The sequence below is a fragment of the Dendrobates tinctorius genome, unplaced genomic scaffold, assembly GCF_039654945.1.
Source record: "Dendrobates tinctorius isolate UK_male_01 unplaced genomic scaffold, ASM3965494v1 ptg000120l, whole genome shotgun sequence".
Taxonomy (NCBI): domain Eukaryota; kingdom Metazoa; phylum Chordata; class Amphibia; order Anura; family Dendrobatidae; genus Dendrobates; species Dendrobates tinctorius.
In genome coordinates this window covers 42,127,623-42,199,711 of record NW_027361788.1, presented here as the reverse complement: position 1 = coordinate 42,199,711, position 72,089 = coordinate 42,127,623, and the positions used below count along the sequence as shown (strand labels likewise).

At 46.9% G+C, this 72,089-nt stretch overlaps 1 protein-coding gene across 1 annotated transcript; it reads left to right on the top strand.

The window, feature by feature from the left end:
• The first annotated feature begins 17,500 nt into the window (after nt 1-17,500).
• On the top strand, nt 17,501-52,969 carry LOC141046674 (ficolin-1-A-like). Its single transcript, XM_073541250.1, has 10 exons — nt 17,501-17,704; nt 20,024-20,137; nt 20,377-20,421; nt 20,503-20,556; nt 23,802-23,837; nt 24,884-24,928; nt 40,172-40,299; nt 40,572-40,701; nt 42,167-42,301; nt 52,458-52,969. Exons 1-10 carry the CDS (start codon nt 17,614-17,616, stop codon nt 52,718-52,720), a joined length of 1,041 nt encoding a protein of 346 aa, XP_073397351.1. The 5' UTR covers nt 17,501-17,613; the 3' UTR covers nt 52,721-52,969.
• The last annotated feature ends 19,120 nt before the right edge of the window (nt 52,970-72,089 follow it).

The following is a 72,089-nucleotide window of genomic DNA, read 5'->3' as shown; positions in this document are numbered from 1 at the left end:
TCAGACGGTGTTAGGCCCAGTATGGATTGCACGTGATTGCATAAAGGTTAGAAAGAGTACCGTATCCCCAGATAACATGTATGGATAGCGTACACATTCAAAATATATGTCTCAGGCGGCAGGTTCAGATGGTGTTAGGCCCAGTATGGATTGCACGTGATTGCACAAAGGTTAGAAAGGGTACCGTATCCCCAGATAACATGTATGGATAGCGTACACATTCAAAATATATGTCTATACATCAGGAGGCAGGCTCAGACGGTGTTAGGCCCAGTATGGATTGCACGTGATTGCACAAAGGTTAGAAAGGGTACCGTATCCCCAGATAACATGTATGGATAGCGTACACATTCCAAATATATGTCTCAGGAGGCAGGCTCAGACGGTGTTAGGCCCAGTATGGATTGCACGTGATTGCACAAAGGTTAGAAAGGGTACCGTATCCCCGGATAACATGTATGGATAGCGTACACATTCAAAATATATGTCTCAGGAGGCAGGCTCAGACGGTGTTAGGCCCAGTATGGATTGCACGTGATTGCACAAAGGTTAGAAAGGGTACCGTATCCCCGGATAACATGTATGGATAGCGTACACATTCAAAATATATGTCTCAGGAGGCAGGCTCAGACGGTGTTAGGCCCAGTATGGATTGCACGTGATTGCACAAAGGTTAGAAAGGGTACCGTATCCCCAGATAACATGTATGGATAGCGTACACATTCAAAATATATGTCTCAGGAGGCAGGCTCAGATGGTGTTAGGCCCAGTATGGATTGCACGTGATTGCACAAAGGTTAGAAAGGGTACCGTATCCCCAGATAACATGTATGGATAGCGTACACATTCAAAATATATGTCTATACATCAGGAGGCAGGCTCAGACGGTGTTAGGCCCAGTATGGATTGCACGTGATTGCACAAAGGTTAGAAAGGGTACCGTATCCCCAGATAACATGTATGGATAGCGTACGCATTCCAAATATATGTCTATACATCAGGAGGCAGGCTCAGACGGTGTTAGGCCCAGTATGGATTGCACGTGATTGCACAAAGGTTAGAAAGGGTACCGTATCCCCGGATAACATGTATGGATAGCGTGCACATTCAAAATATATGTCTCAGGAGGCAGGCTCAGATGGTGTTAGGCCCAGTATGGATTGCACGTGATTGCACAAAGGTTAGAAAGGGTACCGTATCCCCGGATAACATGTATGGATAGCGTACACATTCAAAATATATGTCTCAGGAGGCAGGCTCAGACGGTGTTAGGCCCAGTATGGATTGCACGTGATTGCACAAAGGTTAGAAAGGGTACCGTATCCCCGGATAACATGTATGGATAGCGTACACATTCAAAATATATGTCTCAGGAGGCAGGCTCAGACGGTGTTAGGCCCAGTATGGATTGCACGTGATTGCACAAAGGTTAGAAAGGGTACCGTATCCCCAGATAACATGTATGGATAGCGTACACATTCAAAATATATGTCTCAGGAGGCAGGCTCAGATGGTGTTAGGCCCAGTATGGATTGCACGTGATTGCACAAAGGTTAGAAAGGGTACCGTATCCCCAGATAACATGTATGGATAGCGTACACATTCAAAATATATGTCTATACATCAGGAGGCAGGCTCAGACGGTGTTAGGCCCAGTATGGATTGCACGTGATTGCACAAAGGTTAGAAAGGGTACCGTATCCCCAGATAACATGTATGGATAGCGTACACATTCAAAATATATGTCTATACATCAGGAGGCAGGCTCAGACGGTGTTAGGCCCAGTATGGATTGCACGTGATTGCACAAAGGTTAGAAAGGGTACCGTATCCCCGGATAACATGTATGGATAGCGTACACATTCAAAATATATGTCTCAGGAGGCAGGCTCAGACGGTGTTAGGCCCAGTATGGATTGCACGTGATTGCACAAAGGTTAGAAAGGGTACCGTATCCCCGGATAACATGTATGGATAGCGTACACATTCAAAATATATGTCTCAGGAGGCAGGCTCAGACGGTGTTAGGCCCAGTATGGATTGCACGTGATTGCACAAAGGTTAGAAAGGGTACCGTATCCCCGGATAACATGTATGGATAGCGTACACATTCAAAATATATGTCTCAGGAGGCAGACTCAGACGGTGTTAGGCCCAGTATGGATTGCACGTGATTGCACAAAGGTTAGAAAGGGTACCGTATCCCCAGATAACATGTATGGATAGCGTACACATTCAAAATATATGTCTATACATCAGGAGGCAGGCTCAGACTGTGTTAGGCCCAGTATGGATTGCACGTGATTGCACAAAGGTTAGAAAGGGTACCGTATCCCCGGATAACATGTATGGATAGCGTACGCATTCAAAATATATGTCTCAGGAGGCAGGCTCAGACGGTGTTAGGCCCAGTATGGATTGCACGTGATTGCACAAAGGTTAGAAAGGGTACCGTATCCCCGGATAACATGTATGGATAGCGTACACATTCAAAATATATGTCTCAGGAGGCAGGCTCAGACGGTGTTAGGCCCAGTATGGATTGCACGTGATTGCACAAAGGTTAGAAAGGGTACCGTATCCCCGGATAACATGTATGGATAGCGTACACATTCAAAATATATGTCTCAGGAGGCAGGCTCAGACGGTGTTAGGCCCAGTATGGATTGCACGTGATTGCACAAAGGTTAGAAAGGGTACCGTATCCCCAGATAACATGTATGGATAGCGTACACATTCAAAATATATGTCTCAGGAGGCAGGCTCAGATGGTGTTAGGCCCAGTATGGATTGCACGTGATTGCACAAAGGTTAGAAAGGGTACCGTATCCCCAGATAACATGTATGGATAGCGTACACATTCAAAATATATGTCTATACATCAGGAGGCAGGCTCAGACGGTGTTAGGCCCAGTATGGATTGTACGTGATTGCACAAAGGTTAGAAAGGGTACCGTATCCCCAGATAACATGTATGGATAGCGTACACATTCAAAATATATGTCTATACATCAGGAGGCAGGCTCAGACGGTGTTAGGCCCAGTATGGATTGCACGTGATTGCACAAAGGTTAGAAAGGGTACCGTATCCCCGGATAACATGTATGGATAGCGTACACATTCAAAATATATGTCTCAGGAGGCAGGCTCAGACGGTGTTAGGCCCAGTATGGATTGCACGTGATTGCACAAAGGTTAGAAAGGGTACCGTATCCCCAGATAACATGTTTGGATAGCGTACACATTCAAAATATATGTCTATACATCAGGAGGCAGGCTCAGACGGTGTTTGGCCCAGTATGGATTGCACGTGATTGCACAAAGGTTAGAAAGGGTACCGTTTCCCCGGATAACATGTATGGATAGCGTACACATTCAAAATATATGTCTATACATCAGGAGGCAGGCTCAGACGGTGTTTGGCCCAGTATGGATTGCACGTGATTGCACAAAGGTTAGAAAGGGTACCGTTTCCCCGGATAACATGTATGGATAGCGTACACATTCAAAATATATGTCTCAGGAGGCAGGCTCAGACGGTGTTAGGCCCAGTATGGATTGCACGTGATTGCACAAAGGTTAGAAAGGGTACCGTATCCCCGGATAACATGTATGGATAGCGTACACATTCAAAATATATGTCTATACATCAGGAGGCAGGCTCAGACGGTGTCAGGCACAGTATGGATTTGACGGCCCAGATTACACAGCGGAGGAGAAGGGAGAGGTAAAGATTGCAAATGCTGGGGCCCTGCCCAAGCAAGGGGGGCCCACTCGTGGGCGTCGGTACTGGCACTGGGCCCCTCATAGTACAGCGGTGTGTCTGACGGCAGGTGTGCACCACCACCGTCAGAGACACTTGATTGCACTATGAGGGACCCTGTGCCAGTGCCCGCGCCCAAGAGTCGGCCTACCCACCTGTCCAGGGCAACGGCACTCGCACGGTGTCATGCGCTAGGTGGTGACCCCGGCCATGGGGGGGGAGGCAGCACAGTTAGGGAGTTTTAGAAAGTGGCATATGTTGATGTTGGACATTCAGCTGATGCAAAAGGCGAAATAGGTGAAGTACCAGGAAGAGGTGGACCAAAGCAAGCCATTTTTCTGTCACCCTATGTGTCATCAGGGGAAGGTGGGACAAAATCCTTGGAAACCCATGCGTGGTTCATTTTAATGAAGGTTAGATCATCCACATTTTGGGTTGACAGACGGGTCCTTTTTTCTGTCAGGATTGATCCAGCTGCACTGAAGACTCTTTCCGATAGCACACTTGCAGCTGGGCAAGCGAGCTCCTATAAGGCATATTGGGCCAATTCAGGCCAGGTGTCCAGTTTAGCGGCCCAATAGTCAAAGGGGAATGACCTGTGTGGGAGAACATCGATATGGGAGGAAAAGTAGTTTGTAACCATAGTTGACAACTGCTGTCTCCTGTCACTTTCCATCGATGCAGTATTACCAGTTGTGTGAGCGGTATTTGAAAAATCAGTCCACAACATTGTCATGAAACCCCTGTCTCCAACGCCACTTCTGCTGTGTGCACCACGAACACCTCAGCCAAGCTGCCCCCGGCCCGTACGGCTCGTGTGAGAACCATCACCGCTGCTGTGTGCTGGGAATGCCTCAATCAACCGATTTACCAGAGTTGCTTGTTTATTAGCCAATATTAGGTCAAGGTTCTCCTGTGGCATGATGTTTTGTAATTTGCCTTTATAGCGTGGATCCAGGATGCTGGCCAACCAGTAGTCGTCATTGTTCATCATTTTGGCAATGCGGGGGTCCCTTTTTAGGATCCGCAAGGCATAATCTGACATGTGGGCCAATGTTCCCGGTGTCAATGATGCACTGCGAGTGCTGGGTGGAGGAGCACTTTCTGGCAAATCCACATCCCTCCAGTCACGCACAAACCCTGTACCAGACCTTGCCACGCCAACATTTTCACTTGCCCCACGAGATGCATCCTCCTCCCCTAAGTAATCATCCCCATCATCATCCTCCTCCTCCTCTTCTTCCTCCACCTCGTCCAGGAGAGGTCCCTGAGCAGACAATGGCTGAATGTCATCAAGGATTCCCTCCTCCTCTTCCTCCTCATTAACATTGGCTGCAGACGCCTGCTCCTTAAGGTGCGTCAAAGTTTGCATGAGCAGACGCATAAGTGGGATGCTCATGCTTAGGATGGCGTCGTCTGCGCTTACCAGCCGTGTGCATTCCTCAAAACACTGAAGGACTTTACAAAGGTCTTTCAGCTTCAACCACTGCACACCTGTCGACTCCATGTCTGCTCTCAAAGTGCCTGGCCGTGTATCCTCCCACAAATGCATTATGGCCTGCCTCTGCTCGCACAGCCGCTCCACCATGTGCAGGGTGGAGTTCCACCTTGTTGCAATGTCGATAATGAGGCGGTGGTTGGGAAGGTGGAGCAATCGCTGCAGCTTCTGCATACGAACGGAGTGTACAGGCGACCGGCGGATGTGCGCGCACAGTCTTCGCACCTTCTGGAGCAGGGCTGTTAACTCCGGATAATTTTTGAGGAAGCACTGCACCACCAGGTTCAAGGTGTGAGCCAAGCAAGGTATGTGGCTGAGTTTTGAAAGGGCTATGGCTGCCACAAAATTACGGCCGTTATCACTAACTACCTTGCCTGCCTCAAGATGTACACTGCCCAGCCATGACTCAGTTTGTCGCTTCAAGTACTCGGCCAGCACCTCGGCGGTGTGTCTGTCGCCCAAACACATCATCTGCAACACAGCCTGCTGACGCTTTCCACTAGCTGCTCGATAGGGGGACACATCGTGTGCAACAGTGGCAGCTGCAGATGGAGTGCTCGTACGACTGCGCTCTGTGGACGAGCTTTCGCTTCTGGAGGAGGAGGGTCGAACGCCTACAGCCAACTGTTTCCTATACCGTGGTCTAGGCAGCACTGTCCCACCACCGCTGTCCCCTGTGGACCCTGCATCCACCACATTAACCCAGTGCGCAGTGATGGACACGTAACGGCCCTGGCCATGCCGACTGGACCATGCATCAGTTGTGAGGTGCACCTTTCCGCTCACTGACTGCTTGAGTGCATGGACAATGCGGTCTTTCACATGATGGTGGAGGGCTGGGATGGCTTTGCGAGAGAAGAAGTGGCGACTGGGTAGGTCATAGCGTGGTACTGCATAGGCCATGAGTTCGCGGAAAGCTGTGCTTTCCACCAACCCAAAGGGCATCATCTCAAACGAGATTAGTTTGGCAATGTGGGCGTTCAAACCCAGTGTACGCGGATGAGAGACTGAGTACTTTCTTGACCTACTCATAGTGTCTGGGAGGGTGAGCTGGACTTGAGAGCTGCATATGGTGGAAGTAGCGGTGGACAGGGCGGACTGAGAGAGGGTTGATGATGGTGATGGAGTTGGTGTTCTTTCTGATGGCCTAGAATCAGTCTTTCGTTGATATAACAGTGGGATTCCCTGACTGCTGTGGTCTTGCAACGACACCTCAACATTTGCTGCTGTGCTAACCGGTGGGCTTACAGTGGGGGAAACAATGTAGCGTTGCTGACTACCTTCGTTGTGATCAGTTGCACATGTGGCACTTGAGGTTTGGTGTTGTGTCCACGCTTGCAAGTGCATGCTGGTTAAATGTCTAAGCATGCAACTGGTATTCAAATTTTTCAGATTTTTCCCTTGGCTAAAGGTCTTTGCGCACTTCTTACAGATAACCTTGGCCTGATCATGAGGATTTTGTTCAAAAAAGTGCCACACTGCACTCTTCCTACTTTGGCAGACATTTTGCGGCCTAGCACGCTGTGATCTTTTGACCCTCTGGACAAGCTGTCCAGCAACTCTTTTGATGTTTGGAACCTGTCTTTGGAGTGCTCCGGGCCTGCCAGATAACAGCTGTTGCGATGTCGATGTCTGCTGTGGATGCTCCTCACCTGAGCTATTGGAAGCAGCACCCTCTTCCCCCAATGGATGCCAATCTGGGTCAACAACTGGGTCATCCATCACCTCCTCTTCTATGTCATGTGCACCTTCCTCTGTGTCACCGTGTATGGTGGTATAGTGTGCGGGAAGGGGCACCTGAGTCTCATCAGGGTCAGAATCTGGCTCTGTACACTGCGAGGACAATGTAGTGCTCTGAGTGAATGTACCAGCAGAATCATCCATCAGCGGCTGTGCATCAGTGCACTCCATGTCAGATTCATCTTGGCCTGGGTAATTCACCATTTCACTTGATAATCCAGGCATGGTATGTGAAAACAGCTCCATGGAGTAATCAGTAGTATGGCCTGCGTCATCCTTCAATCTTGGTTGGGGTGAAGGACACAAGGAAAGGTGTGGTTCATGAACATGAGCCTCCAATGACGACTCAGTGCTTTTACTTTTTACAACTGAAGAAGAGAAGGCGATAGAGCTGGAGGCTGAGTCAGCAATGTAAGACAAAACTTTTTCCTGATGCTCTGGCTTTAAAACCGGTTTGCCAACTCCTAGAAAACTAAGCGTTCGAGGCCTTATGTAGCCAGACGATGACGCAGGGTCAGCACCTCCTGCATTCGGTCCTATTTTGCTCTTGCCACTACCATCAGATCCACCACCAACACCATCATTACCAGCTGCCAACCCCCGCCCAATTCCACGGCCTCTTCCACCAGCCTTCCTCATTTTTGGTAGAAATGTAGACAAAATCCAACAAACTATATAGTAATGTAAAACAAGGTACAAGGTGTCTATAGGACAGGGGAGATTTTGAATTTCTGCAGACACTTGTGGACACTGGACACTTTTGGATTGTGTGAGGCCCACTGATATCTGAGCGCTATATGACAGGCTCGATGGCACAGCTGTGACCAAAGTGACTAGAGGATAAGGGAGATTTTGAACCTCTGCACACACTTTTGGACACTGGATGGACACTTTTGGATTGTGTGAGGCCCACTGATATCTGAGCGCTATGTGACAGGCTCGATGGCACAGCTGTGACCAAAGTGACTAGAGGATAAGGGAGATTTTGAATCTCTGCACACACTTTTGGACACTGGATGGACACTTTTGGATTGTGTGAGGCCCACTGATATCTGAGCGCTATGTGACAGGCTCGATGGCACAGCTGTGACCAAAGTGACTAGAGGATAAGGGAGATTTTGAATCTCTGCACACACTTTTTGACACTGGATGGACACTTTTGGATTGTGTGAGGCCCACTGATATCTGAGCGCTATGTGACAGGCTCGATGGCACAGCTGTGACCAAAGTGACTAGAGGATAAGGGAGATTTTGAATCTCTGCACACACTTGTGGACACTGGACACTTTTGGATTGTGTGAGGCCCACTGATATCTGAGCGCTATATGACAGGCTCGATGGCACAGCTGTGACCAAAGTGACTAGAGGATAAGGGAGATTTTGAACCTCTGCACACACTTTTGGACACTGGATGGACACTTTTGGATTGTGTGAGGCCCACTGATATCTGAGCGCTATGTGACAGGCTCGATGGCACAGCTGTGACCAAAGTGACTAGAGGATAAGGGAGATTTTGAATCTCTGCACACACTTTTGGACACTGGATGGACACTTTTGGATTGTGTGAGGCCCACTGATATCTGAGCGCTATGTGACAGGCTCGATGGCACAGCTGTGACCAAAGTGACTAGAGGATAAGGGAGATTTTGAATCTCTGCACACACTTTTGGACACTGGACACTTGTGGATTGTGTGAGGCCCACTGATATCTGAGCGCTATGTGACAGGCTCGATGGCACAGCTGTGACCAAAGTGACTAGAGGATAAGGGAGATTTTGAATCTCTGCACACACTTTTGGACACTGGATGGACACTTTTGGATTGTGTGAGGCCCACTGATATCTGAGCGCTATGTGACAGGCTCGATGGCACAGCTGTGACCAAAGTGACTAGAGGATAAGGGAGATTTTGAATCTCTGCACACACTTTTGGACACTGGATGGACACTTTTGGATTGTGTGAGGCCCACTGATATCTGAGCGCTATGTGACAGGCTCGATGGCACAGCTGTGACCAAAGTGACTAGAGGATAAGGGAGATTTTGAATCTCTGCACACACTTTTGGACACTGGATGGACACTTTTGGATTGTGTGAGGCCCACTGATATCTGAGCGCTATGTGACAGGCTCGATGGCACAGCTGTGACCAAAGTGACTAGAGGATAAGGGAGATTTTGAATCTCTGCACACTCTTTTGGACACTGGACACTTTTGGATTGTGTGAGGCCGGCTGATATCTGAGCGCTATGTGACAGGCTCGATGGCACAGCTGTGACCAAAGTGACTAGAGGATAAGGGAGATTTTGAATCTCTGCACACACTTTTGGACACTGGATGGACACTTTTGGATTGTGTGAGGCCCACTGATATCTGAGCGCTATGTGACAGGCTCGATGGCACAGCTGTGACCAAAGTGACTAGAGGATAAGGGAGATTTTGAATCTCTGCACACACTTTTGGACACTGGATGGACACTTTTGGATTGTGTGAGGCCCACTGATATCTGAGCGCTATGTGACAGGCTCGATGGCACAGCTGTGACCAAAGTGACTAGAGGATAAGGGAGATTTTGAATCTCTGCACACACTTTTGGACACTGGATGGACACTTTTGGATTGTGTGAGGCCCACTGATATCTGAGCGCTATGTGACAGGCTCGATGGCACAGCTGTGACCAAAGTGACTAGAGGATAAGGGAGATTTTGAATCTCTGCACACACTTTTGGACACTGGATGGACACTTTTGGATTGTGTGAGGCCCACTGATATCTGAGCGCTATGTGACAGGCTCGATGGCACAGCTGTGACCAAAGTGACTAGAGGATAAGGGAGATTTTGAATCTCTGCACACACTTTTGGACACTGGATGGACACTTTTGGATTGTGTGAGGCCCACTGATATCTGAGCGCTATGTGACAGGCTCGATGGCACAGCTGTGACCAAAGTGACAAGAGGATAAGGGAGATTTTGAATCTCTGCACACTCTTTTGGACACTGGACACTTTTGGATTGTGTGAGGCCCACTGATATCTGAGCGCTATGTGACAGGCTCGATGGCACAGCTGTGACCAAAGTGACTAGAGGATAAGGGAGATTTTGAATCTCTGCACACACTTTTGGACACTGGATGGACACTTTTGGATTGTGTGAGGCCCACTGATATCTGAGCGCTATGTGACAGGCTCGATGGCACAGCTGTGACCAAAGTGACTAGAGGATAAGGGAGATTTTGAATCTCTGCACACACTTTTGGACACTGGATGGACACTTTTGGATTGTGTGAGGCCCACTGATATCTGAGCGCTATGTGACAGGCTCGATGGCACAGCTGTGACCAAAGTGACTAGAGGATAAGGGAGATTTTGAATCTCTGCACACACTTTTGGACACTGGATACTTTTGGATTGTGTGAGGCCCAATGAATATCTGAGCGCTATGTGACAGGCTCGATGGCACAGCTGTGACAAAAGTGACTAGAGGATAAGGGAGATTTTGAATCTCTGCACACACTTTTGGACACTGGATGGACACTTTTGGATTGTGTGAGGCCCACTGATATCTGAGCGCTATGTGACAGGCTCGATGGCACAGCTGTGACCAAAGTGACTAGAGGATAAGGGAGATTTTGAATCTCTGCACACACTTTTGGACACTGGATGGACACTTTTGGATTGTGTGAGGCCCACTGATATCTGAGCGCTATGTGACAGGCTCGATGGTACAGCTGTGACCAAAGTGACTAGAGGATAAGGGAGATTTTGAATCTCTGCACACACTTTTGGACACTGGATGGACACTTTTGGATTGTGTGAGGCCCACTGATATCTGAGCGCTATGTGACAGGCTCGATGGCACAGCTGTGGCCAAAGTGACTAGAGGATAAGGGAGATTTTGAATCTCTGCACACACTTTTGGACACTGGACACTTTTGGATTGTGTGAGGCCGGCTGATATCTGAACGCTATGTGACAGGCTCGATGGCACAGCTGTGACCAAAGTGACTAGAGGATAAGGGAGATTTTGAATCTCTGCACACACTTTTGGACACTGGATGGACACTTTTGGATTGTGTGAGGCCCACTGATATCTGAGCGCTATGTGACAGGCTCGATGGCACAGCTGTGACCAAAGTGACTAGAGGATAAGGGAGATTTTGAATCTCTGCACACACTTTTGGACACTGGACACTTTTGGATTGTGTGAGGCCCAATGAATATCTGAGCGCTATATGACAGGCTCGATGGCACAGCTGTGACAAAAGTGACTAGAGGATAAGGGAGATTGGATTGCTTTTAAAAAAGCAGTTTGCGGAGCAGTGGGTAAACAGCAATGCAGGAATGTCAGGAAGCCTTAGAAGGCAGCCCAACAACCAACACCACTGATACACCACTATATAGCCTCCCCTTTCACTGCACACACAGTGACTGGTGTGTTGTGCAGGCCAAATTGCTAGCAGCAGAAGCAGTTTTTTGTCTTCTCAGCAGGACAAAAAAAAAAATTGGGATTGCTTTTAAAAAAGCAGTTTGCGGAGCAGTGGGTAAACAGCAATGCAGGAATGTCAGGAAGCCTTAGAAGGCAGCCCAACAACCAACACCACTGATACACCACTATATAGCCTCCCCTTGCACTGCACACACAGTGACTGGTGTGTTGTGCAGGCCAAATCGCTAGCAGCAGAAGCAGTTTTTTTGTCTTCTTCCCTGCCTAACGCTCTCCCTACAGAATCAGCAGCAACCTCTCCCTATACTAAGATCGGCAGAAGTAAGATGGCGGTCGGCGTGCACGCCCTTTTATACCCCCTGTGACGCCCACCAAAGCAAGCCAATCACTTGCATGCCCTTCTGAAAGATGGTGGTGACCCGTGCCTATGTCATCACGTTGCCCACAGTGTCTGTGGATCCTGATTGGCTGAAAAAGAGCGCAAAACAAACTTTTGAAACGCGACTTTGGCGCTTAAGTCGCCGACCTCGTGGCCGACCTCATCCTAGGGTCGGGTTTCGTTTCATGAAACCCGACTTTGCCAAAAGTCGGCAACTTTTGAATTTTTTCAACTCGTTTCGCTCAACTCTACTGTTGACCCATTTTAAGAGGCCTCTGGCAATCAGAGATTGCACAAGTTGGGATATTGGGGTGAGTTTACATCTTTTGAATTCTATCAGTATCTCCTCGAAGTTTTGGGACTTGACTTGGTGCTGCTTCCATGGGAAACTGTGTGTGAGGGACAATCTGAAGAGTAGGAACTATGAGGCCAGGAACTGTCCTCGGGAGCATTGTGGTGCCATGCTGGAAAGCGTGGACCACTTCCTGCCTCATAGTCCCTTTAACACAGAGGTGTACAACAGTGTGGGCACCTCTGCTATCTGTTCTCAGTTGGCTGGTCTCTCTTATGCTGAATGGACCTATGGAGCATTTGGAGACCTTGATGGTTGGGACTGCTGCTCCTTATTTCTATTTAGCACAGTGGTTAGGTATCACACGTGGAATGCACGGTGCTTAGTATTGACACAACTGAAAATCCTCCCAGTGGACCATGTGTGAGCTGACGAAGGTGCGCTCTTTGGAGTATGAGAGACTGGGCACACATAGTGCCGCTCTCCTCTGGATGGGCTTTTCTCTTAATGTGCCCGCCCTGCTGGCACTGTAGATTTTTGTTTTGTTTGATCATTATACAGTGATGTAGGGCTGCAGGCGCTGAACTGGAGTTTGTGATTTGTGGTTATTGTAGCTTTTGTGTATATATTGTATATAGCAGTAGCGTAGCTACCGGGGGGGGCAGAGGGGGCGATCGCCCGGGCCCTGAGCTCTGAGGGGGCCCACCCAGCTACGCTACTGTAACTGTATCAGCGTGCACAGCGCTCCCATACAGTTACATTCTGCGGCAGAGCAGGGAGAATCGATCTCCCTACTCTGACGCCCAGCCGCTATGGGCCCCTGAGAAGGCAGTGGGGGGCCCCGGAACCAGCAGTGGGCCCCCCACCTCACTGCCAGCAATGTCGTCCTGGGCTATTCTGTGCGCACAGGACCTGTGATGAGGTCACGGGAGGGGCGGAGTCAGGGGGTCACCTGATCAGGGGCTTCAGCGACTGCAGGGCTCTCCTGTGCTGGTTATCATGGTGCTGGATGAGGTGAAGTAAGTTTCTGTGTGGGGTCAGGAGGGGTTTACAGGGTGGATGTAGCAGAGCTGTGTGTGTATGAGGTGTACAGAGCGGAGCCGTGTGTGTAGAAGGTGTACGGAGTAGAGATATGCATGTATGAGGAGTACAGAGGAGTGGAGCCGCATGTGTATGGGGTGAGCGGAGCCGTTTGTGTATGGAGCGAAGTCGAGTGTGTATGGGGTGTACGGAGCAGAGCCGTGTGTGTACGGGGTGAACAGAGCAGAGCCATGTGTGTGCGGGGTGTACAGAGTGGAGCCGTGTGTGCAAGGTGTACGGATTGGAGCTGTATGTGTACGAGGTGTATGGTGCGGAGCCGCGTGTGTACGGGTTGTGCGGAGCAGAGCCGTGTGTGTACAAGGTGTACGGAGCGGAGCCGCATGTGTACAGCATGTATGGAGCAGAGCCGCGTGTGTACGGGGTGTACAGAGCAGAGCCGCATGTGTACAAGTGCACGGAGCGGAGCCAGGTGTGTACAAGGTGTACGGAGCGGATCCGTGTTTGTACAGCGTGTACGTAGCAGAGGTGCGTGTGTACAGCATGTACGTAGCAGAGGCGTGTGTGTACAAGGTGTACGGAACAGAGCCGCATGTGTACAAGGTGTACGGAACAGAGCTGCGTGTGTACAATGTGTACGGAGCAGAGCCGTGTGTGTATAGGGGGTGTGGAGCAGAGCCGTGTGTGTATAGGGGGTATCAGGTGCAGTAATAGGGACACATATGGCAGCAGTGGCTCAGCATTGGGGTATCAGGTGCAGTAATAGGGACACATACGGCAGCAGAGGCTCAGTATTGGGGTATCAGGTGGAGTAATAGGGACACATACGGCAGCAGCGGCTCAGCATTGGGGTATCAGGTGCAGTAAAAGGGACACATACGGCAGCAGCGGCTCAGTATTGGGGTATCAGGTGCAGTAATAGGGACACATACGGCAGCAGAGGCTCAGTTTTGGGGTATCAGGTGCAGTAATAGGGACACATACGGCAGCAGAGGCTCAGTTTTGGGGTATCAGGTGCACTAATAGGGACACATACGGCAGCAGCGGCTCAGCATTGGGGTATCAAGTGCAGTAATAGGGACACATACGGCAGCAGCGGCTCAGCATTGGAGTATCAGGTGCAGTAATAGGGACACATACGGCAGCAGCAGCTCAGCATTGTGGCATCAGGTGCAGTAATAGGGACACATACAGCAGCAGCGGCTCAGCATTGGGGTATCAGGTGCAGTAATCGGGACACATACGGCAGCAGAGGCTCAGTATTGGGGTATCAGGTGCAGTAATAGGGACACATATGGCAGCAGCAACTCAGCATTGGGTTATCAAGTGCAGTAATAAGGACACATACAACAGCAGCGGCTCAGTATTGGGGTATCAGGTGCAGTAATAGGGACACATACGGCAGCAGCGGCTCAGTATTGGGGTATCAGGTGCAGTAATAGGGACACATATGGCTGCAGCGGCTCAGTATTGGGGTATCAAGGGCAGTAATAAGGACACATATGGCAGCAGCGGCTCAGTATTGGGGTATCAAGGGCAGTAATAAGGACACATACGGCAGCAGCGTCTCAGTATTGGGGTATCAGGTGCAGTAATAAGGACATATGGCACCAGCGGCTCAGTATTGGGGTATCAGGTGCAGTAATAGGGACACATACAGCTGCAGCGGCTCAGCATTGGTGTATCAGGGGCAGTAATAGGGACACATATGGCAGCAGAGGCTCAGTATTGGGGTATCAAGTGCAGTAATAGGGACACATATGGCAGCAGAGGCTCAGCATTGGGGTATCAAGTGCAGTAATAGGGACACATACGGCAGCAGCGGCTCAGTATTGGGGTATCAAGTGCAGTATTAGGGACGCATACGGCAGCAGCGGCTCAGGATTGGGGTATCAAGTGCAGTAATAGGGACATATACGGCAGCAGCGGCTCAGTATTGGGGTATCAGGTGCAGTAATAGGGACACATACGGCAGCAGCGGCTCAGTATTGGAGTATCAAGTGCAGTAATAGGGACACATATGGCAGCAGCGGCTCAGCATTGGGGTATCAGGTGCAGTAATAGGGACACATACGGCAGCAGCGGCTCAGTATTGGGGTATCAGCAGGATGAGAGGTTTGTGCAGGTTGGAGATACATGGTGATGGGGCTGGAATATGAGAAGTGAAACATGCCGTTGTATTCTCTGTAGCCGAGTCTTGGTTGGAGGAGTTGTCATGTCGGTCTGGGACAGATGGAAAAGACGTGAAAAGTGAATGATTCCATCAGAAAGAACGTCAGCGGTAAGGCACCAACTATAACTGTGCAGTAATCTGTAGGACTGGTATTTACCACTGACCATATTGCGGTAATATCCATGTTGGTCTTTATATAGGGATTATTTTCAGTAACAGCGTGGTCATCTCCTACATCCACTATTAGGGTGTGTCACCGAGTTGTAATCAAAGTTACCTAGTTAGGGGCCCACTCAGAAGTTTCGCCCCCCCCCCCCCCCGAACCGAAACCCTAGCTACGCCTCTGGTATATAGGGATATAAATTTGGGTGTAGGTGTTAGGTTGGGTAGTGGGAAAAGGGGGAGGTGGGTTCATCTTGTGTCTTGTGGGACTATGGGACACTGAGGTGTTTGGGGAAACACTGGCACTGCCTGATCAGGCCTATGGACGTTGGACATGACTGAGGCATGAGACGCAGGACCACATCTCAGGTCGGTGCAGGAGTTGGGAATGGTAGGCTTGATTGTGGGCTGTCCCACAAGCGTTGCCGTGACGTGGCGGGATGGCTTTTTCATTATTTTGATCAAAATTATGTTTACTAAATACCCTTATTATTATTATTACCTTTATGCATTATTTGCAGTATATTTTTTACTTTTTAGTTCAGGATATTTGTGTTTTTTGCTTTTTGTTTTCTCTGGTTAATGGTCATGTGTTAATATGCACTTACATTGTGCATACACATTAACTTACTTTTCTCAGTTCAGATTCATTTTTTATTCATTTCATTGTACATTCAGTGCATATACGGGTGTGACCGCCCTCTTTCTGAGCTGTGAAAACCATCCTGTCTGGCCTAAGCTTTTACTAGTGGTTCAGCCGCTTGATCCTTGTTCACATTCACATCACTTGGCAAGTGAAAAGGTTTTAAATACTAGAGTAGGGACTGTCCCACAAGGGTTGCCGTGACGTGGCGGGATGGTTTGTACATTATTTTGATCAAAATTATGTTTACTAAATACCCTTATTATTATGATTACCTTTATGCATTATTTGCATTTGCAGTTTATTTTTTACTTTATAGTTCAGGATATTTGTGTTTTTTGCTTTCTGTTTTCTTTGATTGTGGGCTGGTTAGTTTAGTCTTGTATATATTTGTATAGTTTATTTTATAATTTAGGCCTCTTTCACACTTCAGTTTTTTGTGTCAGTTAAAATCCGCCAAAAAGGTGGACAAGCGGATCCGTTCTTAACTGATGTGAACGGATGGCACAGGATCCGTTTTTTGACGGATCCGCAAAATGAGGAAATTTAAAGGAACCGCTGGTCGGGAAGGAGAGAGAGAGAGAGAGAGAGAGAAAGAGAGATCCGCCGTCAAGATCCGCCAATAATGAAAGTCAATGGGGAAAAAAACGGATCCGCAAAAAAAAATTGCGGATCCGTTTTTTTCAAAACCTGGCGGATTTTGACAGATTGTAAAAAACGGAAGTGTGAAAGAGGCCTAAAGAAAAAAGTTTAGGTGTATATTTTTGTCGGCTCTTGTTTATTGTTTGCAGTTATTATTTTCTTTGGGAGCTGGGCCAGAAGTTGGGGTGTAAGTAGTTATTATTAGTTATAATTCTGTATATATGTATTATATGTGTGTGAGAAGAGAATGAGCGGCTGAACCAGTGTCATACTGATTATTTTCTGGCTAATATTCTTGTTTTGTTTCAATTGCTATTGTCATGTTTTTCATTTTCATAATAAAAGATCTACAGGATTTAACTTGGGGTCAGTAAATGTCTTGCCCCTCTACTTGCCCAAAAATATTCCCAATGTGCCATTACAGGTCGGTTTGTGGGTGGATTTGTGCCAGTTACTTCAGAATGATTAGTGAATTGAACAAACACCCTGAGGATATGTCTACTTTAAATTCTAAGTAGCATTTTAGAAAAAAAGTACACGAAAGGTAACTTACCAATATTGTGCATGTTTCATTGGAAATTCTCATTAAAATGTTTCCAAAATATCAAACATTTACTTTGATATTATGTAACAGGACTATGCTCCAAAAACTCCAATAAAACAACCTTCACCCTGTGCTGGGTAAATACACTGGAATCAGCCATTTCATTTTCTCTTTAATGATCATTGGTCGGCCAGACATTACGGGAAATGTGAGGCATATTGGGACACTGTTTGTTTGCAGTCAGGTTGAGGATACATAAGCTCTGCATAGATCAGTGGATGGGAGACAGAAAACAACCATGAAAGGGCTATCACAATATATACTGTGCGTTATCAGCGGACTCTTCATCTTGTCTTATCCGAAATGTGAAGCAGAAGCCTCATGTCCAGGTAAGAAAAACAGCTATATCTTCTGTAGATGCAGTATATTCATGTACATTGCAAGAGATATGATATATAAAGATAGAGAGGGATATAATTTACGTAAATGTGAGATAGATACTAGATAAATAGTTGGGTAGACAAATACAGTGCTGTGCAAATTAATTGGGACAAAGCATTTTTTTAAGTAAACTGGTAAGTTGGTTACCAGTCAGTGATTCAAACCAGTTTTAACTGCTTTGAACAGGCTCTCACACCTGTTCAAAGCAGTTAAAACTGGTTTGAATCACTGACTGGTAACCAACTTACGATTTTACTTAAAAAAATGCTTTGTCCCAATTAATTTGCACAGCACTGTATGTTATAAATATGAGCCAAAAAAAATAAAACGTGCATAAAATATCTTAAAACACGTCACATGAATATAATGATCTGATAAGACTTTTCTGATATTAAACTTAATAATAATAATTAGTAAATATATTATCTTTTCTGTGAATTCATATCAAGTCTAGCGCCTCCCCGTATTCCCTCTTACTTCTTTTCTGTGGATATGCCATGTCTGACATGCCCCTATGCCCATACAGTCATGGCCAAAAGTATTGACACCCCTGCAATTCTGTCAGATAATACTCAGTTTCTTCCTGAAAATGATTGCAAACACAAATTCTTTGGTATTATTATCTTCATTTAATTTGTCTTAAATGAAAAAACACAAAAAGAATTGTCCTAAAGCCAAATTGGATATAATTCCACACCAAACATAACAAAGAGGGTGGACAAAAGTATTGGCACTGTTCGAAAAATCATGTGATGCTTCTCTAATTTGTGTAATTAACAGCACCTATAACTTACCTGTGGCACCTAACAGGTGTTGGCAATAACTAAATCACACTTGCAGCCAGTTGACATGGACTAAAGCTGACTCAACCTCTGTCCTGTGTCCTTGTGTGTACCACATTGAGCATGGAGAAAAGAAAGAAGACCAAAGAACTGTCTGAGGACTTGAGAAACCAAATTGTGAGGAAGCATGAGCAATCTCAAGGCTACAAGTCCATCTCCAAAGACCTGAATGTTCCTGTGTCTACCGTGCGCAGTGTCATCAAGAAGTTTAAAGCCCATGGCACTGTGGCTAACCTCCCTAGATGTGGCCGGAAAAGAAAAATTGACAAGAGATTTCAACGCAAGATTGTGCGGATGTTGGATAAAGAACCTCCACTAACATCCAAACAAGTTCAAGCTGCCCTGCAGTCCGAGGGTACAACGGTGTCAACCCGTACTATCCGTCGGCATCTGAATGAAAAGGGACTGTATGGTAGGAGACCCAGGAAGACTCCACTTCTTACCCCGAGAAATAAAAAAGCCAGGCTGGAGTTTGCCAAAACTTACCTGAAAAAGCCTAAAACATTTTGGAAGAATGTTCTCTGGTCAGATGAGACAAAAGTAGAGCTTTTAGGGCAAAAGCATCAACATAGAGTTTACAGGAGAAAAAAGAGGCATTCAAAGAAAAGTACACGGTCCCTACAGTCAAACATGGTGGAGGTTCCCTGATGTTTTGGGGTTGCTTTGCTGCCTCTGGCACTGGACTGCTTGACCGTGTGCATGGCATTATGAAGTCAGAAGACTACCAACAAATTTTGCAGCATAATTTAGAGCCCAGTGTGAGAAAGCTGGGTCTACCTCAGAGGTCATGGGTCTTCCAGCAGGACAATAACTCAAAACACACTTCAAAAAGCACTAGAAAATGGTTTGAGAGAAAGCACTGGAGACTTCTAAGGTGGCCAGCAATGAGTCCAGACCTGAATCCCATAGAACACCTGTGGAGAGATCTAAAAATGGCAGTTTGGAGAAGGCACCCTTCAAATATCTGGGACCTGGAGTAGTTTGCCAAAGAAGAATGGTCTAAAATTCCAGCAGAGCATTGTAAGAAACTCATTGATGGTTACCGGAAGCGGTTGGTCGCAGTTATTTTGGCTAAAGGTTGTGCAATCAAGTATTAGACTGAGGGTGCCAATACTTTTGTCCAGCCCATTTTTGGAGTTTTGTGTGAAATGATCAATGTTTTGCTTTTTGCTTCATTCTCTTTTGTGTTTTTTCCATTTAAGACAAATTAAATGAAATAATAATACCAAAGAATTTGTGTTTGCAATCATTTTCAGGAAGAAACTGAATATTATCTGACAGAATTGCAGGGGTGTCAATACTTTCGGCCATGACTGTATATGACATTTATGGCATATCCACAGGACAGAAGTAAAAGTGAATGGAGAGAGTTCCTTTGGTTATGCCATAAATGTCCAAGATGAGAATGATCTCCTCTCTCTTTAGAAGTGAAGATTGTAGAAGTTGGGGATTCCAAGCAGCTAACTGTTCTGCAAGGATGTCCTGGATCTCCGGGCATTCCGGGTCCACCCGGACCACAGGGACCTGTTGGAATGAAAGGTATTCTGATCCAGTAGAGGAACGCTTATAAACTAGGGGTGCTTGCCTTTCTAAGTTTTCTAGACATTTTCCATATATTTGCAATACAGAATCCTATGGTCCTCTAAGTTTGGATCAATAGAACCACAATGGGTCTGTGCTATAAAATGCAGCCATGATTCAGCCGGAGAACTGCATTTTACATGTTGTATTATAAGTGGGGAATCAGTAACCTTTTTTTATGGATTCTTTTTATTTAGGATTTCCAGGGCTTCCTGGATCACCAGGCATGGTGGGAATGAGAGGTATTAAAAAAAAGAAAGAAAGAAGAGACAATTGGTTTAGCTTTGTTTTTATAGGTCTAATGATTTTTGTTTTACATTAAGGTGACACAGGGGCTCCTGGTCCACAAGGGATGCCCGGACCCCCAGGAAGACAAGGTATAAAAAATGTATCTCAGTTTGTGTACAATACTACCTCCAAATATAGTGAATACTCTGATCTCATGAACTTGAGCAATGCCTGACAGTTATTACATCTCTTTGTATAGCACAGCTAATCAGCAGTATCTATCAAAGTCTTTATAAAAGTAGAGGCAGGGAATGCAGCAGCCATTTTATGGTGAATCTGGGTAGTGAAAAGACGTCAGAGCTCACAGTGTAGCCATAAACACAGAAGCCACAAAAGCCTAAAGAAACTGTACAAATAGTGAAAATTAATGTATGAGGAAAAGAGAATAAAGATTTATATATCATATATACTCGAGTATAAGCCGACACGAGTATAAGCTGAGGCACCTAATTTTACCACAAAAAAACTGGGAAACCTTATTGACTCGAGTATAAGCCGGGTATGCATTGTCCCCTCATCTCTATCCTGGCATGCATGGCTCCTTATCCCCATCCTGGTCTGCATGGCCCCCCTTATCTTCATCCAGATCTGCATGGCTCCTCATCCCCATCCTTGTCTGCATGGCTTCTCATCCCTTTCCTGGTATGCATGGCCCCCTCATCCCTTGCCTGGTCTGCATGGCTCCTCATCCCTATCCTTGTCTGCATGGCCTCCTCTTCCCTATCCTGGTCTGCATGGCCTTCTCATCCCTATTCTGGTATGCATGGCCTCCTCATCCTTATCCTTGTATGCATGCCTCCTCATCCTTATCCTTGTATGCATGGCTCTTCATCCCTATCCTTGTATGCATGGCCTCCTCATCCCTATCCTTGTATGCATGGCTCCTCATCCCTATCCTGGTATGCATGGCCTCCTCATACCTATCCTGGTAGGCATAGCTTCTCATCCGTATCCTGGAAGGCATAGCTCCTCATCCCTATCCTGGTATGCATAGCTCCTCATCCCTATCCTTGTATGCATGCCTCCTCATCCCTATCCTTGTATGCATGGCCTCCTCATCTCTATCCTTGTATGCATGGCTCCTCATCCCTATCCTGGTATGCATGGCTTCTCCTGGTATGCATGGCTCCTCATCCCTATCCTGGTATGCATGGCCTCCTCATACCTATCCTGGTATGCATAGCTTCTCATCCCTATCCTTGTATGCATGGCTCTTCATCCCTATCCTTGTATGCATTTCTCTTCATCCCCATCCTGATCTGCATGACTCCTCATCCTCACCCTGGTAGGCATGGCTCCTCATCCCTATCCTGGTCTGCATGGCTCCTCATCCCTATCATGGTATTCATGGCTACTCATCCCTATCCTGGTATGCATGACTCCTCATCTCATCCCTCATCCCCATCCTTGCATGCATGGTCATCTCATTCCTACTCTTGTATGTATGGCCACTTCAACCTCATTCTTGTATGCATGGCCCCTTCATCCCTATCCTTATATGCAGGGCCATCTCATCCCTATCCTGGTATGCATGGCTCATCATCCCAATCATGGTAGGCATGGTTCCTCATCCTCACCCTGGTAGGCATGGCTCCTCATCCCTATCCTAGTATGCATGGCTCCTCATCCCTATCCTTGTATGCATGGCCCCCATCAAAAAACATAAAAAATAAAATAAGCCATCCTACTTATCGTCCCTACACTCCATCGCAGCATCTTGTTCTGGGGCCAGCAGCTGATTTATACTTGTAAGCAGCTCATGCCAGTGACGTCATGCACTGCTTGCAAGACGAGGACAGCTGCCTGAATACTCACTGGTCGGAGCTTTGTGCGTGGAGGGCAGTGAGTATTCATTTCTCTTTAGCATCGGGCACAGGCTTGAGCCGCAGCAGCCGGCTCCTGCCTCCTGTGACCCGCTGCTCCGCCGCTGCCGCTCCCCCTCCATCCTCTGGGACCCTCACTCGAGTATAAACTGAGGGGGGCGTTTTCAGCACAAAAGAATGTGCTAAAAAATTCGGCTTATATTAGAGTAAATGCGGTAATAGGCAGAGAGTCACTGTGTTAGTGGTCACCTTCCAATAACACATGGCCGTATATATTGAGGTCACTTGGACTTGATTAAGGCCGGTTTCACATTAGCGCTTTTTCAGCGCACGCACGGCCGGGGGTAGCTCCGCCCCCGAGCCGGCTCTCTGCCCGGCGTGCCCGCCCCTTGCTTGTAGCGCCGCCTACTAGCGGACAGCGGCGCCTGCGATCGGCGCACCCTATCTTTAGCATAGGGTGCGCAGATCGTGCGCAGGCCGTGCGCTAGTTGCGCTTTGACCTGCGCTGCGCACTTTTGACGGTGCGCCGTGCGCGCCAAAATCAAACTTTTCGGATTTTGGCGCGCACGGCGCACCGTCAAAAGTGCGCAGCGCAGGTCAAAGCGCAACTAGCGCACGGCCTGCGCACGATCTGCGCACCCTATGCTAAAGATAGGGTGCGCCGATCGCAGGCGCCGCTGTGCGCTAGGAGGCGGCGCTACAAGGAAGGGGCGGGCACGCCGGGCAGAGAGCCGGCTCGGGGGCGGAGCTACCCCCGGCCGTGCATGCGCTGAAAAAGCGCTAATGTGAAACCGGCCTAAGACTGACTTCGCATTGAATTGCGTGAAAGGGGTTGGATACAGTCGTAAGAGAAAGCAGAGTACTATTTACATCTTTTCACAGCATTTGGAGGCTTTGGATAATTTCGATTCATGGTGAATTGATTTGCTGCTAAGGATAATTGAATTTCCTGGCAAAATTTGTTAAATTTGGATTTCAAAAGATTTGCTGCTCTAGTGGCCATCTATCACAAAGAGGAGGAGGATCCTTTCCTTGGCCTCTTCAATGCAGTTGGATAAGTTTCCTAGATGAATATACTGTTCTACCTAAATATATACATAAATGTCCGGTCTTTACTTTAAAATGTCCTGTTACTTCCTCTTGTGGTCGGGCATTCCAGAGTTTGACTGCTCTTACTGTAAAGAACCTTTTGCTATATTAATAATGGAAGGTCCTTTTCTTCATATCTCATGATTGAGGAGTGTCTTTAGATATAGATCTAGGACAAGTTTATTTTGCAAAGCAAAATTATTAGTTTCCTTCATTACAAGGTTAAGATAAAGGAGTTATCCAGACTTATGTTATTGATGACCTATCCTTATATCAGATCTGTAGGGTACTGACACTCAGCACTCCCACCGGTCATCGGTATCAGAAGGTCGGACTACCTCTTAAAGTTCTGTGATTTTTATAGTCTGGTATAGTCTGTCTGTGCATTGTGTAATACTTGTTTTTCTTTTCTTTTTGAACAGGAGATAATGGAATACCTGGGACACCAGGTGAAACAGGTAAAGATGCTGGTTCTCAAGTACATAAGGTACTGGTGGAGGGAAATGTCAGAATACTTAAAGGGGTCTTCCCACAATCAAAGTTAATTTTAAGGTTGATTTTAATCAATACATATTGGAATAACAATAAGTTCCACAATTGGATGTGTTTAAAAAGGATGTTCCAGTGTTGAGATGATAATATAAATGTGTCCCTGCTGTGTACTGTGTAATGGCCGTGTCTGATCATACAGAAGCATGGTCTGATCATACCACAGCTCCTGAGCAGGGGAGCAAGAAAAGCAGAGTATACAGACAGGACAGCATGGGATGACAGCTGATTCTTTCTGTGAGATACAGCATTTCCCTGCCTGTTTTTAAAAAGTGTTTTACTTCAAAGGAAGAATTATATGCGATGCCGTGCTGTCCTGTCTGTATACTCTTTTGCTTCCTCCCCTGCCCAGGAGCTGTGGTATGATCAGACCATGTTTCTTTATGGTCACATACTGCCATTACACAGTACACAACAGGGGCACATTTATAAGATTACTCGGCACAGGAACATTTTATTTAAAATACATTAAATTGTGGACGTTATTTTTATTCCAAAATCTATTGATTAAAATGAACTTTGTTCATGAGAAAACCTATTTAAGCATTTGAGAAATTTTTGTATGGTTAAGAAAAATATACCTCATCGTATGTGTTTTTGTTTTGTGTTAATAAAAGCAGGTATAACTGGGACATGTAAAAGTTTTATTTTACAGTTATATTCTAGATATCTATCATCTTTGCATCTCAGTGCCTGGCTGGGCGTATAAAGCTCATACATATTTATACTGCTGCCACTGAAGGAGGTGGGAATAATATAATCATAAATGTAACTAACTATGCCTAGTGGCAGCCATCAACAGGACATTGTGACATAGATGTGTGTGTTCGTAGGAACTTTTAACATAAAAAAATCATCCATAATTTAGTTTTCATGAGGATCCTCCTTATAAAATATGGCATGGAGGAAAATGAAGTCTATCTATCATTAACACACGATTTCACACTTTCTCCAGGTGAAAAAGGAGACAAGGGCGGCTCTTGTCCGAAGGAATTTACTGGTAAGCACCTCATACTGATGGCCTCAGTTCCCAGGAAAGGGCAGATTTACTGAGGCAAATGTGGCAGAATTATGGTTGGTTCTATTGTACAGTAGGGTATTATATTATTGCCAGGATTGGTTGCTATGGGCAATAAAGAATGTTTTCATTTTCAATATTAATAAATCTGCTCGATTAACTCAAGGTATTAAACTTCTACAGAATTGCCGTATTGGTACACCACTTAGTGCCAGGGTAGCAGCAAGACCACAGAGGGAGCGTTGCCCATTAGTGCAGCAGAGACAATGGCAGCGCAATGATGGTTTTCCTGACAACCGGACCCCGAGCAGGTCTATTTTTCAGATCCAATAAGTTAGTCAAAAGTGCAGTTCCCAGGAGGAGAAGGGCTGTATGGCTGACGTAGACCAATTGGGTAGATGCAGGATGGGTGAGGATGGAAAAGAAGGAATTCAGAGAGAGATGCCAAACAGCAGAGTGAAAATGCTAAGTGGGCTACTGAGGAGTCCATGTTGGGTCAAAGAGCTGGATTTAGGCCTGAGAAGCCCCATAAGGCAATGTTCATTTAGGTTATTTTTTTGGCATTCAAAACCTCTGAGGTTTTCAAAAGAAAATCACTTAAAGGCAGGGGCGTACATAGAAATCATGGGGCCCCATAGCAAAAGTTCTAATTGGGCCCCCCCAAAAAAAGAAAAATTAATATTCGGCAGGGTCAAGGAAGAGCATAGCTCCCAACTTTTCATAAAATATGATACCAACAAAAGTCCACCCACACAGTGAATTCCTCCACACTATCTTCCACATGCATGGTATGAGTACTCTACTGTACTCCCCTCAAACCCCACAGCAAAGTATGATAACTCCAATAGTTTATGATGCCCCAGTCGTGACCCCCCACATAGCCCACCATTCAGCATAATGGTCCCAACATTGCCTTTCATACAGTATAGTGGGCCCCATATAGTTCTCCATGTAATATAATGGGCCCCACATTGTCTTCCATACAGTATTATGATCCCCACATAATCCTCTGTACAGTATAATTGGTCCCATATAGCCTTCCATACAGAATAATGGGCCTCACATTTTCTTCTATTCAGTATAATGAGCCCCACATAATCCTCTATACAGTATAATTGGCCCCACATAGCCTTCCATACAGTATAATGGGCCCCACATTGTATTCTGTACAGTATAATGAGCCCCACATAATCCTCTATGCAGTATAATTGGTTCCACATTGCCTTTTGACATGCCCACCAGGGCCGTAGGATACTCAGAACTGGGTCGGACAGTTCTTTGGGGAAGTCATGGGGCCGTGACCTGACTCCATGGCCCTGGCTGTGCCTTAAAATGGGGAATATGTATATGGGATTTAACGTAACGCCACCTGTGGTGTTCGGCAACAGATGGCTGACGCTGCTAAAGGAGACCGCTGGGGCTGATGGTGACACAGCTGGGATGGTTCTGCTTCCCACAGGTGGAGCAGGGTCCCAGGGCTACCAGTTCTGTTTATGTCAGGTTTTGTGTACCTTGTGGTGCAGGACTTAGGGCGCAAGAGATCACTGGAGGACACAAGGACTGTAGTTTTCTTTTCCTTTACTTGATGGTTGATAGTACAGACTGGGGCACTGGTAACAGATCATGATGGAGAGCAGGGCAGCCTGGAAGCAATTTTAGATACACCTAGCCAGGTAATAATAATAATAATCTTTATTTATATAGCGCCAACATATTCCGCAGCACTTTACAGTTTAACAGTTTCAAAACACAAGTCATAATTAACAACTTTAACAATACAATAATTAAAGCAAAATAAGACGACCCTGCTCGTCAGAGCTTACAATCTACAATGAGGTGGGGGAGATACAAAGTACAGGTGTGTATTTACAATGGTGTATTTACAATAATGGTCCAGCCATCTTGAGGGAGTGAGGGATGGATGGAGATAGTGAATGGGCTACTCATGCACTTACACATAGAATGATTTTGATTAGTGAACATGATAGGCCGCTCTGAACAAATGTGCTTTGAGGAAGAGCCTAAAACTATGCAAATTGTGGATAGTCCTAATTTCTTGGGGTAGAGCATTCCAGAGGATTGGCGCAGTGCGGGAGAAGTCTTGGAGTCGGGAGTGGGAGGTACGGATTAGTGCAGAGGTTAGTCGAAAGTCGTTTGCAGAGCGCAGCGGTCGGTTAGGCAGATAGACAGAAATGAGGGAGGAGATGTAGGGGGGTGCTGCACTGTGGAGAGCTTTGTGGGTGAGAACAAGTACTTTGAATTGGATCCTATAATGAATGGGCAGCCAGTGTAAGGACTGGCGAAGAGCGGACGAGTCCGAGTACCGATTAGCCAGATAGATGACCCTGGCTGCTGCATTAAGTATGGACTGGAGAGGGGATAGTCGAGTAACGGGGAGGCCAATTAATAGAGCGTTGCAGTAATCCAGACGGGAGTGGATCAATGCTACAGTGAGGGTTTTTGTTGTTTCCATGGTGAGAAAAGGGCGGATTCTAGAGATATTCTTTAGGTGTAAGCAGCAAGAGCGGGCAAGAGATTGTATATGAGATGTGAAGGAGAGATTGGTGTCAAATATAACACCCAGACAGCGCGCCTGCTGCCGGAGTGTTATTATAGTGCCATCAAGTAATAGAACAAAATGACGGCACATCTAGAACTAGTCTGAATAGGTGCATACCAAAAGGCAACTTACATATTAAATTAGAAAATGGTAGCACACCAAATATGAAATATGTGAAATACGAATAGCAAAATGGCTTTAGTAATATATTTCATAATGGCTTTTGTAAGGCATATCAAATATGAAATAAGTGAAATATGAATAGCATAATGGCTTTTGTAATCTTGAAAAACATATGAGATACTTAGCACAAAATTTGGCCAAAAGATGTGAGCCCATTCACCAACGACAAGGTGATCTCAGATTGAATGGGTCCCTATACTGACTGCCTGGTGTGAACTGACCTCTGGCTAGTAACATGATAAAGCCTGTATATATCGGACGATAGGAACCAAACATGTGACTGAATGCGATTAAAATCACCACTTGATGAAGGGCGGAGTGCTCAGTCAGAAAACTAGTATACAAGTAATAGAACAAACTGACGGCACATCTAGAACTAGTCTGAGTAGGTGCATACCAAAAGGCAACTTACATATTAAATTAGAAAATGGTAGCCTACCAAATATGAAATATGTGAAATACGAATAGCAAAATGGCTTTAGTAATATATTTCATAATGGCTTTTGTAAGGCATATCAAATATGAAATAAGTGAACTATGAATAGCATAATGGCTTTTGTAATCTTGAAAAACATATGAGATACTTAGCACAAAATTTGGCCAAAAGATGTGAGCCCATTCACCAACGACAAGGTGATCTCAGATTGAATGGGTCCCTATACTGACTGCCAAGATTACAAAAGCCATTATGCTATTCATATTTCACTTATTTCATATTTGATATGCCTTACAAAAGCCATTATGAAATATATTACTAAAGCCATTTTGCTATTCGTATTTCACATATTTCATATTTGGTGTGCTACCATTTTCGAATTTAATATTATAGTGCCATCCACGGAGAGGGAAATGTCAGATTTAGGGAGGTTAGTAGACGGCGGGAGCAGAAGAAGTTCAGTTTAGTACGGAGCCCTTCCTTCTGCGCTGTCCTACCTTGTTCCTCTCTGCCTAACAGCTCACTCTCCTGCTGCTAACTGTCTCACTCTGCTTTTAAAAACAAACCGTTGCCCGCATGACAGCCAGCTTGAGCCTATCACAGGTGCCACTCTTTTGTGTCGGTTTGAGGCTCTGGTATGCTGACGTGCTGCCAGGTATTTGATTGGGCCAGGAGTCATGAAGTCCCCTGCCCTCTGGATTTAGCTGCCGGGACTTCTGTACTCGTGCAACCACGGACTCCGGTATCCGGTTCCTAGCGCTCAGCTCTGGGGTGAGTTTAAGCACAGCTCCACTCCCCAGGTTCTGCTCGACTTCTCTACTACTGACAACTGGAAAGGGGACCCCTCCTTGCTTCCAGGCATGACATTACTCCCTGTGAGGGAGGCCATGCCACTGTGGCAACCGGACACCTGGGGTGCTACATTCCCCCACTAGTGAAATTCAGTACTCCCGGACTGAGGAAATATAAACATATTAACAAGTGTACAATCTTAACTATTTACAAGATTTCAAAAATAAATAATTACAAAAATCAAAGCTAAAAAATATTCCTGGTGACAATTAGTCAATGCGTCATTGTCCATTGTTCATTCTTGAGCCAGGTTGGTAACTATATACAAGTACTGTCCTGGTCACAACGAGTCCAGTCACCCAATCGTCCATTAAATCAAGTAAAATAGGATTGCTCAAAAGTCCTTACAGAGTCTCTGTAGGCTCATATAGTTGACTGTTATGATTAGGTAACCGAGAAGGATAGCAGGTGAATAGGCTAGGTAACCAGATAACCAGAGAGGTTGGTAGCTTAGCGGATTGCAGACCCCTAAACTGACGATACAACTAGAATTAGCCGTGTGACGTACCTACGATGCCCTAGACGCCAAAGAATTAACTAAGCCTAAAGAGAGAAATGAGAAAGCTAAACTGCCCCGGAGTAGAACCCCAAAGGAATAGATAGCCCCCGAAAATATATTGTTGATGAGACGAGATGAGGCACAAAACACAGGCAGAAAATAGAGTAAGCAAATGATGGGGCCCCAAACTGTCTAGATAGAACAGGAAAGAAAAGGATACTGTCTGCAATCACGCAAAAACCCAACACGTCTGATATGCAAAAATACTGAGGCAACACGACCTCTTCCCCACTAAATCAGAACTCTGGTGTGAACTGGACTCAAAACAAAGATACTGATATAACAGGGGATTAGAGATACAGAAAAGACTGACACAAGCTGTGGCATATGAAACAGAGTCCAGCACAGGTCCCAACAGGGAACACCAGCAGGGCAAAAATCAGAGAAAAGCAAAAATGAATCAAAATGCAAAAAAGTTTTAAGCAGAGAAATTACTTATCTGAAAGATGCAGGACAGAGCAGGAGGCAAGCAGACTTCCAAAATGCTCAGGAAGCAAACCAAATCAACGGTAACAACTGAGGGAAGGTTGCTTACTTAAATCTCTCCAGTCTGTAACACCTGACCTCAATCATCATCCTTAGGTGATTGACTTCTGTCAGCCAGACCAGCTCCATTATCAGCAGCAACCACCCGAGGGAGCTCACACTCAGAAGCCAGGTCAAAGGTGTTCACAACAGTTGATGGTTACGTACTTACATTACATATCTTATTTACACGATCTACTTACATGCCGAACCCTATGGGGATTTGACCTAGAGTTCTATGGGTAAACCTTCGTAGCACTGGTACTAGTGTAGTGCGCTCTTTATTGGCTGCGCTACGGGTGACTCTACGTAGCACGGGTATACCTGATGCTCTACGACCACTGATGCTCACCGTGGGCATGACAGATTTGCCGCTGGCAGGGGGTGGATTCTCTTCCTCCGCTGCTGGTGTGGCATCTGCTGCTTGAGCCCACTGGTCTTCAAGCTGGTCTTGAGTCGCATCTCTTTCTGGCACTATAAGCTGAGGAAAGGTCAAAACGGGCTAGACTATGGCCTGGTTCACCCTTGTCCAATTTGGAGGGAACTCGCTGAGTACTGTGCTGATCTTTTCCTCCACCTTTTCCACTGGCTGAGAAATGTCTTGGTTTTCAATCCTTTCCTTTAGTTGGTCAGGGAATGGTTTTAGACGATCCCTCGACACTGCCGCCGAGGTTTCGCCTCCATCTTAACTGAAGCGGCACACCTTGGTGTTATCAAAATCTGAAGGTATGTATGGCTCAGCCTCCCACTGGTCGTCTAGTTTGTGAACTCGTCTCTTCCTTTTGAGTACTTGTTCTCCTGGTCACAAGGGAACTGCAGGGGCGTGCTGATTATAATTTCTTTCCTGCCTCTGCCTTGCCTGGGACAAACTTTTCTCTACACATTCTTGCACCTTGTGATATTGTTGCAGCTGCCGCTCCGTATCCCATTCTGCATCTGGTGATGTTGTCTCAGGTGTTAAAATTCCCATGTCCAAGTCAATGGGTAACTTGCCAGGTCTTGCCCTCATCAGGTAGGCGGGTGTACAGTTGGTGGAGTTCACCGGGATGTGGTTATATAAGTCTATCAAATCCGGTAACTTCCCTGGCCACAGGCTACGCCCTTCCAGGGGCAGAGTCTTCAACAGGTCTGTTACTACCTGGTTCATTTTCTCGCATAACCCGTTGGTCTGGGGATGATACGGCGTGGTTCTTATTTTCTTGCAGCCGTACAGGTTACAAAACTCCTGGAACACTTCTGCTTCAAAGGCTAGTCCTTGGTCGGTAAGCACTCGTTCAGGGTAACCGTGCGGGCAGCAAAAGTGTTGTTGAAATACTTTGGCTGCCGTCTTTGCCATCTGATTGTTCACTGGCACTACTACCAGGAACCGGGAGTAGTGGTCTACTATGGTGAGGGTGTAGAAATAGCCTGACTGGCTTGGGGCCAACTTCACGTGACCGAAGGCTACCAGCTCAAGTGGTTGTTTGGTGACTATGCACTGTAGGGGAGACCTCTAGCTATCACGGTCTTTCCGTCTCAGGTTGCATTTACCACATTCTTGACACCATTTCTCGATTGCTTACCTCATGCCAACCCAGTAGAATCACTCACTTAGCAGGGCTTCCAACTTCTTCCACCAGAAGTGTCCTGCTCCATCGTGGTACGCTTCTAAGACCATTGGCACATCCTGCTTCGGGACTACCACCTGCCAGACCAGTTCGTGGATTCGGGAGTTGACGCTTCTCTGACACAGCTTCCCCTCATAGATAAACAGCTTGCCCTTCTCCTTCCACAACTGTTGGGTCTCTTGTGGAGCATCTGGACCAGGGCGCGAATCAGCTTGTGTCAGCATTTCCTTTACTAGGCGGACTGCTGGATCGATGTCCTGCGTTTCTGCCCATTCATGGTGGGGCAATGGGTTAATCATTGCCTCTTGCACGGCATAGCGCTTGTCCCTCACGTAGTGGGAGCACTGGGCCACACCGGGGCGGTGGAAGGCTGGAAACTCGATTTCTTCAAGTTACTCCGGGTCTTCTCCCCCATCCGGCAAGTTGGGCATCCTGGACAGCGCATCAGCACTAGCGTTTTTATACCCCGCCCGGTATTTGATGGTAAATTCGAAATTGGACAGCCGAGCCATCCATCGCTGCTCCAATGCACCTAGTTTCGCCGTTTCAAGGTTGGTCAGTGGATTATTATCAGTATAAATGGTAAGCTTTGCTGAAGACAAGTAGTGCTTGAAGCGCTCCGTTACCGCCCAGACTATGGCTTAGAAACTCCAGTTTAAAGGAACTATAGTTGTCTGGGTTCCTTTCCGTGGGACGAAGCTTCTTCCTGGTATAGACAATCACTCTCTCTCTGCCTTGCTGTACCTGGGCAGCACTGCTCCGAATCCCACGTTACTGGCGTCCGTATAGAGTATAAAGGGTTGGCCATAGTCGGGGTAGGCCATGACTTCGTCTCCTGTAAGAGCCTTCTTCATCCGAGTGAAGGATTCTTCTTCTCTTTTACTCCACTTGAACGGAGGACTCGGGTTCTTGGACTGGCCTATTAAGAGGTCCTGCATGGGTGCCGCTATCTTGGTGAAGCCTTTTATGAATCTCCTGTAGTAAACTACCAGCCCGATGAACTGCTGCACTTCCTTGATAGTGGAAGGTCTTGGCCAGTCTTTGATCATGGTGACTTTTTCAGGGTCTGGTGCCACACCTTCGGCGCTTACCACGTGACATAGGTACTGCACCTTGGGCTTCAACAGGTGACTTTTGGATGGCTTTACTTTCAGGCCAGAACCGGGTAAGGCCTCGAACACTGCAGCCAGGTGCTCCAGGTGGTCTTCGTACTGCTTTGAGTAGACGATGACATCGTCCAGATACAAAAAACGGTTTTGAAGTTTTTATGTCCTAGGCAGCATTCCATTAACCGCTGAAATGTTCCCAGTGCATTGCAGAGCCTGAATGGTATGCAGTTGAACTCGCAGAGGTCCATTGGTGTCGTAAACGCTGTCTTCTCTCTGTGTGCTTCTGCCTCGGGAACCTGCCAATACCCACTGGTGAGATCTAAAGTGGAGAAATAGTTAGCGGATCTCAGTGCAGCTAATGATTCCTCAATTCGTGGTAACGAGTAGGCATCTGTCACGCCGCGCTAACCTGGGGGCGGGACCTTGGTCCTGACGTCATCTCTTCTGGAGCCGCAGTCGCTCCGGGGATCCCGCCGGGTGCGCACGCGCACCTCTCGTACCTAGGTTTCTGTCTCCCCCACGTTATGTGTGCGCTTGCGCGCTCCTCTCAGTTCGGCCTCCAGGTCCATCCTCTCTATGGTACTGGAGGACTTGACCCGTAAACCCTAGCGATCATGTGCTATATCAGGCTACCTCTTCCTAGGGGAGGTGCCTGATTATTGTTGTAGTTCCTGGCTTGGTCTGCCGTGTCCCTGCCTGACTGTGCGCTGTATTCGGGTCCCCTGCCTTGCACTCTATTGTGCCTCTTGGCACACGCTCTGATCCTGCACTCTGCCTTGTACTCGGTTGTACCTCCTGGCACACGCTCTGACCCTGTACTCTGTCTTACTCTCAGCTGTGCCTCCTGGCACATACTCTGATCCTGTGTTCTGTCTTGTACTCAGTTGTGCCTCCTGGCACACACTCTAATCCTGTACTCTGTCTTATGCTCAGTTGTGCCTCCTTGCACACACTCGGACCCTGTGCCTTGTCTTATACTCATTTGTGCCTCCTGGCACATGCTCTGATCCTGTACTCTGTCTCTTGCTCAGTTGTGCTTCCTGGCACACATTCCAATCCTGTACTCTGTCTTATGCTCAGTTGTGCCCTCTGGCACACACCCTGCTCCTGTACTCTGTTACACCTCCTGGCACACCTGCGGCCTGACTCAGTGCTCTGCCGTGCTCCTTTGCACGTGTGGCACCCCTGAGGCTCAGTCGCCACAGAGGTACTGCACCTTCTCCTAAGGTGTAGTGCCCCACCATCCGGGTAAGTTGGGAGCTCCTTTCCACACTCCAACACTCGCATCCCACGCAACAGGGTAGTTCAGCACAACCACAGTGAGGGTTCTCTCTCCTCCTAGACATTAGGAGTGCCCTGGTGGTTCCCTGCTTGGAACACTAGATGTGCTGGGAGGTGGGTGGAGTTGAGATCCATATAAAAGGTTGGGAAGGTTTAGAATTACAAGTTAGTCTGGAGGTCAGTCTGACGGGAGGTCAGGCGTGAGAAGGACAGTCAGTCAGGAGAGTCTGAGGACGGGTCCGAGGAGAAGGCGTGCAGCAGCTGCCTCAGTGATCTGAGCCAGCTAGCATGGGAAAGGAACAGAAGGAGAAAGACGTAAAACTGCAACCTAAGCTTCCATAAGAGAGAGAAGGAACAGTGCAGAACGAAGGAGTAGGAGAACAGAGAGGAGTTGTGGGTCGGAAGAGGAACCCTGCCTATAGGTTCTCAGCGCAAGGCCGGGGCCCGGTCCCTGAGGTTGTATGGACACTTATGATTCTGCAGCAGACACCGGTGGAGTAGTTGGCTGTAAATGCACTACTCCCATCTAAGACTTGAGGCACAACAGCAACTGAATAGAGAGCCAGGACTCCGGAGAAGGGAGTCCCCGAGAGAGGCTACAGCTGTCTACCATATGAGTAGAGTTGTTAGGAACATCTGACAGGAGGAACTCCAGAGTACCACGGTACTGGGGATCTTCACACCTTAATGTTATGAATGAGTCACCGTAGGAGGCAAAAATAGAAATACTAGCTAAGTCCAGAAAACCAGAGAAGTTGGCAGCTATTGGATTGCAGACCCCTGAACCTATCAACAACAACTAGCAGTAGCCGTGGGGGGTTCCTACGGTGCCCTAGACCCCTCGATCACAGCCGGAGAACTAAATAGCCTAAATACAGAAAGGGAAATCTAAACTGCCCCAGAGCAGACCCCAAAGCAATAGGCAGCCCCCAACATATAATGACGGTTAAGCAAGATGAAAAAACACTCACACAGATAGAAAGATAGGCTGAGCAAATGATGGGGCCCAAGCTAACTAAATAGGAAGGATAGAAAAGCTGCTGACTGCAATCCACCAAAACCCTATCAAAACAAGAGCCAACAGACTGATAGGGAAAAAAGCCCTGAAGACGCTATGCTTCAAAAAGACTATATCAGTACTCAGGTATTTTCTGAAGACCGAGCAAAAAGGAATTCAGCTCACCCCAGCAGGGAGTGGCAGAAATCCAGCAAAACAAGGCAAAACAAAACCAAAACACAAATGCAAAAAGCAGAGCAGAAAACTTAGCTTTTGAGGAGCAGGAATCAGACTGGTCTCCTAGAATCCCTCTGAGAAATCACCCGCAAGGCAGAAGGGCGTCGGCTGCCTTATATCCAGTCAGCAATTCCAGTCACCCAGTCATCATCATCCTGCTCAGGTGCTTGGTAATCAGCCTCACTACCTTCCTTCACCAGAAGAGGGAGTTCATCAGACCTCAATGGTGAAGGGGAAAATGAACTCACAACACCTTAAGGCGCAATAGGGGAGTCGTTCAGGAAAGGTACATGTTGGCGGAGTGTTGGAGAGGAGAATCCTGACTTGCCCGGGAGGTTGATTGAGTCTCTGCCCCGGAGGACACGGCCCGGAGGCAGGCACCAGTGTGAACCACGGACTGTGAGTAAAGCTTTGGAACTGCAAGCCCTGGTGTCTTCCATTCATTTGTGTGCTAGCACCATCAAGACCAATACATCTGAGTACCAGCATTCCTCACACCGCCTGCGCCTATCCTCATCTATTGCAATTACACTGCCCTGGGGTGGGAGCTTCACCTGTGGGGAGCGACGCCATCTTTGCTGCAACACACCATCAGCCCCAGAGGATCTGCACGCAGCGTTGGCTTAACATCTTGCTTGCCAAACACCACAGGTGGCATCACATTTGCTCTTCTCCAGTCTTCTGGGACTTCTCCTGTTCTCCACAAATTTTGAAAGATTATGGAGAGGGGTTCAAAAATTTCTTCTGCTATCTCCTTCAGTACTCTGGGGTGTAATTCATCTGGACCTAGAGACTTGAATTCATTTAGGTTAGCTAAGTGTTTCTTCACTATCTTTCTGTTTATAGATATCCTGGATTCTTCTATTCCTTTAATAGGACAGTGAAGAATAGTTGATGTTACATTTCCTTTCTGAGAGAAAACAGATGCAAAATAGGAATTTTAGCCGCCCCAGCCGCTAGATCCTCTCCTAGATTGGGCATTTCTTTCCCTCCTATTGAACCTCAGCCAGGCTCTGGGTATCGTAGTAAGCGGCTGCTCCCAGAGGTTTCCAAGTCAGGGCCTCCTGCTTTCTGCACACTGTGTGGTGAAGTAATCGCAGCTATTATACAGTTTAATAAAGTCTATGGCACACAGTATCCAGTAATACTGGGCTACGAAATCCTGTTCGTGACACAAAAATGATACGCCCACCAGAGCTGTGGGGTACTCGGAACCGGGTCGGACAGTTCTTTGGGGAAGTCATGGGGCTGTGACTCGACTCTGTGGCCCTGGCTGTGCCATAAAATGGGAAAATGTATATGGGATTTAATATGACGCCACCTGTGGTGTTCGGCAATGGATGGCCGATGCTGCTAAAGGAGACCGCTGGGGCTGATGGTGACGCAGCTGGGATGGTTCTGCTCCCCACAGGTGGAGCTGGTCCCCAGGGCTAATGGTTCCGTTTATGTCAGGTTTCGTGTACCTTGTGGTGCAGGACTCAGAGCGCAAGAGATCACTGGAGGACACAAGGGCTGTAGTTTTCTTTTCCTTTACTTGATTATTGATAGTACAGATTGGGGAACTGGTAACAGATCGTAATGGAGAGCCAGGCAGCCTGGAAGCAATTTTGGATACACCTGGCCAGTTAGATATGGAGACCTTCCTTCTGCGCTGTCCTCCCTTTTCCTCACTGCCTAACAGCTCGTCCTCCTACTGCTAACTGTCTCTCTCCGTTTTTAAAAACAAACCGTATGGCAGGCAACTCGAGCCTATCACAGGTGCCGCTCCTTTGTGTCGGCTCCAGGCTCTGGTATGCTGCTGCGCCACTGGGTATTTGATCGGGCCAGGAGACATGCAGTCCCCTGCCCTCCGGATTTAGCTGCCAGGACTTCAGTACTCGTGCAACCACGGACTCCGGTATCCGAGTTTAATCACAGCTCCACTCCCCAGGTTTTGCTCGACTTCTCTCCTACTGACACCTGGTAAGGGGACCCTTCCTTGCTTCCAGGCATGACATTACTCCCTGTGAGGGAGGCAATGCCACTGTGGCAACCGGAATCCTGGGGTGCCACACTTCAGTGTAGTATAATGCAGCCCCATAGCACTCCAAACAGTATAATGGTCTGACAATGTTTTCATTAATGAAATAAAATGAATACTCACCTCTCCTTGTTCCCCTGATGCTTTGATCTCTGCAGTGTGTGTTCTGAAGCTCTTCACTGCTTGGAACAGCAGGCACAAAGTAGTGACGTCATTACGCCCGTCTGTTGTGAGTTCATTTTCCCCTCCGTCACTGAGGCCTGGTGAACTCCCTATTCTAGTGAAGGAAGGTAGTGAGCCTGATTATCAGGCACCTGGGACTAATGAAGACGATTGGCTGAGTGGAGTCACTGACTGGATTTAAGGCAGCCTACGCCCTTTCTGCCCTGCGGGTGACTTCTCTGTGGACTCTTGGACACCAGTCTGATTCCTGCTCTCCTAAAGCTAAGTTTTCTGTTTTGCCTTTTGCATCTAAGATTTGTTTTTGTTTTTCTTGCTTTTTGGATTCTGCCACTCCCTGCTGGAGTGTGCAGTGTTCCGTGAGCTCTGTCTTCTGAAAGTACCTGAGTGCTGATTTAGTTTTTGAAGCTTAGTTGATTCAGGGCCATTTTTATATCAGCTTGTTGGCTTTTGTCTCTGATAGGGTTTTGGCAGATTGCAGACAGCAGCCTTCCTATCCGTTCCTATCTAGGTAGTTTTTGGGCCCCATCTTTGCTCAGCCTGTCTTTCTGTCTGTGTAAGTGTTTTCATCTTGCTTCACCGTCATTATATGTGGGGGGCTGCCTATTGCTTTGGGGTCTGCTCTGGGGCAGTTAGATTTCCCCTTTTCCTTCTTTAGGCCTATGTATCTCTCCGGCTGTGATCGAGGGGTCTAGGTCATCGTAGGAACCCCCCACGGCTACTGCTAGTTGTGTTGATAGGTTCAGGGGTCTGCAATCTGATAGTTGCCAACTTCTCTGGTTTTCAGGACTTAGCTAGCATTTCTGTTTTTGCCTCCTACGGTGACTCAATCATAACACCCGTCGTGCTGAAATGTCAGAGCTTAAATGCAGATGGAGTATGATTGAGGAGGGAGTAGACGGCCTCCTCTTCCATCATTGCTCCATCACTGGGCCCTCAGACTCCTGGGCCCCATAGTGGCTGCATGGTCTCCTGCCATTGGCAGGATGCGATTGACTTAAAGTAGTTGTCCCGTCTTAAGGTTCACGTGTGCACTCTGTCTATGTTCCTGCAGATTGTGAATCCTCACAGCGCGCGCTGTATACATGCATGCATGCGATCACAGGTCAGCTAGACTTTCGCTGCCTAACTCAATACAAGCGTTATAAGTGAGGCTGGGCATGTCTAATTGGCATGTGGCCGCTGGGAGTATGCAAATCGCATACTTGTGGTCACATTACCTCTTGCTCCCATTGTAAGGAGGTGGCAGGTCCCCTCAGTTGCTCCTTCTCCTCCTTCTGTGTGAACTTTTATGTACATGTAATGTAATATGTTGAGCTTTGTTTCTCTGGTCTTAATGTAATATATATGCTGTATTTGTTTTGTAATGCGTATGTGTATGTTTCCCCTTAATGCCTGTCTAGCTGGGGACAGAATTAGTTAAATAAGGGGGCTGGACCTGCAACCACAAGGAGAGAGGAAGCAGCTCCTTCACTGCCCGGATACGTTGGCCAGGGCAGATGTGATTTTCAGACGGGGCACTGCCAGACCCCCCGAACAGGAGAGGTCTGTTGCCCCGGACTAAGGACTAAGCAAAAGGACTAAGGACTAATCAAAAGGACTAAGGACTGCAACACGAGCTCCAGGACTCTGGAAGGGCCCCCGCTGAAGGTGTCTTAGGCGCCCAGATCCCAGTGAGTGGACTACTGCAGATCTTCGTCTGCTGCAGCTGTTGTGGGTATGGCCGTAGAAAGTGCAGGGAGAGATCAAGAAATCCAATGTTGTACTCTTTTAATTCTATTCCATCCCTGTTCATTAAACGTAATTCCCTGTTGGGTCACAAATGCCTTATTGGACTCTTTCGCCTGGACTACAGTGGCCTGAGAGAACAAAGTAAACTGTGGGAAAAGTTGTGTCGGGCTCGTCTATTTATATACAAGGGTCCAGGGGTGCTCGCTGAACGTTTGCTCAGTGGACTCTGTCTGTGTACTGTGCCTTTAAATAACTCAGCCACAACTAATCCCCCGGTTGCCCTTGTTACACCATCACCGGGGAATCCTCACAGCGTGCAATGCGTGTCCTGTGAGGATTTACAAGTCTGCAGTTACATAGAGCGCCTGCAGACTTTTACCCTAATGCCAGACATCCCCTTTGTGTTTCAAAACATCTTCAGAAAAAACAAACGAGCATACATTTCATAAGCCCTGCAATGTGGATTTCCCATGGAGATTAATAGGAAGAGATTTGCAAGTGTTTTATTGAGGAGTTTGGAGCGTTCCTCTCACATGAGGAATTTTTTGAGTATTTCTTTCCCTATGAAGTTTTGAAAATCTGGTGAAAAAAAGGTACATGACACTTCTTTGAAGCATCATCTGATGGAAAATGCTTCGAACTGTCTAATAAAAATGCCTCAAAAAACAATTCAGGAAAAAAATTCTCCCAAAACATGTCTAAACCTCTTCAGGAAAAGTAAAACTTCTTTATCAACCCCCCAAAAGAGCGTTTCCTGCAGTGTCGTCTCGTCTGCTCAAAAGGGTAATTCCACATTCTGAGATCTTGCGCTACGTCATTCGGTAGGGTTTACCAAGCATCACATCAGGGCTCTCGTGTTGCAAACATGCTGATCGCTATACAGTTCCCAATATATTAATCCTGCACACAAATAACCGAACTGACCCTGTCTGTTCTTCTACTGTATAGGTGCAAAGAACTGTAAAGAGCTAAAGGACAGTGGCTTTCACCTGACGGGATGGTATACTATATACCCTGATGGCAGACGGCCTTTGGCAGTCCTGTGTGACATGGACACAGACGGGGGAGGCTGGATTGTAAGTTTCCTATACCCTACTGGTATATTTGTACCCAATGATCATTTTTTAGGGGCCCAAATTGGGGAAACAATGCTTTACAGCTACAATACATTCCATATTTAAACTTCCTACAGGTAAAACTTTTACCCGGGGTAAAAGAAAACTTCTTTCCTCTCACGTTTGTCTGTACATTATCATGATAGGACTATTCCAATGCTCAAAAGTCGTCATAGCACATGTAGTTCTTTGTGACTCTTGCCTTCCCCTCTACCTGATCTATGTTCTCACAGGTATTTCAGAGACGCATTGATGGATCGGTGGACTTTAATCGTGATTGGAACAGCTATCAGTGGGGGTTCGGTAGTCAGTTGAGTGAATTTTGGCTTGGAAATGAACATCTACATCGCCTGACAAGCTCAGGTAACTCACGACTAGAGGATATGTCAGGGTGCCCAACAGTAGCATTGAAGGGTTTGTCCTGTAAAGCGGAAGTCACACATAGCAATCTTGCTAGCGAGATCGCTGCTGAGTCACAACTTTTGTGACACAACAGCGATCTCACCAGCGAGATAGCTGTGTGTGACAGCGATCAGCAACCAGCCCCCCTGCCAGTATCGCTGATCGCTGCAAGAAACCTCTGGACATATTTTTTGTCGCTGGCCTCCCGCTGGCCAGCACGCATCGCAGGCGGGAGACCAGCGATCAGCTGTAAAAAATAATAAAAAAATAAAAAATATTGTTATTCTCACCTTCCGACGTCCCGCGCAGCCATCCTGCCTCTCTCCACGCTCCCGGTCCCAGTGATCCTTTGCATGAATGACCGCGAGACGTCGCGCTGCCGCGAGACCGTGACATTCTCGCGGTCATTCTCGCAAAGGACTACTGGGACCGGAGCGTGGAGAGAGGCGGGAATGCTGCGCGGGACATCGGAAGGTGAGAATAACAATATTTTTTATTTTAATTCTATTTTTTTACAGGGATATGGCATCAGCGCTAACGAACACAGCGATGCCGGGCGCTCGGCATCGCTGTGCTGATCGCTGGTGAAGCTGTCTGTTTGACAGCTCACCAGCGATCACATAGCGACTTACCAGCAATCCTGACACGTTGATATCGTTGTCGGGATCGCTGGTAAGCCGCTATCTGTGACTCCAGCTTAAGACACCCCAGCCATCAACTGATCACCCATTGCTGTCATGTTACATGGTTCCAGGGGCTCTTTGCTCTGGTGAGTAAGATCCTGGGCCGCGTATCTCCACTTTGTAATACATATAGTTTGAATCACCCATTAAAACAATGACTTTATGGCTCAAAACCTAGTTAATATAAATGCTAGATGCACATCTGCCCCTCCTCTTTCCCCCTGATCATCTGTGGTGCTGACAGGTTCTTTGACCACCCAGTTGTTGGGTGAGCCGGGACCAGAGGCTCCTTCCCTGTGCCTACCACTAGGGAGCACCCTAGCGCACCTTATTCCTCAGGATACCGAAGGTGAAGATGCTGGGGCCACCACCCTTGCCTTATCTCCTAAATCAACCCTCCATCTGTTCTCTTCCCCACCCAGGGAAAAGGGTCCCTACTGTGCACCACAGTACACCAACCTGACGAACAATCCAACACAAACAAGGGTAAACTGAAAATACCAAGCATACAAATATTCACTCAAACATAACAAAGGAATGCACCGGGGAGAAGGAGAAGTGCTTCTTTTCAGCCCAGAAGTAGGTGCAATCAGACGATGCGGTTTTCTAGCTCCTCTCTGTTGCGGTAACCGCGTGACAGATCCACTGTTTGGTCTAGACATAAACTATTGGATTGTCAGGGGAGGGGGATAAGACAAGTAAATTAACATTGGAACTTTATGTATTGTGATCATTTCTTGCAGGATCCTATCAACTCCGCTTTGATTTGGAAGACTTTACAGGCAACAGGACCTATGCCACGTACAGTAATTTCAAAATTGATGGAGAGTCCGACCAGTTTACCCTGCGATATGATTCATTCATCGAAGGAGAAGCAGGTAAAAGATGCTACTGTCCCCATTCGCTTACACTTAATGTGACATTTTAGAGAAAAGTGGAGGGTTTGGTAATGATTAATTTAGAATTTGGAGCTGAAATGTCACGCTGCAGCTATGCAGGTAGCTGCAAGCTTCACTAGATGGCAATAGAGTGGAAGGAGGACAATAAGCCTGCAAGAGCAGACCTGCAGTGAGGCTACCACCAGGTGGCAGCAGAGTAGTCAAACAAGCCGAGTCAAAACCTAGACCGTCATGCAGTACAAAGGGAAAAAGCAATCACAGAGTCAGCGGAGTACCAGAAGCAAGAGACAAAGTCAGGTCAGAGCCAAAGCCGAGTCAAACACCGGGAAATCCAAAAACAAAGGGAAACACTAAGACGGGACGGGAAGAGAAGTAGGAACAGACAAGGGAAAAGTCAGTAAGCGCAGCAGGACAAATCAGGGTACTACCAGAGTCAGATACTCACGCTATAGGCCGAAAATATAACTAACACTGCCTGCAGGACGCAGCAGGGAGAAATAGCAGGCCTAAAACCAAAACGAGGCAAGGCAAAGTTAACTCCTGACTTGACCAGACTGGGAAAGGGGCAGAAAGTACTCAAAACTTGGTCTGGATCCTGACAGTAACATCCTCTCAAGGGGGGCCACCGGACCCCCATTGTTCCCAGGGTAACGTGCATGAAACGCCTGAACCAGATGATCAGCATTGAAGGATTGCGCCGGAACCCAAGATCGCTCCTCAGGACCGTAACCCCTCCAATGGACCAAGTACTGAAATGAACAGCGAACCATCCAAGAATCGACAATCCCTTCAACTTCATACTCAGTTTGACCACTCACAGAGACAGGAGGCGGAGGAGGTGGAGACCCAGCAGAGGAAGGTACACATGGCTTAAGAAGGGACTTATGGAATACATTGGGGATCCAAAGCGACGGAGGTAAGCGTAAATGGAAGGCAACTGGGTTGACAACCTCAATAATCTCGTGAGGACCAATAAACTTAGGACCAAGCTTAACGGAAGGAACCTTCAGATGTATGTTCCTGGTAGACAACCACACCTTGTCTCCCACCAGCAACTTAGGTCCCACAGACCGTCGCTTATCAGCAAAATGTTTTTGTTTGCTCTGAGCCATCCCAATGTTCTTCTGAACCTTCCTCCAACCATTGAACCACCGAATCATCCCCTGGACACCCCGAATCAAACCTGGAAAATTCACCAAAATGGGGGTGAAAACCGTAGTTACAGAAGAGTGAAGAGGTACCAGTGGACTGATTAACCCGATTATTAAATGCGAACTCAGTCACTGGCAGCGAGAAGCACCAATCATCTTTCAGAGACGTGGCAAGACACCGCAAAATTTGTTCAAGTGACTGGTTGGTCCTCTCCGTGTGCCCGTTGGTTTCAGGATGGTAGGCCGAGGAAAAGGTCAAATCAATACCCAATCTCTTACAAAATGCCCTCCAGAACTTGGACACAAATTGTACCCCTCTATCAGACCCCAAATTAAGAGGCACACCATGCAACTGCACAACATGCTCAATAAATAACTTGGATAAAGTTTCCATGTTAGGTAGTCCTGCCAACGGTACAAAATGCGCCTGTTTACTAAATCTGTCCACCACCACCCAAACCACAGTCTTGCCATAGGAAGGGGGGAGATCAGTGATAAAAGCCATGGACAAATGAGTTCAAGGTCTATCCGGAATTGGCAATGGCACTATTTCCCCAGCCAGCCGGTTATGGGAGCTTTTAGCACGGGCACAAGTATCACAAGTAGACACAAACGTGGCTATATATATATATATATATATATATATATACACAACCTCCTGAAAATTACTTGGAGGTAAAACGAAAAAAATGCCATGAAGTATATGTAAGATTAAAAAAATCTTTATTCATTAAAGTATAATAAATTAGTTTAAAATTATATAAACATCAAGCTAACGGAACATGATGGAGAACAACACTGGGAAAATGTTAGGTAAGTACCAAAAACACACACAAACTTAGTTTGAAAATTAGTGCATGAAAATTACCAAAAAATATATGTAAAAAATTATTTAATGCAAAAGTGCATAATGCATGTGAAAATACATTATCTGAATATCTCAGAAAAAATGATATCAGAATTATATCAATGATGGATGTGTTCACCACATGCTTATAATGAAATAATCATGCAAAAGACAAAAACACTGAAAAAACACCTCATTAACCCCTTAACCCCCAAGGGTGGTTTACACGTTCATGACCAGGCCAATTTTTACAATTCTGACCACTGTCCCTTTATGATGTAATAACTCTGAAACGCTTCCATGAATCCTGGTGATTCTGACATTGTTTTCTTGTGACATATTGTACTTCATGTTAGTGGTAAAATTTCATTCAAATAACGTGCGTTTATTTGTGAAAAAAATGGAAATTTGGCAAAAATGTTTAAAATTTTGCAATTTTCCAAATTTGAATTTTTATGCCTTTAAATCACAGATATACAGCACACAAAAAACTTAATAAGTAACATTTCCCACATGTTTACTTTACATCAGCACAATTTTGGAACCAAAATTTTTTTTGTTAAGAAGTTATAAGGGTTAAAAGTTGACCAGCGATTTCTCATTTTTGTAACACCATTTTATTTTTACGGACCACATCACATTTGAAGCCACTTTGAGGGGTCTATGTGATAGAAAATACCCAAAAGTGACACCATTCTAAAAACTGAACCCCTTAAGGTGCTCAAAACCACATTCAACAAGTTTATTAACCCTTCAGGTACGTCACAGGAATTTTTTGAATATTTAAAAAAAATGAACATTTAACTTTTTTTCACAAAAAAATACTTCAGATTCAATTTTTTTCATTTTACCAAGGGTAACAGGAGAAATTGGTCTGCAAAAGTTATTGTGCAGTTTGTCCTGAGTATGCTGATACCTGATATGTTGGGGGGAACCACTGTTTCGGCGCATGGCACAGCTCAGAAGGGAAGGAGCGCCGTTTGACTTTTTCAATGCAAAATTGGCTGGAATTCAGATCAGATGCCATGTCACGTTTGGAGAGCCCCTGATGTACCTAAACAGTGGAAACTCCCCATAAGTGACCCCATTTTGGAAACTAGACCCCCCAAGGAACTTATCTAGATGTGTGGTGAGCACTTTGAACCCCCCCGTGCTTCACAGAAGTTTATAACGCCCGGGCGTGAAAATAAAAAAATCGTATTTTTTCCACAAACATGATCTTTTAGTCACTAATTTTTTTATTTTCCCAAGGGTACCAGGAGAAATGGACCCCAAAAATTGTTGTCCAATTTGTCCTGAGTACGCTGATACCCCATATGTGGGAGAAAACTACTGTATGGGCACACGTCAGGGCTCGGAAAGGAAGTAGTGACATTTTGGAATGCAGACTTTGATGGAATGGTCTGCGGGTGTCATGTTGCTTTTGGAGAGCCCCTGATGTACCTAAACAGTGGAAACCCCCACAAGTGACCCCATTTTGGAAACTAGACCCCCTAAGGAACTTATCTAGATGTGTGGTGAGCACTTTGAACCCCCCAGTACTTCACAGAAGTTTATAACGACCGGGCGTGAAAATAAAAAAAATCGTATTTTTTCAACAAACATGATCTTTTAGTCCCCATATTTTTATTTTCCCAAGGGTAACAGGAGAAATTAGACCCCAAAAGTTGTTGTCCAATTTTTCCTGAGTATGCGGATACCCCATATGTGTGAGAAAACTACTGTATGGGCACACGTCGGGGCTCGAAACGGAAGTAGTGACGTTTTGGAATGCAGACATTGATGGAATGGTCTGCGGGTGTCATGTGCGTTTGGAGAGCCCCTGATGTACCTAAACTATTGAAACTCCCCACAAGTGACCCCATTTTGGAAACTAGACCCCTCACGGAACTTATCTAGATGTGTGGTGAGCACTTTGAACCCCCAAGTACTTCACAGAAGTTTATAACGCCAGAGCGTGAAAATAAAAAAATCATTTTTTTCCACAAAAATTATATTTTTGCCCCCAATTTTTTATTTTCCTAAGGGTAACAGGAGGAATTGGACCCCAAAAGTTGTTTTGCAATTTGTCCTGAGTATGTTGATACCCCATATGTGGGGGTAAAACACTGTTTGGGCGCATGGCAGAGCTTGGAAGGGAAGGAGCACCATTTGACTTTTTCAACGCAGAATTGGCTGGAATTGAGATCTGATGCCATGTTGCGTTTGGAGAGCACCTGATGTGCCCAAACAGTGGAAACCCCTCAGTTATAACTCCAACCCTAACCCCAACACACCCCTAACCCTAATCTCAGCCCTAACCCTAGCGCTAACCCTAGCCCTAACCCTAGCCCTAGCCCTAACCCTAACGGGAAAATGGAAATAAATACATTTTCTTTTAATTTTATTATTTTTCCCTAACTAAGGGGGTGATAACGAGGGGTTTGATTTACTATTTATAGTGGGTTTTTATTTTTGGCAGCTGTCACGCTAAAAGACGCTTTTTATTGTAAAAATAGTTTTTGCATCACCACATATTGAGAGCTATAATTTTTCCATATTTTGACCCACCGAGTCATGTGAGGTCTTTTTTGTGGGACGAGTTGACGTTTTTATTGGTATCATTTTCAGGCACGTGACATATTTGATTGCTTTTTATTCTGATTTTTGGGACGCAGAATGAACAAAAACCAGCGTTTCATGAATTTCTTTTGGGGGGTGAGTTTACACCGTTCCGACTGCGGTAAAATTGATGAAGCCCTTTTATTCTTTGGGTCAGTATGGTTACAGCGATACCTCATTTAGGTCTTTTTTATGTTTTGGCACTTTTATGCAATGAAAACAATTTTATATAAAAAATAATTATTTTTGCATCGCTTTATTCTGCGAGCTATAACTTTTTTATTTTTTTGCTGGTGATGCTGTATGGTGGCTCGTTTTTTGCGGGACAAGATGACATTTTCAGCGGTACCATGGATATTTATATGCGTCTTTTTGATCGTGCGTTATTGCACTTTATGTTTGGCGATATGATAATAAATCATTATTTTTTGCTTAGTTTTTTATTTTTATTTTTTAAGGGGTTCGCTAAAGGGGTTAACTAGCAGGACAGTTTTATAGGGCGGGTTGTTACGGATGCGGCGATACCAAATATGTGTACTTTTATTATTTTGATTTTTTTTTTATTTCCAAAAAATGAATTTATTAGGGAATATTTTTTTTTTTATTTAGCGATTTTTTAAAAATTATTTTTATACTTTTTTTTATCTTTATTACATTGTCCCAGGTGGGACATCACTGTCCTGTGACAGATCGCTGATCTGTCACATCACAGATCACTGTGACAGATCAGCGATCTGTCACAGGCACTGCACAGGCTTTCCTCATGCCTGCGCTTTGCAGGCACTGAGGAAGCCAGCTCCCTGCATGCCCCCCGAAGGTCCCCATCGCCATCTTGGATTTGGGGACCTGCAGGGATGGAGCCCCCCGCAGCAGCACTGCACATTGCGCTGCTGTGGGGGGCTCAGGGAAGCACGGAGGGAGCCCCCTCCCTGTCGATGCTTCCCTTTAACCCCTGGTACACCGCGATCATGTTTGATCATGGTGTGCAAGGGGTTAACGTGTCGGGGCGGTCCGTGAACGCCCCTGACACATTGGGGAGCCCCCTCCCTGCCGATGCTTCCCTTTAACCCCCGGTACACCGCCCCTGACACATTGTGCTGGGTGTCAGCTGTGATAATCAGCTGACACCCGGCCGCGATCAGCGGCGCTCACCACATGGGTGCCGCTGATCGCTGTGACGTACTATCCCTTCCCTGGGAATTAAGTCCCAGGGCACCTGGACGGGATAGTATGTTACATGACAGAAAGGGGTTAATATACATCAAAGTATAATTGCATGCAAGCTGTTGCACAAAAAAAAGGAATAAAAATAGTGTCAACACAATGTATCATAGAATACTAGATGTGCAAAAAAAAACAAAAGAAATAAATTGGTTAAATAAGACAAATGCTCATGTGTTTGAAAAAAACTCCACATTAAGGTGAAGTCAGAGTATGAATTGCATGGACCAAAATGCTACAGTCCGTGTAATCTAAAGCTAATAAGCATAGAAAAAAGAGAAATGAAAAAAAATGTGTTGTAGCAATAAGTCTTAAAGTGTTTAGTACACAGATGCAAAAACCGCATGCAATTAAATGGTTAAATAAGACTCATACTTAAGTGCCGATAAAGTGAATTCAAAGTGACAAATGCATGGATATAAAGAGCTGGCAATCACCCAGACTTAGGCATTTCCCAGCAACTTGTTAGTCGGTAGGCAAGAAGGGCAGTCCTTTTTCCAATGTCCAGGATTTCCACAGAAAAACACAATCTCCCCTCTCGTTGTCGCTTTCTCTCCTTCTATTTAAGGTTGGTGGCCCCAAACTCCATGGGTTCTGTATAGGGTGCCACATCGGAATTAGGCGGACATAAAAGAGCCTCTTGCTGCATTACACTTCTCTCCCGCAACCACCGATCCATACGAATAGTCTGAATCATAGCCTCCTCCAAGAAGCTAGATGGCGGATGGAGAGCCAGAGCGTCCTTAAGATGATTTGACAGTCCTCTCCTGAACTGACAGCTTAGCGCAGTTGTTCCAGGTTACTTTGGTGGCCCACCGCCTGAACTCAGAGGAATACCATTCTGCGGTGAGTTTACCCTGGGAGAGACCCATGATTGTGTCCTCCGCCATCCCGATCCGGTCCGGTTTGTCAAAAATCAGCCCTAAGGCCTTAAAGAACCTATCCACAGACACACATTCAGGGGCAGTAGCAGGCAACGAAAAAGTCCAAGTTTGAGGACCCTCCCAGCGTAATGAAATAATTATCCCCACCCGTTGACTCTCATCCCCAGAGGATTGAGGTCTCAGGGAGAAAAGCAGATTACAACTCTCCCTGAATGTACGGAACTTCTCCTTCTCTCCCGAAAAAATATCTTGGAGCCTGACCGTTGGTTCAGGAGAGTGGAGTGAGACATCTATGGGGTCCGAATGCTTACAGACAGATTGGGTAACCCTGAAAAGACCTAACCGTTTCAGAAAGCTCTTTCTGAAGTTGATTATGGGAAGTGGCCAGGGCTCTATGCTCAACTAACAAATTATGCATCATTTGAGTCAGACTGGACATCTGATCCGACAGCGTGCAAAGCGGATCCATAAAGAGAAGAGTAAAGAGAAAAAAAAACTGTCAACGGTCAGTTATAATGTCAAGCTGCAGCTATGCAGGTAGCTGCAAGCTCCATTAGATGGCAATAGAGTGAAAGGAGGACAGTAAGTCTGCAAGAGCAGACCTGCATTGCTGCAGTGAGGCTACCACCAGGTGGCAGCAGAGTAGTCAAACAAGCTGAGTCAAAACCTAGACCGTCACGCAGTACAAAGGGAGAAAACAAGCACAAAGTCAGTGGATCGCCAGAGGGTCAATACCAGTTTAAAGCAGAAATACCAGAAGCAAGAGACATAGTCAGGTCAGAGCCAAAGCCGAGTCAAACACCGGGAAATCCAAAAACAAACTAAGACGGGACGGGCAGAGAGGAAGGAACAGACGCGGGCAAAGTCAGTAAGTGCAGCAGGACAAATCAAGGTACTACCAGAGTCAGATACTCAGGCCGTAGGCAGAAAATATAATTGACACCGCCTGCAGGACACAGCTGGGAGAAATAGCAGACCTAAAACCAAAACGAGGCAAGGCAAAGTTAACTCCTGACATGACCAGACGGGGAAAGGGGCAGACAGGACTCAAAACCCGGTCTGGATCATGACATGAAAACTGTCAAGCAGCCTCTGGTTGTACATGGTTGTTACAACTGACAGATGAGATTGGTTTTCCTTTATGTTGCTATTATTATGACTGGGTGTAGGGTGTAGATCACAAGTAGAGAGGGATGTGGAATTAAAGGGGTTTTCTTGTGAAGCCATGTACCTTATTAGCACATACAGGCATCAGAGATTGGGGTTCCCCGCTTGCCTCCTCTATGAGCCAGAAGGATAACCTCAAGCTTACCTAGAATTAAAAAGATGATTATTGATCTGAATGGCTGCCATCTAATACTTAATTTACACTTGGAATGTCTGTTTAGCCAAAGCTGGCAAAGTCGTTTACTTGCCTGAGGTGGAATCTGGGGCTATCAAGAGTGTCAACACCATTAACAATCCGTTCCCCTATATTCCCCTATACTCCCTTCCATTCTGGAACACATCCATGCAGCAGGATGCCACCAATACAGAACTGATCTGTTAATTAAGTACCATTCCAAAAAAGTTGCCTGTATAAATAATATACATAGAAGTCAGCTACACCTATTGATTTTGGTGAGAACCACAAACTATGTTACATTTATGGAGGGTCTTCCAAGTCTCCGCTGTTTAGAGATGTCAGGGAAATGAAGGATAGGGAATACCCAAACATGCCTTCCTACAGGAGGTGTCTGGTAACTGCTTATTCTCCTCCTCCTGGAATACACAAGCTTGCTTAAATGTCTTTAGAAGAATAAGGAGGAATAGTTGTTGGCTGAACAAATGCTCAGCTGACTGCTAACTAAACATTATGGCCACATATAGAGACTGATACAACCATGTCCCTGTTAAGCGGGAGTCACACACAGCAATCTCGGTAGCGATATCGCTGCTGAGTCACAACTTTTGTGACGTAACAACGATCTCACCAGCGAGATCGCTGTGTGTGACAGCGATCAGCGAGCGGCCCCCCTGCCGGTATCGCTGATCGCTGTAAGAAACCTCTGGACATTTTTTTGGTTGCTGGGCTCCCGCTGGCCAGCACGCATCGCTGCGTGTGACAGGCGGGAGACCAGCGATCAGCTGTAATAAATAGAATTAAAATAAAAAATATTATTATTCTCACCTTCAGACGTCCCGCGCAGCATTCCTCTCTCCACGCTCCGGTCCCAGTGATCCTTTGCACGAATGACCGCGAGACTTCGCGCTCCCGCGAGACCGTGACGTCTCATGGTCATTCTCGCAAAGGATTACTGGGACCGGAGCGTGGAGAGAGGCGGGAATGCTGCGCGGGATGTCGGAAGGTGAGAATAACTATATTTTTTATTTTAATTCTATTTTTTTTACAGGGATGGCAAGCGATGCCGGGCGCTCAGCATCGCTGTGCTGATCGCTGGTGAAGCTGTCTGTGTGACAGCTCACCAGCGATCACATAGCGACTTACCAGCGATCCTGACACCTTGATATCGGTGTCGGTATCGCTGGTAAGTCGCTATGTGTGACTCCAGCTTTACTGCTTTAATACAGGGGGACTCCTATCAGGAGCTTCATCTCTTGGCCTGAACAAACATATCCCAGTTTGGAGGACCTGCCCTGTCCTGCTATCACAGACAAACAGTTGATTTTGGTATTCATCATGAAATGTTTAATTTCCCCTGTGGTGGCACTGCAGGGGAATTAACGACTGGTTTCTCCACAGATAACAGGTGATCACTTGGTCCCGGCAATGGATGAATATAGGTGTAGGGATTATACAAAGTGGAGAACCCCCGTCACACACAGCGATCTTGCTAGCAAGATCGCTGCTGAGTCACAAGTTTTGTGACGAAACAGCGATCTCACCAGCGAGATCGCTGTGTGTGACACTGACCAGCGACCGGCCCGCCTGCCGGGTATCGCTGATCGTCCTCGAATGGCCTGGACATATTTTTTATCGCTGGTCTCCCGCTGGCCAGCACGCATCGCGCACCAGGCGGGAGACCAGCGATCAGCGAGCTGGTAACCAAGGCGCTTAGAAACCCGATGGTATCTTAACGTACACTGCGGGTAAGTGACGTGCGTCGCTTGTTACCCGCGTGTCACTGTCCTGATCGCTGGTGAAGCTGCCTGTTTGGCAGCTCACCAGCGATCATGTAGCGACACACCAGCGATCCTGACAAGTTCATATCGTTGTCGGGATCGCTGGTGAGTCGCTATGTGTGACGGGGCCCTAACACCACCAATAATTGTCGGACAATGGCCCCCACAATGACATGGGAGTCTTAAATAAAAAATAATTTTTGTATGAAATTGGAAGAATATCAAAACACCATATGTATTGTCTTGAGTGGAAGAATATTGGGTCTTATAATTTTCTTATTTGGCTGTTTCTCTGGATTTTTCTCTAGGCAATTCATTAGAAAAACACAAGAATCAAGCCTTCTCCACCAGAGACCAGAACAATGACAAGTCTACTAAAACAGGACAGAGTTGTGCTGAATACTTCAAGGGAGGCTGGTGGTTTGAATCCTGCCATCTTGCCCACCTGAACGGGGAATACGTGGAGGGTGAACACAAAATCAAAGGCAAAGGGATCATCTGGTACAATTTCAAAGGCAACTTTTACTCCCTAAAGTCTTCGGAAATAAAATTTCGCCCTACTAAAAAATAGACAGACCACGGTCTGGAAAGTGGCATCAGACTCCTGTTTGTCTCTGGACTAGTCAGTATGAGGGTGCTACAGACGGAGGCCCTCTATACATGGAAATATCAATATTGAGACCCCTTAGATTACTGTTGAACCTGATGGGGGGGCAGCCTCTGCTACTTCCATATGGTCAGTGTGAAATTCTCACTATTCTTATCCTATAATACCTGATTACAATTGTTCAGGGCAATAAAACGCCATAATATAATAATATTAATATAATAATAATAATTTTTTATTCCTTCTTTTGCAATCCTGTGTACCACATTGTGACATCAGACCCTCTGTTGGTCTACAGTCAATGACTTGTGTCATCAGTAAGGCACTACAATGCAATAACACAATGGTCATTGATTAGTGCCACTTAGTACAGCAGACCTAATGGTTGTTGCAATAGGCTAATATATCAAAAGTGAGCATTTCAGCTCTTCATAACTCTGAGGTTCCAGTCTGCCAGGAGCCTGAGTCTATCTGTATCTGTCACGGTTCTGAACATCAAAACGGTAGCTTTTTTACTTTTCTGAATTATAGGTTACTTTACGCTTTCCAACATTATTTTCCTCAGAAACCATTTATCTGCTGACCTCAGAAAGAGAATAGCCCCACTGATATTGAGTGCAGCTTCCTCGGGGGCGGGAAAAAATTACTTTCTTTTAGGTGACATTGCTAGAGATGAGAGAGTCATTTAAGGTTCAGTTCGGCTATGTTCACTGAATTTCCCGCCCCTTGCAGTCACATGACCATAGGTCCTTCACTGCTTGCTAAACTTCAGCGTCCCCAGGTCCTGTTTGTACTTTCCGGCTGTACCTGACCCCGGGCCCCCCTACAGTGCGGGTGAGTCCCTGCTCAGCGGAGGCTGCGTGCCGGCGCTGACAGGACCCTGACAATAATATTTACATCCAGGTACCTTATAGATGAAGCCGTCTCTGGAGTCGTTCTCCTTCTTTTCTTCATCTTGCCCAGACATCATGATGAGTTTTCTCATCCACAGCCGTTTCTGCAGACTTCCATCTTCTACAGTCTTCTGCAGCAAATCTCCACATGATGCCCTTAAAGATAGCAGTATTATTATAATGCTCCTGAATAAAAAATATCTGCTGTACGCTGAGCCCCTGAATAAATAATCGCTCCTCACTATATTGTCTGCACAAAATATGACTCCATGCTGTCTCTCTTATGGTACATGCTCTTTACACTGATCTTTTCTTTCAAGACTGGGACCCCTTTTCACACTGTCCTCTCACCCTGTGTCCTCTCTATAGGGCCAAGTCTCTATACTGTACCCTCTCATCACACTCTGTCCCCTCCTGGCTGTACCCGTACACTGTCCCCCCATTCTACGCCCCCACTACTCAGTCTCTATTTTGTGCCCACTCACTTTTCTCCCCATACTGTCTCCTCACACTATTCCCCTCCATCCTCATACTGTCTCTTCTCACATCCCCCTGTTACCATACTGTCTCCTCATATATTTACCCCCTCACTCTCTATACTGCCTGCTCACACATACCCTCTGCACACATCCCATCACCTTCACTCCCCATACTGTGTCCATATACATTTTTCCATCACTACTCATACTGTTTCCGCACATATTCCCCTGTTCGCTCCCCATACTGTCTGCACTCATCTTCCCGCTCACCATACTGTCTGCACCCATCCACCATACTATTTCCTCGTCCATGCCCCCATTCCCTCATACTGTTTCCTCGTCCATGAATCCTATTATCCCATAATGTTTCATCATACAGACCCCTCATACTGTTTCCTCATACATGCCCTGCATCTCCCTCTTCGCTTATCATTTTGTGTCCTCAAATCCCCCCACACATTAAATCCCCACATCAAATCTCCCCCCACACATCCCCCATCACCATTCCAAATCTCCCCTCACCATTCCAAATCTCCCCTCACACATTAAATTCCCCCCATCCTGTCTTACCAGTTCAAATATTCAGCAGCTTGCTCTCTAATATACTAATTAGGCACAACTGAAAACAGTTCTTAAGGTAAAACAAAGTGTTTTATTGATGTAATAGCAATTTAAGCATGAAAGTCAGGATTATATAGTGACTTTTAGAGTCAATTACATTATTAATAAACAATGAATTACATAGGAATAAGCGTCAATACATCACCGGATATTGTGGCATCACTCTTCAATCGGGGGAGATTCCAGGAGAAACAACAAGACAGTCAGCACGTCTGCTTAGCCCATCTGGAAAGTCCCTCCCCACCGAGAAATCCCCATTTTTTTATACATTACGTAAAACTACCAGCGTATAATGTAAATCTACCAGCACATGCGTAGTTAATATAACTGTTCACGCTAGCGTAGTTGCAGATCAATTATCTGGAACTTTCTAGCGCGTGATACCTCATGTGATCATGCGCAATTAGCGAATTTTTATGCCCTTAAATCACAGAGATATGACACACAAAAACTTAATAAGTAACATTTCCCACATGTTTATTTTACATCAGCACAATTTTGGAACCAAAATTTTTTTTGTTAGGAAGTTATAAGGGTTAAAAGTTGACCAGCAATTTCTCATTTTTACAACACCATTTTTTTTTTTAGGGACCACATCACATTTGAAGTCACTTTGAAGGGTCTATACAGTCATATGTAAAAGTTTGGGCACCCATATTAATGTTAACCTTTTTTCTTTATAACAATTTTGGTTTTTGCAACAGCTATTTCAGTTTCTTATATCTAATAACTGATGGACTCAGTTATATTTCTGGATTCAAATGAGGTTTATTGTACTAACAGAAAATGTGCAGTCTGCATTTAAACAAAATTTGACCGGTGCAAAAGTATGGGCACCCTTATCATTTTCTTGATTTGAACACTCCTAACTACTTTTTACTGACTTCCTGAAGCACTAAATTGGTTTTGTCACCTCATTGAGCTTTGAACTTCATAGCCAGGTGTATCAAATCATGAGAAAAGGTATTTAAAGTGGCCACTTGCAAGTAGTTCTCCTATTTGATTCTCCTATGAAGAGTGGCATCATGGGCTCCTCAAAACAACTCTCAAATGATCTGAAAACAAAGATTATTCAACATAGCTTTTCAGGGGAAGGATACAAAAAGTTGTCTCAGAGATTTAACCTGTCAGTTTCCACTGTGAGGAACATAGTAAGGAAATGGAAGAACACAGGTACAGTTCTTGTTAAGCCCAGAAGTGGCAGACCAAGAAAAATATCAGAAAGGCAGAGAAGAAGAATGGTGAGAACAGTCAAGGACAATCCACAGACCACCTCCAAATACCTGCAGCATCATCTTGCTGCAGATGGTGTCACTGTGCATCGGTCAACAATACAGCGCACTTTGCACAAGGAGAAGCTGTATGGGAGAGTGATGCGAAAGAAGCCGTTTCTGCAAGCACGCCACAAACAGAGTCGCCTGAGGTATGCAAAAGCACATTTGGACAAGCCAGTTACATTTTGGAAGAAGGTCCTGTGGACTGATGAAACAAAGATTGAGTTGTTTGGTCATACAAAAAGGCGTTATGCATGCGCTGTATTGTTGACCGATGCACAGTGACACCATCTGCAGCAAGATGATGCTGCAGGTATTTGGAGGTGGTCTGTGGATTGTCCTTGACTGTTCTCACCATTCTTCTTCTCTGCCTTTCTGATATTTTTCTTGGCCTGCCACTTCTGGGCTTAACAAGAACTGTACCTGTGTTCTTCCATTTCCTCACTATGTTCCTCACAGTGGAAACTGACAGGTTAAATCTCTGAGACAACTTTTTGTATCCTTCCCCTGAAAAGCTATGTTGAATAATCTTTGTTTTCAGATCATTTGAGAGTTGTTTTGAGGAGCCCATGATGCCACTCTTCATAGGAGAATCAAATAGGAGAACTACTTGCAAGTGGCCACTTTAAATACCTTTTCTCATGATTTGATACACCTGGCTATGAAGTTCAAAGCTCAATGAGGTTACAAAACCAATTTAGTGCTTCAGGAAGTCAGTAAAAAGTAGTTAGGAGTGATCAAATCAAGAAAATGATAAGGGTGCCCATACTTTTGCACCGGTCAAATTTTGTTTAAATGCAGATTGCACATTTTCTGTTAATACAATAAACCTCATTTGAATCCAGAAATATAACTGAGTCCATCAGTTATTAGATATATGAAACTGAAATAGCTATTGCAAAAACCAAAATTGTTATAAAGAAAAAAGGTTAACATTAATAGGGGTGCCCAAACTTTTACATATGACTGTATGATAGAAAATACCCAAAAGTGACACCATTCTTAAAACAGCATCCCTGAAGGTGCTCAAAACCACATTTAAGAAGTTTATTAACCCTTCAGGTGCTTCACAGGAATTTTTTGAATGTTTTAAAAAAATGAACATTTAACTTTTTTTCACAAAAAAATTACTTCAGGTCCAATTTTTTTTATTTTACCAAGGGTAACAGGAGAAATGAGACTGCAAAAGTTATTGTGCAATTTGTCCTGAGTATGCTGATACTTGATATGTTGGGGGGAACAATTGTTTCGGTGCATGGCAGAGCTCGGAAGGGAAGGATCGCCGTTTGACTTTTTCAACCGAAAATTGGCTGGAATTGAGATCGGACGCCATGTCGCATTTGGAGAGCCCCTGATGTGCCTAAACAGTGGAAACCCCCCACAAGTGACCTCATTTTGGAAATTAGACCCCCCCAAGGAACTTAACTAGATGTGTGGTGAGAACTTTGAACCCCCAAGTGCTTCACAGAAGTTTATAACGTATAGCTGTACAATTAAAAAAACATATTTTTTCCACACAAATAATCTTTTCACTCCCAATTTTTATTTTCCCAAGGGAAATAGGACCCCAAAAGTTATTGTGCAATTTGTCCTGAGTACGCTGATACCCCATATGTGGGGGTAAATCACTGTTTGGGTGCATGGCAGAGCTCGGAAGGGAAGGAGCGCTGTTTGACTGTGACGAGCGTCAGCTTACGCTGAGTCGTTTTTCCTTTTAGAGTGGACCCTCTGGGCCGTGGCACCCACCCACATAGGGCGAGCGAACCTAGTGAGAACCCACCCCCTGTACAGGGAGTGTCAGGGGCAAGACCAAGGGGATGAGCCACCACGGCAGCTGGACCAGACGGCTGGCTCAGGGAGACACTATTGAGTGTCAGGTAACAGGACGAACAGGATACGAAACATAAAGCGAAGTCACAGGATTTCTTCAGCAAACGTGGCAACACACTTTAATCAGATACAAGGCAAAAACAGAGAATCAGATGCAGGGCACCAACGGTGAAACACGGCAAGGTGCGTGCAAGGGCACGCCAAATGTTCCAGGAATAACACATGCAAAAAACATACCGGAGTCCAGGGCAGGGTACATGTTAGGGGTCACACCAGAGTTCCTAGGAGGGATTGGCTGGAATTGAGATCGGACGCCATGTCGCATTTAGAGACCCTGATGTGCCTAAACAGTGGAAACCCCCCACAAGTGACCTCATTTTGGAAATTAGACCCCCCCAAGGAACTTAACTAGATGTGTGGTGAGAACTTTGAACCCCCAAGGGCTTCACAGAAGTTTATAACGTATAGCTGTACAATTAAAAAACCATATTTTTTCCACACAAATAATCTTTTCACTCCCAATTTTTATTTTCCCAAGGGAAATAGGACCCCAAAAGTTATTGTGCAATTTGTCCTGAGTACGCTGATACCCCATATGTGGGGGTAAATCACTGTTTGGGTGCATGGCAGAGCTCGGAAGGGAAGGAGCGCTATTTGACTGTGACGAGCGTCAGCTTACGCTGAGTCGTTTTTCCTTTTAGAGTGGACCCTCTGGGCCGTGGCACCCACCCACATAGGGCGAGCGAACCTAGTGAGAACCCACCCCCTGTACAGGGAGTGTCAGGGGCAAGACCAAGGGGATGAGCCACCACGGCAGCTGGACCAGACGGCCGGCTCAGGGAGACACTATTGAGTGTCAGGTAACAGGACGAACAGGATACGAAACATAAAGCGAAGTCACAGGATTTCTTCAGCAAACGTGGCAACACACTTTAATCAGATACAAGGCAAAAACAGAGAATCAGATGCAGGGCACCAACGGTGAAACACGGCAAGGTGCGTGCAAGGGCACGCCAAATGTTCCAGGTATAACACATGCAAAAAACATACCAGAGTCCAGGGCAGGGTACATGTTAGGGGTCACACCAGAGTTCCTAGGAGGGATGCGTGCTAGGACACGCTAGAGTCCAAGACAAGGTGCGTGCTCGGAGACACACCAGAGTCCAAGGCAGAGTGCGTGGAAGAAGACACGCCAGGGTCCAAAACAGGTGCAAAGGCATCGGACTCCGGAGGACTGGCAAGGACTGACAGGATCCAGGCAGCAGGATGCAGTCATCTGGTTCCAGACCTCTGGCAGCGGTCGGCAGGCTTCGGGAATCCGGCAGACAAACCAGGAGACGAGGCAGGGTGTGTGCTTGGAGCCACGCCAGGATCCGAGGCAGGGTGCATGCTAGGAGACACGCTAGAATCAGGTTCAAGGACGGAGGCCTGCGCATGCCGAGGGGCATGCCAGGGACAGGTACAAGGACGGAGGCCTGTGCGTGTAGAGGGACACGCCAGGGACAGGTACAAGGACGGAGGCCTGCACGTGTAGAGGGACACGCCAGGGACAGGTTCAGAGCAGAGTCCTGCGCGTGCAAAGGAACACGCCAGGGTCAGGTTCAAGGACGGAGGCCTGCGCGTGCAGAGGGCACGCCAGGGACATGTACAAGGACAGAGGCCTGCGCGCATGTAGAGGGACACGCCAGGGACAGGGATCAAGGCAGAGTCCTGCGTGTGCAGAGGGCACACCAGGGACAGAGTACAGGCTAGGACCTGTGAATGCGAGAGGGCACGACAGGGTACATGGCAAGACCTGCACATACTTTTACAGAAGCACGGGGAGGTATGCCACGGGGCAGGAGAGAGCCTGCGCGTGCTAAGAGAAGCACGGAGGGCACAGTGCAGAGACAGTTTGGGTGCAAGGAAGCACAGAGAACACGGCTGGGGCACTGGCTAGCTGGACGGGCTGTAGCACAAACAGGCGGGCAAGACTCCAGCGAACCCGGCTGGAGCATAGCAGGCGACACAGCTGTCACTGACCGACAAGCACGGCTGAGGCACAAGCAGGCGGGCACGGCTAGGGCGGGCACGTCTGAGGCACAAGCAGGAGGCTAGGAAGGCCAGACACATGCAAAGGGCACACGAAGAAACAAGGCAAGGCAAAGCAAGAAACAAGGCAAAGCTAGGCAGGGTACGGAACAATGAGCGGAACGTAGGCAGAAACACAGAGCCAGGTCAGAGCGAGAAAAGAGCTAGCAGCGGAGCGTAGGCCGAAGCCCAGAGCCGGGTCAAGGGAAAACCTTGAGACTAGCGTAGGAATGTGCAAGAGAGCACAAAAGGTAAGAGAGGAGGAATGGTGCATGTGCCAGGAGGCATAACAGGGCACCATAGGTCAGAGCAAGGGAGAACAGGCAAGAACAGAGAACAGAGGAGGGAACACAAGACTGAGCAAAGCGAAGGCAAGACATGGCAGAAACGGGCAAGGCAGAGAACACCAGAAGGACAACAAGTCCAACAGGACAAGGACAAACATAGCACAACGGACAAACATAAGACAAGGCACAGGACAAGAGACGGAGTACAAGCACAGAGCGTGTGCCGAGACGCACGACAGAGCAAAGTGCAGGGGCCCAGAATACAGAGAGCGACCGAGCAGACCAAGCAGCCATGCAGGGAAGCAACACGATACTCAGGCCCTGACCATAGGGAGGGGCGGTCTGATATAGCACCATAGCACCAGTACTTCCGGGTCAGGACCAGGGAGGGACTTTAGGTTCAAATCCTCCAGGATCATAGAGAGCATCGCTAGAACATCCTAGGTAGAACCATAGAGGAGGTCACATGATCAGGGGTTTCCAGAAATAGAGCGGATTGCAGAATCAGAGCAGGACTGGAACATAGGAAGGATCACATGATCAGGGGTTTCCAGGAATACAGCGGATTGCAGAATCAGAGCAGGACTGGAACATAGGAAGGGTCACATGATCAGGGATTTCCATGAATACAGCGGATTGCAGAGTCAGACAGACGGATGGTTACCCAGCAACAGCGTGCAACCATGAGGTAAGGCACGGGTGCACACTGCTCCAGGCATCTTGCGGCATGACAGACATGGCGGACATGACAGACATGGCGGACATGACATTGACATTTTCAACGCAATATTGGCTGGAATTGAGATTGGATGCCATGTCGCGTTTGGAGAACCCCTGATGTGCCTAAACAGTAAAAAAAACCCACAAGTGACTTCATTTTGGAAACTAGACCCCCCAAGGAACTTATCTAGATGTGTGGTGAGCACTTTGAACCCCCACGTGCTTCACAGAAGTTATTAACGCCCAGGTGTGAAAATAAAAAAAATCATATTTTTTCCACAAACATGATCTTTTAGTCCCCAATTTTTTTATTTTCCCAAGGGTAACATGAAAAATTGGACCCCAAATGTTGCTTTCTGAGTATGCTGATACCCCATATGTGGGAGAAAACTACTGTATGGGAACACATTGGGGATCGGAAGGGAAATAGTGACATTTTGGAATGCAGACTTTAATGGAATGGTCTGCGGGTTTCTTGTCACGTTTGGAGAGCCCCTGATGTGCCTAAACAGTGGAAACCCCCCACAAGTGACCCCATTTTGGAAACTAGACCCCCCAAGGAGCTTATCTAGATGTGTGGTGAGCACTTTGAACCCCCAAGTGCTTCACAGAAGTTTATAACGTAGAGCCATAAAAATAAAAAAAAATCATATTATTTTCCACAAAAATGACATTTTTGAGCCCAATTGTTTTATTTTTCCAATGGTAACAGGAGAAATTGGACCACAAAAGTTGTTGTGCAATTTGTCCTGAGTAGGCTGATACCCCATATGTGGGGGTAAACCACTGTTTTGGAGCATGGCGAAGCTTTGAAGGAAAGGAGCACCGTTTGACTTTTTTAACGCAGAATTGGCTGGAATTCAGATCAGACGCCATGTCGTGTTTGGAGAGCCCCTGGTGTGCTTGAACAGTGGAAACCCCCAATCCTAACTCCAACCCTAACCCCAACACTCCCCTGAATACTAATCCCAACCCTAACCCAAGCAGGGAAAATGGAAATAAATACATTTTTTTTTTATTTTATTATTTTTCCCTAACTAAGGGGGTGATTTACTATTTATAGCAGGTTTTTATGTTTGACAGCTGTCACACGCTAAAAGACACTTTTTATTGCAAAAAAACAGCAATTCATGAATTTCTTTTGGGGTGGGGGGGTGTTTACACCGTTCCGCATGTGGTAAAATTGATAAAGCGGTTTATTCTTCAGGTTAGTACGATTACAGCAATACCTCATTTATATAATTTTTTAATGTTTTGGCGCTTTTATACAATAAAAACAATTTTATATGAAAAAATGTTTTTTCATCGCTTTATTCTGCGAGCTATAGCTTTTTTATTTTTTTGCTGATGACGCTGCATGGCAGCTTGTTTTTTGCGGGAAAAGATGACGTTTTCAGTGTTACCATGTTTATTTATATCCGTCTTTTTGATCGCGTGTTATTGCACTTTTTGCTCGCAAATATTATTTATTTAGGAATTTTTTAAAAATTATTTTAACACGATTCTTTTTTTTAACTTTATTATATTGTCGCTGATCTGACACTTTGCAGTGCACTGTGTCAGATCAGCAATCTGACAGGCACTGCAGGAGGCTTTCTCAGCACCTGCTCTCAGCAGGCACTGAGAAAGCAGCCTCCCTGCAGGACCTCGTAGGCCCCGCGGCCATATTGCATCCGTGGGCTTGCAGGAAGGAGGCCCTCGGAACAACGTGAGCACATCGCGTTGTTCTGAAGGGCTCAGGGTAGCAAACAGGGAGCCCCTTCTGCGCGATTCTTCCCTATGCCCCAGGTACACTGCGATCGTGATTGATCGCAGTGTGCCAGGGGTTAATGTGCCGGGTGTCAGCTGCGATAATCAGAGATGAAATCCATTGAAATATGGGTCCATGGCCTCCTGGGGACCGGCAAAGGCATCAACAACCCACTAGAGCGAGAACAAGATTTAGACCGGGAGCAAGTCCCACAGGACTGCACAAAATTCCTGACATCATGAGACAAGGTGGGCCACCAAAAAGAGCGACTCACCAGATCTCTAGTACCAAAAATACCTGGATGACCAGCCAATGCAGAGCAATGAACTTCAGTCACTCTCTTCTTCCACTGGTCAGAAACATACAACTTTCCACTGGGACAACGCTCAGGTTTGTCCTCCTGGAACTCTTGCAGAGCAAGTCTCAAATCAGGCGAGATGGCAGAAAGAACTACCCCTTCGCCTAAGATGGTAGCAGGCTTGGTCACCACAGGAGAATCAGCAAAGAAGCTCCTAGAGAGGGCGTCTGCCTTGACATTCTTAGTTCCAGGAAGAAAAGGGTTCAAGCGTTTAGCCGACTCTAGGTAAATCAAATTCTTGTGGTCAGTGAGGACCACAACTTGATGTTTAGCTCCCTCCAACCAATGTCTCCACTCCTCAAATGCCCATTTCATGGCCAACAGTTCCCGATTCCCCACATCATGGTTACGTTCAGATGGAGAGAACTTTCGGGAAAAGAAAGCACAGGGATTCATTTTAGATGTTACAGGATCCTTTTGGGACAAAACAGCTCCTGCACCAATCTCAGAAGCATCCACCTCTACCTGGAACGGGAGTGAGACATCAGGTTGCCGCAAAACCGGGGCGGAGGTAAATCTTCGCTTCAGCTCCTGAAAGGAAGCAACAGCCTCCGGAGACCAATTCAACACATCAGCACCCTTCTTAGTCAGATCAGTCAATGGCTTGGCAATACTAGAAAATTTTGCTATAAATTTCCGATAAAAATTAGCAAAACCCAAAAACTTCTGGAGGGCCTTCAAAGAAGTGGGCTGAACCCAATCATAAATGGCCTGTACCTTGGCCGGGTCCATTTCAATAGTTAATGGAGACAAAATAAATCCCAAAAATGAAATCCTCTGTACTCCAAAAAGGCATTTCGATCCTTTGACATACAGGGAATTCTCCCTCAAGATCTGGAACACAGTCCGAATATGTTCCACATGAGAATCCCAATCCTTGGAGAAGATCAAAATATCATCCAGATAGATAATCAAAAATTTATCGACAAAGTCTCGGAAAATATCGTTCATGAAGCACTGGAAGACAGAAGGGGCATTAGTGAGCCCAAAAGGCATCACCAGGTACTCAAAATGTCCCTCCGGAGTATTAAACGCCGTCTTCCATTCATCCCCGTGCTTGATGCGAATAAGATTATACGCCCCCCTGAGGTCAAGCTTGGTAAACCAGCAAGCACCTCTAACTCTAGAGAATAGATCCGAAATCAGTGGTAACGGATACTGATATTTAATAGTAATTTTGTTGAGGGCACGATAATCAATACAAGGCCTTAAAGAACCATCCTTTTTGGCCACAAAAAAAAAAAACGGCACCTAAGGGTGAAGAGGATGGTCTAATATGACCCTTCTCCAACGCCTCCTTAATATAGGACCGCATAGCCTCGTGCTCGGGGACAGATAAATTGAAGAGCCGACCCTTGGGAAATTTACACCCCGGGCTCAGTTCAATTGCACAGTCATAACTCCTATGAGGAGGCAAGGACGCAGACTCATTCTCACTAAATACATCATAAAAGTCCGCCAAATAGTCAGGAACATCATGCGACTGAGGAGAGGTGGAAAAAACCGGAGCCTCACTACAGGCACACCGACAACCCCAACTCACCACAGACACAGATTTCCAATCCAAGACTGGATTATGAATTTGCAACCAGGGAAACCCCAGAACAACGGCATCATGCAGACCATGTAACACCAAAAATCTGCAATTTTCTTGATGGTCTGGGGCGACCCGCATGACCACCTGGGTCCAAAACTGAGGATTATTTTTCGCCAAAGGAGTAGCATCAATCCCCCTCAAAGGGATAGGCGTCTGCAGAGGTGTCATCGGAAATCCACAACGTTTAGCAAAATCCAAGTCCATTAGGTTTAGCGCTGCTCCCGAATCTACAAAAGCCTTGGCGGAAAATGTGGACAGGGAGCAGATCAGAGTAATTGCCAGAAGAAACTTAGGTTGAACACCACCAACAGAAAACGTGTGTGCAAAGCGTTTCTCTCATTTAGGACAAACAGAAATAATATGCGAGGCATCTCCACAGAAAAAACACAGCTTATTACGCCTTCTGAACTCCTGACGTTGCACCATAGACAAAACTCTATCACATTGCATAGGTTCAGACGTCTGTTCTACCGGTGGCAACACCTCTCATGCAATCCTGCATTCACGTAAACGCCGATCAACCTGAATGGCTAATGATATAGAATCGTCCAGACCAGAGGGAACAGGAAATCCCACCATAGTATCTTTTACAGCTTCTGACAAAACCTTCCGAAAGAGAGCAGCCAAGGCATTATCATTCCAGGTAGTAAGGACCGCCCACTTTCGGAACTTTTGACAGTACAACTCTGCAGAATCTCGACCCTGGTTCAATGCCAACAGGGTCTTTTCAGCCTGATCAATAGCATTAGGTTCGTCATACAACAACCCCAAGGCTTGAAAGAATGCGTTCACATTAGTCAGAATAGGATCATCTGGTTTCAAAGAAAACGCCCAATCCTGGGGATCGCCACGCAGCAAAGAGATGACAATTTTAACATGCTGCGCGGAGCTCCCTGACGAGTTAGGCTTCAAGGCAAAAAATAATTTACAATTATTTTTGAAACTCAAATATTTTGATCGATCCCCAAAAAATACATCAGGTGTAGGGATCTTTGGTTCAACAGCATGCGAACGAGCAAGGTAGGCGGAAATTCCCCGCACTTCCGCAGCGAGCTGCTCCACACGATCAGACAATTGCTTTATCTCCATTGAGAGAAAAAAAATTCCCCCTACGGCCTCAGAGATATAGAGGAAAGAACATACACACTCTTTTTTTTTTTTTTTTTTTAAACACAATTCTTTCCTGCCATTGAGTACCCTAGGATCTGCGGTATGGCGGGTGATTCTGTTATGATTGAGTAACCGTAGGAGGCAAAAACAGAAATGCTAGCTAAGTCCAGAAAACCAGAGAGGTTGGCAGCTATCGGATTGCAGACCCCTGAACCTATCAACACAACTAGCAGTAGCCGTGGGGGGTTCCTACGATGCCCTAGACCGCTAGATTACAGCCGGAGAATTAAATAGCCTAAAGACAGAAAGGGAAATCTAAACTGCCCCAGAGCAGACCCCAAAGCAAAAGGCAGCCCCCCACATATAATGACTGTGAAGCAAGAAGAAATAACACAACACAGACAGAAAGATAGAGTGAGCAAAGACGGGGCCCAAGCTAACTAGATAGGAAAGGACAGGAAGGCTGCTGTCTGCAATCCGTGAAAAACCCTATGAAAATAAGAGCCAACAGACTGACAGAGAAAAAGGCCCTGAAGACGCTAGGCTTCAAAAAGACTATGTCAGTACTCAGGAATATTCTGAAGACAGAGCAACAGGCAAAAGAAGAATCAGCTCACCCCAGCAGGGAATGGCAGAATCCAGAAAAGCAAGGCAAACAAAAACAAAACACAAATGCTAAAAGGCAAAGCAGAAAACTTAGCTTTAGAGGAGCAGGAATCAGACTGGTTTCCTAGAAGTCCACAGAGAAATCACCCGCAGGGCAGAAGGGCGTCGGCAGCCTTATATCCAGTCCGTGACTCCACTCAGCCAGTCATCATCATTAGACTCAGGTGCCTGATAATCAGGCTCATTACCTTCCTTTACAAGAATAGGGAGTTCACCAGACCTCAGTGACGAAGGGGAAAATGAACTCACAACACTATTCCATCCATGGGACTTAAGTCCCAGGTCACATGGACGGAATAGTATGTCCAATGTAACAAAGGGGTTAAGAATCCATACAGTCTGTTCACTAGGAAGTCGATGAGGGTTTAGCCGTATGCTGTAATCCACACAGCATCTTACGTGGAGAATGGCAGAACAGGCTACCTTCACTTCGATTGACCCCACCCTGTCCGTACATCAGGGCTGCAAGCGACAGCCTGGCTCACTCGCATAGACTGTCTACCAGCGCAGGCATCCTCTCTCAGGTGTAGTCTCCTCAAGGATCTTTGGTTCTTAATAGGTGGCGGGTGTCTATCTGATCCAAGAAGATGATGTCTGGGCTATTGCTCCTGGTGATTATCATCTGGGATTCGGGCCTTGACTGGCAAAGTTGAAACCCTGGGTCTTGACAAGCATGGATTGGGTCCTCATACCATGACCGGCATAGTCCGGGCTCTGGATGTGATCTAGCAGCATGTGGGTCCCACCTGCGGCTGTGCCATAGCTTCCCTATGCACACTCTTTACTGCGGCCTGTCACCCCGGTTGCAGCGTCTTCTCCTCTGAACACCTGGTCCGCTCTCCTTCCTAGTGTCAAAACCCTCCCTGGTTTGGCGCACAGACTTTTTGTCCACAGGATCTTCATTATCACTGGCACGTGACCTGGTGCCACTGTAGGTATGTGCGCTGACTGGGGGGGTGGTCCCTTTTTCGCCACGAACAGACTAGAGACAGAAACCGATGTGCGTTCAACAGGTCCTCTTTATTGGCCGTCCTCCCGACGACCACAGCAACACGACAGCTTCTGTACACACAGGCCCGGGTACCTTGCACCTTTTTCTCCTTTCTAAATTGACATCCCTCGCGGTTCTATCGCTGTGGCTGCCCTAGGCCTACCACCATAGCGCTTCGCCTGTCCAAATCCGTCTGTCTGGTACCCCCGGGCTTCCTCTGTCCTGCAGCTCTCTTGTCAGGGCCACCCCCCCGACTGTCTCTCTTCCATCCCTTCCAGAGCTCTTCCACTTTCATTCTCTTCCTTCCGTCTCCTCTTCTCCTGAGCTCCTCCTCCTGGACTGGCTTCCCTGGACTCGCCCTCTCTCTCTTTTATTCCCCTCCCTGGGAATTCCCCTCTCGAGTCCCCGTAACTCCAGCCACCTTGACTATGCGGTTTCCTAGCCTTAAGATGCTGTTAAGCCCTTTTCTCACTGCTCTCTGTCTCCATCTTGTGGCCAAATCTTAGTACTGCACCGTCTCCTTCTCCTGCTGTTCTTTGTCTCCCCCTAGTGGCCAAAACCCAGTCCTACACCATCTTTCACTCTTTCAGGCTGTCTCCCCACATATATACACCAGTTCACGTCAAGTATATTTACTGCACATCTTACATTCACTTTCCTGCTTCAAACAGGTCCATAAGTCAGTCCACTTCCCTACACCACCTTCAAACTTATCTCCCCTGAAGCTCTTCCTCTTCCGGATAGTTTTGCATGGTCCCGTCTAGACGGTAGTGGGCAGCCTTCTTGCACCAACAACACACAGCGTTGGGGTTCTTCAGGAATATCTTTACCTTCTCCTACACAACCTCAGCAACTCAGCCTTGAATTGGAGACTCCATAACTTTACAGAACGAGGTCACCAAGTGCTGAAGAGCAGATGGCAGAAAAATCACCAACGCTCTGCTGACTCCATAACTGCAGAGTCCATGTTATGGTCGGCGGAACGCACCAGATATAAAATAATAAGAGGTGCGTTCGCCGCCCGGGGTCCACCGTGCGGTAGTTGGTAAGACCGCTGCTGGGCAATGGCAGATGCACCAGAAGGTGAAGTAGTGCGCACAGGTTAACGTCACCCGAACGCTAGGAGCGGCTCTGTTCAGACACAGAGTCGCTTGCCAGAAATATATACAAAGGTGCTGGCCCTGTTATCGTCACAGGAGTCAGCGTGTGGCGTCGCAGCCGCGAACACCAATAGCTGCTGTTAATGCAGCGCAGCGGCAACTACAGCCTCAAGCGTCGGCGCCGAGGACCGGGCACCGACGGACGCTAGTGTAAGCGAAGGAGCACTGTGGCGTAGCTTGCCTCTATCTGGTGCTGACCTAAGAACACACTCTGTCACCAATCGTATTATCCGAGGGAAGGGGTTTCATAATGAGTCAGCCACCAGTCCATGCATCCGTCACCATTCACACACATTGCAAGATAAGTCTACACTAGCGCATCGCCGAGCCGCCCTGCGGGCTTTTTATAGCGATGCGCTTCCGGAACCTTCCATTAGCTTGGGAAGGACCAATCAGATCCGATGCAGGACCTGAGCATGTGACCCCTGCTCTCCAGTGAGAGGTCATGTTGCGGGCATGCCCAGTAGCACGGCATGAGGACTTAGCCTCAGGAGCGGTTCCCTGCAAAGCAGGTTGCGCTGCCATTGCTGCACCAGAGGTGGCAGCAACATCCAGGCTGCCAGAGCGAGTCTGAGCAGCAAGCCTGGCTCGCCGTGTTTTCTGAGCAACACCCGGAGTGGTCGAGGAAGAATGGGAGACCGCAGGATGTCTGGCTCTGGATTCCCGCTGTGCAGTGCCAGGAATCCAACGCCTAACATTACCCCCCCTCCTAGGGCCCCCTCCCCTCTGAGCCTCACTGCGCTCCAAAGCCGCGAACAGGAGCGGTGCATGAATGTTCTCCACCGGCTCCCAGGTCCGAGCCTTGGGACCATGACCCTTCCAGTCCACCAAATAAAACTTTTTGCCACGGACAAACCTGCGCCCCACGATGGCGTTAACCTCAAACTCGTCAGACAATAAGTCTGATGACCCGGTGGATGGTTCAGAAAACCGGACCATGTGAACTGGTTTGAGGAGGGACACATGAAACACGTCCGATATGGCCAAATGTGGAGGAAGAGCCAGGCGGTAGACCACTGAGCTAAGTCGCTCGAGGACCTTGAACGGTCCAATGTAACGTGGTGCGAATTTGGGAGACTCGACGCGCAGTTTGATATTCCGGGTGGAGAGCCACACCATGTCGCCAGGGGAGAAGCTTGGTGCGGGTCGCCGATGCGTGTCGGCGGACGCCCTCATCCTTTCTTTAGATGCCCGGATAGCATCCTGCATGCGATCCCAAATGTCCCGAGCCTCCACTGCCCAGTCTGCCACCCTGGAGTCAGCGGAGGACACCGGCATTGGGACAGGGACGCGAGGGTGTTGACCATAATTTAGGAGAAAGGGCGTCTGACCAGTGGAATCGGCCACCGCATTGTTTAGGGCAAACTCAGCCCAAGGCAGCAAGGATGCCCAATCATCCTGCCTGGCAGAGACAAAATGACGTAGATAGGTGACCAAGGTCTGATTGGCCCTTTCGACCAAGCCATTCGTCTCGGGATGGTAGGCGGAAGACAGATTTAGCTCGATGCTGAGTAAGCTGCAGAGCTCCCTCCAAAAATGAGACGCAAACTGGGGACCTCGGTCACTTACGATTTTGTCCGGCATACCATGTAAATGGAATACATGCTTAATGAACAGGACGGCCAGACCTCGGGCGGAGGGTAGGCGTGCGAGTGGCACCAGATGTACCATTTTGGAAAAATGGTCGGTAACCACCCAGATGACCGTACTGCCACTGGACTTGGGCAGGCCAACTATAAAGTCCATGCCCACCATTTCCCATGGTCTATCCGCTACTGGCAGGGGAAACAAGAGCCCCGCCGGCCTCTGTCTAGAGGGCCTGTTCCGGGCACACGAGACGCATGCTTTCACGTATGCCTTGACGTCTCGAGCCATATGCGGCCACCAATATGACCTTGCCAGGAGTTCGGTGGTCCGTTTATTACCAAAATGGCCACCTAGCCTGGAGGCATGTGCCCAGGCAAGAACCTCTGGCTGTAGCTGAGGGGGCACTAAGGTCTTGCCTGGCGGTACCGACTCGAGAGCGATAGGAGCCACGGTCGTAAAACTCTCGGGAGGGAGAATTAACCGAGGCTCCGCTTCTCCCTCCTCCGCTGAGACCACCGAGCGTGAGAGGGCATCTGCTCGGACGTTCTTCTCCCCGGAGAGGTAGTGTAGGGTGAAGCGGAAGCGAGAAAAGAAGAGCGACCACCTGGCCTGACGGGAATTCAGGCGTTGGGCTGTCTGAAGATAGACCAGGTTTTTATGGTCCGTGAAGACCTGAAAGGGGAACCGGGCTCCCTCCAGGAGATGTCTCCACTCGGAAAAAGCCAATTACATGGCCAGCAGCTCCCTGTCGCCGATGGAGTAATTTTTCTCCACCGGTGAGAAGGTCTTAGAATAGAAGAAGCAGGGATGCTTCCGACCTTGAGCATCCTTTTGGTAAAGGACTGCTCCTGCACGACGGAAGAAGCGTCTACCTCAAGGATAAACGGCTTATCCACATTGGAACGGTGTAAAATGGGAGCGCCTGCAAAGTGGGACTTTACGGAGGAAAAGGCCTTAGAAACCTGTTCGGTCCACGCCTTAGGATTAGCTCCTTTTTTCGTGAGAGCAACCAAAGGAGCTACCAGGGTGGAAAAGTGGGGTATAAACTGGCGATAATAGTTAACGAACCCTAAAAAGCGCTGCACCGCTTTAAGAGAATGGGGTTCCTGCCAGTCCATAACCGCTTGCAGCTTGGCCGGATCCATAGCCAACCCCTGGGCCGAGATGACGTAGCCCAGAAATGGCAAGGACTCCTGCTCGAACTGACACTTCTCCAGCTTGGCGAACAGGGAATTCGCCCGTAGGCGGTCAAATACCCTGCAGACATCTTTCCGGTGGGTGGGCAAATCTGGCGAAAAGATGAGGATGTCATCCAGATAGACCACCACCAAGGTAGAAAGCATGTCACGGAAGACGTCGTTGACGAAGTTCTGGAAGACAGCGGGCGCATTACAAAGGCCGAAGGGCATGACCAGATATTCATAATGGCCATCCCGAGTATTAAAAGCTGTCTTCCACTCGTCTCCCTCGCGAATACGGATCAGGTTGTATGCCCCTCGTAGATCTAGCTTAGTAAAGAGTCGCGCCCCACGCAACCTGTCGAACAACTCGGAGATCAACGGGAGAGGGTACTTATTATTTACCGTGATGGCATTGAGACCCCGGTAGTCGATGCAAGGGCGTAACTCTCCGCTCTTCTTCTGAACGAAGAAGAAGCCTGCCCCGGCCGGTGACACCGACTTCCTGATAAAGCCCCGTGCCAGGTTCTCCCGGATGTATTGGGACATTGCCTCCGTCTCCGGGAGAGATAATGGGTAAACACAACCTCGAGGAGGTTCTGTGCCTGGCAGGAGGTCAATCGGGCAGTCATAGGGACGGTGCGGCGGGAGTGTCTCAGCGGACTTCTTAGAGAAGACGTCCGCATATTGATGGTAAGGTTCAGGGAGCGTGGAGAGGTCTGTAGGCAGCTCCGTAGACGCTACCTGAAGACTGTCCCTGAG

Bases quoted from the DNA above. Each gene is read 5' to 3' on its own strand.
- LOC141046674 (XM_073541250.1), top strand. From the start codon at position 17,614: ATGAAAGGGCTATCACAATATATACTGTGCGTTATCAGCGGACTCTTC. The intron at 20,422-20,502 runs GTATTAAAAAAA...TTTTACATTAAG, and splicing joins AGGCATGGTGGGAATGAGAG to GTGACACAGGGGCTCCTGGT. The intron at 40,300-40,571 runs GTAAGTTTCCTA...ATGTTCTCACAG, and splicing joins CAGACGGGGGAGGCTGGATT to GTATTTCAGAGACGCATTGA.